The sequence below is a fragment of the Sturnira hondurensis genome, unplaced genomic scaffold, assembly GCF_014824575.4.
Source record: "Sturnira hondurensis isolate 20B ecotype Veracruz unplaced genomic scaffold, ASM1482457v3 Scaffold0004386, whole genome shotgun sequence".
Lineage (NCBI taxonomy): Eukaryota > Metazoa > Chordata > Mammalia > Chiroptera > Phyllostomidae > Sturnira > Sturnira hondurensis.
Window position 1 is genome coordinate 208,178 of NW_028077017.1, and position 67,136 is coordinate 275,313.

A 67,136-nucleotide genomic window follows, 5' to 3' on the forward strand; every position below is an offset into this window, starting at 1 on the left:
TCAGTAGTTGAAGGTCATGAATTAAACAGAGAAATTCTGGACCTCAGAAAGCTAAAGATAATGAAGAGAAGACTATGGAACAAAAGATAAAAGTACCTAAAATGGAAAAAACAATAACCATGATTTGGTCAACGGATGCCTGCAAGTCCCTATTGGCAAAAGTTTTGCTCTAAAAAGTTTGCCTCAAAATCTGGATTTATTAACCGCCCACCTTTCCTTTACTACAAATTATCTTCAAAAAGTCATAAATGGAAGAAAAAAGTACTTAAACAGTTGACACTGAAAATAATTGAAAGAAAATATTAGAGAACAACCTCACTAAGCAAGAACATCAGAAATGGAGAAATAAACATTGCAAGATCCAAATCCACTTATGTGAGGAGGAAAAACACAGCCTCTGACCCTGGGCACACAGTTTACCTGAGAAGCGGCCATGTCATCCTGCTCAAGCTCTGGGTTGTTTTCTCAGGGGACGACGATGTGCTGAGGATTCAAGTGTGCACGTTGAGGATGTAGCTTCAAAGGTGTCCACACAGCCCCTTTATCCTCTTCCACCACACTCACAGGCAGAAGGACCTAGAAATGATGAAAAGGCCACTCTCTCCTGCCCTTTGTCGCAGCAGACTCATGAAAAATGAGCTCCAACATGGAGACCACACTGGGAGTTTCTTCTTTCTCCTTTCAGGTGCTCTTCCCTTCCACATACGTCCACAAACTCCTATAGCAATGAGAGCATGCACTGCTCTCCTGAACCCCAATACCAGCACAGCACCCTTTTTTTATCTTTCCGGAACAAAGCCTGCTCCTCACACTGACTCGGCGCCGTTTGCCTCTCTGCTCGCTCATCTCCACAACCTCTAACTGTCCCAGGTGCACGCGCTCGCCTAGCTCTTTCCCAACCGCTCGCTCGGTGCGCTCTGGTGTCCGTGGGGCAGGCGGATGTCTGTAGAGAGGGCTGAAGATCCCACACCGAGGGGCAATTAAGCCTCCGAGGGCCGAAAACGGCGAGTCGCACCAATTGTTTGCTCCACCCGCGTCGTCTCCTGAGACTTTAAAGGGCGCGCAGGGTGGGCCGGCTGCCCAGGGAACAGCTTTCGGCACCAAAGCCACGCGGTGGTCGCACTTTAACAACCAGAAGGTGGAGAACTCTCCCGCAGAACGGCCTCAGGGTTTCCGCGTAAACCGGCCCTCCACAGCCTCCTCAGAGAAACGCTCGGAGGCTCAGGGTTTCGGGGCGTCTCACCTGGATGTGGGATTCAGCGCTGCGGGAGGCGCAGCAGCGAATATTTCCAGGCCCACAGTGATAGTGAGGCTTCCCGCGTACAGGACAGCGGCCAGAGAGCCTCAGGTTTGAAACTGAAAGACCCGACCCGGAAGACTCCCAGGACCTTCACTGCTCCATAACCGCCGCCCGGTGAGAAACAAACTGCGCGTGCGCCACTTACATTCCTCCCAGACTGCTTCCGGGGAGGAGAGGAATTTCAGTTGTAGCCAGGTGAAGGCAACACCTGGAGAGGGGACTGGTGTTGGCTCAGGGTTAGGGCCTGCAGTCCTCTACCTAGCTCTCCTAAGTTATATTCTGTCCTTGATCATTGCGTTTGACTTTGGAACCATTTTGTATGATTACATGTCTTTACAAACAAAGCAGAAAAGTCTTTTAGGGAAGTCTCAAAAAAAATATAGCAAAATAACGTGCGTGTGACGAGGCACAAAAAATTAATGTGGAACTCAGAATGTTATTGCAGCCAATAAAAATGAAGAGAACATATCCATATATGTAATTTACCTCTACATCAAGAACAAATTTTAAGATTAATTTTTAGAGGGGAAGAGAGCGAAAACTGATGTGGGAGATACATACATGATCAGTTTCCTCTCTCGCACCCCCCCCCGCCCCCCCCGCTGGGGACCTGGCCCACAACACTGGCATGTGTCCTTACTGGGAATGGAAACTGACCTTTTGTTTCACAGGCTGGCAATCAATCCACTGAGTTATACCAGCCAGGGCTATCACAAAAAGTTTAAAATAGCACTTGTCAAGAAAGGATAGCAATTTAATAAAACTCCTATAAGCATAAAGGTTCTTTTATTTTCATTTTGTTTCCTTTGCTTTTATGTATATCCTTTTGAACTATCTGCCTGTGAAGGGATTAAGTTTGAAACAGCTCATCCAGTCCTGAGGTTACCTAATGTTCAGGCAGCATGGAGAAAGAGGCCTAGGTCTTTGATGGTATTCACAAATATTTCATCATGATAAACCATTCAACATTTAAAAGTGCAGTAAATGAGAACACATAGTTCTTTCAGGATGGTTGGACGATGAAAGACAATGTATTGCTAAATTAATTAAATATCAATGGTTATTCTAAAGCCATAGTTGAGTAGCTCAGTGAGTGAGAACACTGTCTCAATACACTAAGGTAGTTGTTTCATTCCTGCTCCGGGCAGATTCAAGAATCAACCAATGACACCTCACTGGTGTGTCCCAGTGGATCGAGCTCCATTTGGTATTATCTGTACCCACCATTTTTAGCAACACACATCTGGCTTTTTAGGTTTATCCCAGGGTCCTTGTGTTTCTCACACGTCCCTACAAGTAGAGATTCCTATCACCAATACATGGTGTCCAGAAGGAACTTCAGGGGAACCATATAAATCATCTGGAATCTGACTTCAATAGGAATTAGGACAATGTCCTTCATTTGGATTTTCTCCGGGTTTTGAGTTTTAACTTCACATTGAACCTAAAATTATCTTAATGTTAAATTTTAAGAGTCAGAGATGAAACAGTTACACCTTTTAGATCTCTCTTGCAAATTAGTTCCTACATTTTTTATCTCAGGACCTATTAAAATATTTCACATGGAGTTGAAAAATTAAGTTAACTTATAAAAGAAAATACAGCCATTGTGCAAAGAGAACAAATTCACGCTGGAGGTCAGTTGCCACAGTAACAGGACCACAAACTCCACTTTCATACCTAGCTGTGCTGAATCTAAATGTGAACATCACTCATGAAGAAATGTCACAACACCCTGAGGTGAAAGACCATTAGTCACAGCAATATTAAGTATGTCATTTCAGTAACTTCAATATTCTGGCACAAATAACACACCTTTTTTAATTACTAAATCTTTTATTACAAAATCATTAAGTATCTAATGCTGTAATGTAATATCACACTCACACACACCATATATTTTAGATGAAACATTAAAATTGTTCGTCCGTCTTATGCTAGACATTCAGATACCCTACCAACCACACTCAAGCAGCTGTTACTTCTGACGGACCCTGTATCTTTAATTGTGACTATGTGAGCTACTGTCTAGAGCATGAAATTGCGGGAAAATGTGGCGGTTCAAGGCTCCTACTTACAGAAAATAAATGGCACAGCAGCAATATCATAAAGTGCCTTGGCTGAACTTTAAAAAAATCACATGTCATCTCTATTGCCTCTATAGCATAATGCTCTAGTAGGTTCTATAAAATATATCAACTATGGAAAATTTTTTTCGTATGAATGTCTCAAGTCTCTGAAGAAATTCCTAATGACATAACTGCAGTGCATTACCAAGAAGTGTATTGAAGTATACCTTGTTATTACAAGTTTGAGCAAGGTTAAATATATGAATCTTGAGGTTGATAAAGAAATCAACTACACTCAGCTGTATTAATGAAAACAGTTCACGTCATCTAAATACAGCATGTCAAAATGATTCTGTCACCATTTGTCAACATACGCATTACAATCATTAAGGAAGAGTTTCTGTCCTTGTGATATAATAATCTCATAGCAGAGCTTTCTTTGGTTTTGAAACTGGAAGCTAATTATTTAGTAAATATACACGAACAACTTCACGTACTTAGGGGCTGTCTGTACTTTCTCACATACCCCTGACCTCTTTTTTGTTCCAACCACATCAATTAATATTCATCAATTCTATCTATGAGTACCCAGAATATACATCAGGATTTTAATATATTGATGTAATCGTTTCTATGAAGGGCATCTTGGTAAAGTACTTAATGTTTCTATTTCTTACATTAACGCAAAAAACAAAAGACACCCTGCATGGAGACATGCAACACAAGTCTAAGTCAACCACAAAGGGCATCTCCATTTAGATTTTCTTACTACATTGTGCATCCCAGTGTCCTCAGTCTTCTATGGAAAAATACATGAGTGAACCACACCTAGTATACAAGAATTCACAGATATGTTAGGCAGCAACAATGAACCCCATTATTTCACACACAAATTAGGAAAAAACCCCAGTAGCATGAAGTGATGAGATTGGAATCACATGAATAGTTCCTTCTCAAAATATCTCAAATGCTGTCAACATATAATAGGATACATAACTAAAACCCATCTCCTAGATGTTTGGAAACACACTAAAAGGTAATTGTCTGTGTTTTTAACCTTTGGATGATTCTCTATAGTAAGAATTCTGATTTAGAGCAATACTGGAAAACTAAATATCTTTGATTAACTTTTACTGTCAATTCTCTGATATTTTGAAATTTTTTCGATTACATACTTTCCTAAATTTGTATATATCCTGACTATGGGGGTGACTTTTCTCCCAAGTCCCCTGTCTTGGGAGAAAGTCCCAAGTCTTTCATCTGTCCCCTGCCACAGATGAAAGTAAGCATGACATGATCTGCTTGGGGAAAAGAGGTGGCCGATCCTTCAAGATGGAAGGGCCGTGAGCAGTGGCCAGTTTCTCAGGGGAAAAAGGCGTCCAGCCCCCTCCTCAGGAGCTTTATTGGGTTGTAGTACACAGGAATACAGGGTGGCAAGGAGCAAACAGTAGGTAACATTTCAAAGAAATCTGAGGGCTTAGTCTAAGTCAGTGTCTGTCAGGAAGATTTTCAGAAACTTTGGGAGACATACTGATTTCCTCTCAGACCCTTAGCATATGAATGAAAGCACTCTTAGCAGAGCAGATTTCACAGGTTTTTCAGGAATTCTTTGTGGTGCCAGATTTTTGCCTGGACCTGCTCTGGCAAGGCAAGGAGCTGCACCCCTCCCCATCACCTAATCAGGCTTAAGGGGATTAGAGCCAGGATGCGCTTCTCTCAGAGGACTTGGGGCCTTGGGCTACCTCAAAAACCCAAAGGGCACAGGTCTATTGCCGCTCTTTGTTGCAGCCCCCCAAGTCCTTCCATGATGGCCTCCCAAGTGATCAAGTCTGGCTTAGGTTGGTCCCTGTTGTGAGGAGACTTATTTGTCATGGACTTCCGACCAAGTTTTGGGAGCAAGGAGAGGAAACAGGCATTTGCTACCAGAGACAAGCTCTGTCTCCTGTGGCTCACATTCTGGAGGGTGTTCCCTCATCCTTAGCCATGGGGCAGGGGGTTAGGGTTACAATTTCTGAAACCAGGCAGAGCGGTCCACACTAGACAGCAACTTTCAGGCATAAATTCTATGGGTTCTTGTGAACTGCGTAGTTTTGAGCTGTTCATTCTTTATTATGAACACATAATTCCATCGCAGTGTGCATCCCCGAGACAGTGTGGATGTACTTTAGGTACACTGTTTCTAAATCTTCTTTTTAAAGTTTTATCTAGTAGGAATTCTTCTTAACTTTTTAAAAAAGGTTTTACAGGCTGGAAAGTACTTGTGCTGGAAGCATTAGATGGTCAGGAAAGGGCCTGGAACACATGTGTGTATAGCAGTCTGTACTAAAAATTTTCTATTATATTAATCCTGATTTCCATTTTGGTACACTCTAGTCAGGACCGAATGGGTTAGATATGTAAGAATCTTCTTCAATCTGAAAATCCTGTAATTCCCACCCCTTTCTTACTTAAACATTGTTACCCTGATTTTGAAGGAAGTTTTTCTTTGTCAGTTAATCTTCCTATCTGTAGTAATTCTTCTTCAAGTTGGTGTGGGGATGATGACAGAACTTAGTATATGCAGAGATAAAATCTTAGTGCAAAATGAATAAATATGCTGTAGTTTAAAAAACAAGATTTTGCCCTGGCTGGTATAACTCAGTGGATTGAATACAACCCTGCAGACCAGAGAGTCCCTGGTTCCATTCCCAGTCCAAGGCACATGCCTGGGTTGCTGGTCTCCAGTAGGAGGCGCACAAGAGGCACCCACACAATGAGTTTCTCTCTCTCTTCTCTAAAAATAATTAAATTTTTAAACAAAACAAACAACCAAGATTTCATTTACTATTAAAGAGAAGAGAAGGAAATATTAACATGGGAGAGATGTGTCAATCGGTTGCTCACTGCCATGCCCCCAACTGGGGACTTCACCCCAAACCAGGCATGGGCGCTGACTGCAAATGAACCAACAACTTTTCAGTTTGCAGGCCAGTGCTCAATCAACTTCAGCCACACCAGCCAGCGCTCTAGTATGACTTCTTATATATCATATAAGCTGTGAATACTGAAAAATAGTATTCAACATTCTTTTCATTTGTATTGTTGGTATTTACAATGAACTCTGATGTTGACTCAACTTTGAATATTGGTTGCAGCTTTGTAACATTTTAAATAGGCTTGTTATGCTTCTTTCCTGTAGGAATTATCACATGTGGATTAAGGTATGAAGGATTAGGAACTTTGACAAATTCATTATATTTTTAAGTCTTCTCTGATGATAGACAGTTGAACAATGATAAAAGATATTAAGTTTTCCAAATTTTACTGTTTCTCTGTAGCATAAATTCTCCAATCTTGAGGAAGTAATGAGCACAGGTGAAAAGCCTTGACACATTCCCTACATTTGTAGTTCTTATCCTCCATGATGTCTGTGATGTTAGTAAGGTGTCAGCCTAATGGCTTTACCACACAATATACATTATTTCCAATATGAATATTCTGATGTTTAGAAAGGTGAGAGGACTGGCTAGGCCCCTTGCCACATTCTCTACCTTTATACGGCTTCTCTCCACTGTAAATTCGCTGATGTTAAAATTTCAGGAACACGTAAGGGCTTTGCTATATTCTCTGCAATTACATTTCTCTCCCATTTTAAATCTCTAATGCCAATTAAGTTTTGAGGATGAGCTGAAAGCTTTATTACCTTCTCTATATTTATAAAGCTTCTCTCCAGTATGAATTTTCTGATGCTGAGTAAGATTTAAGGATTTGCTGAAGGATTTACCACATTCTGTACTTATGATAGGCTTTCCTTCAGGATGACTTCTTCCATGTTGAGTAAGGGTAGAGGAACACCCAAATGTTTTACCACATTTTCTACATTTATAAGGCTCTCTCCAGTATGAATATTGTGACGCTGATTAAGAGATGAGGAACACATAAACAGTTTAGCTCGTTCTCCAGATTTATAAGGCTTCTCTCCAACATGAACTCTCTGGTGTTGATTAAGTTTTGAGGACTGGGAAAAGCCTTTACCACATTCTGTACATTTATAAGGCTTCTCTCCTGAATGAATTCTCTGATGTAGATAAAGTGATGAGTACCAGGCAAAGTCTTTACCACATTGTCCACATTTATAAGGCTTCTCTCCAGTATGAACTCTCTGATGTTTATTAAGGATTGAGGACTCCGTAAAGGCTTTACCACATTCTGTACATTTATAAGGCTTCTCTCCTGAATGAATTCTCTGATGTTGATTAAGTTTTGAGGACCAGGCAAAGTGTTTACCACATTCACTACATTTATAAGGCTTTTCTCCTGAATGACTTCTGTGATGTTGATAAAGTGATGAGCACCGGGCGAAGTTCTTACCACACTCTGTACATTTATATGGCTTTTCCCCAGTATGAATTCTCTGATGTTGAACAAGCCCTGAGAACTGGCTAAATGCTTTACTACATTCCCTACATTTATAAGGCTTCTCTCCAGTATGAACTTTCTGATGATAAAAAAGGGCTGAGGACCGGCGAAAGGCTTTATCGCATTCTTTACATTTATAGGGCTTCTCTCCAGTATGAATTCTGTGATGACATTTAAGTTTTGAGGACTGGTTAAAAGCTTTACCACACACTTTACATTGGTAAAGCTTCTCACCAGTATGAACGCTTTCATGTCGTGTAAGGTCTGAGAACCACATAAAGGCTTTATCACATTCTCTACATTTATATGGCCCTTCTCCCGTATGAATTTTCTCATGCCGTGTAAGGTATGATAACTTGCTAAAAGCTTTACCACATTCTCTACATTTATAAGGCTTTTCCCCGGTATGAGTTTTCTGATGTTGAATAAGCGCTGAAGACTGGGTAAAGGCTTTACCACATTCTCTACATTTATAAGGCCTTTCTCCCGTATGAATTTTCTCATGCCGTGTAAGGTATGACGCCTTGCTAAAGACTTTACCACATTCTCTACATTTGTAACGCTTTTCCCCAGTATGAGTTTTCTGATGTTGAATAAGCCCTGAGGACTGGGTAAAGGCTTTACCACATTCTCTGCACTGGTAACGTCTCTCCCCAATATGACTTCTTTTCTCATGTGGAGTACAGTAGGAATGCCCTTTAAAGACTTCACCACATGCTTTATATTTGGAGAACTTCTTTCCAGTATGAATTTTCTGATGGACAGTAAGACATGAAGTTCGACTGAATGTTTTTCCACATTCTTTATATTCAGAATGGTTTTCTCCCGTCTGGCATTTCTTAAGTCTATTTCGATTGAGTATGTGACTGAAGACTTTGCTACAGGGTACACATTTGTAAGTGATTTCACTGGTACAAATATTCCCTTGTTTAATGTGACTGCAGGACTGCTTCAAAGACTGGGCACATTCACCTTGTTTGTTTGTTTTCTCCAGAATACGAATAACCTCATGTGTACTGTAACTTGACATTTTCTCAAAGAGTTTCTGGCCTTTATAATGGTTGTCTGGCAGCTGAAGATACTGATGGTTGTAAGGATTAAACCCATGGTCGAAATTTTTCCAATGTTCATTATCTTGGTAAACTCTGCCTTCATTACATGTACTCTGGTAATTAATGAAGAAAGAAAGGCCATTATTAATAGGTTAATTTCATTATACATGTACACTTATTCGCAAATATTTGTGGTACCTATTCTCTGGTACCGACTAAACAATGTGGGGTGTATGTATTAAAAAATTCGCCCAGCCATGGCAGGTGTGACTAGTCAGCTGAGCTCTGTTTCACAAAGTGAAGGCTTTCCAGTTCTAGTCCCAATCAGGGAGCTAGCCCGGACTGTAGGTTCCGTATACTGTAACGGTGTAGGCAAATGGCAAACATTTGAGGTTTCTCTCCCAAAACAATGTTTGGCTTTCTCTTTCTCCTTCCCTTTCCCGCTCTCTAAAAATGATTCAATTTTTCTTAAAACAAATCACTCCCAAGTTTACAACATGATACATACTTAAATATGAAAACAACCCTATTCCTCAAAAAGGAATAATAATTCTTTAATAAAAACACTCTGAAATTGATATTTAAATTGTCCATGTGCATTATATATCACTAAATTTTAGAAAGCAGTGCTGAAAATTAATAGAAATCTACACTTTAACCAATTCAAATGACTATTCACACCATGGATTATGTGAGTTCCTAAATGTCCTGACTGCATTTGCAAGAATATATACACACAGGAAATGGTTTCTAGTCTTCACATTTGGACACACCTTTATCTGCATTGTCACTGACTGAAAGTAGGATATTTCCGTAATGTGTACTATTTTTGACCTATAGAGATAACAAGGATTTTCTCAAACAATAATTATCCTATGTTAGTTAAGTTCCTTTTAACACCGCTTTTTCTCATCATACACATTCTTATTAGGCTATCAATACATTATCAAAGGCACACCTTCTGTTTCTTACCAGTATTACTTTAGAAAATAAATCTTCCATCCCTGGCTTTCTCAAAGAGGCCTGATTGTCATCAGATGAAACAGCTGAAAGATACAAAATAAATGTTCACAGGTTTGACACTCTGGGGAGCATATAACAAACATACCAGCAAGTATTGACTGCATTCCGTTTCTGAGTACTCCTAAAGAAAGTTAAATGTTCCCAGCCAGAAAAGGTATAATGGGACAAAGTCACATAAAAAGTGTGTATTCAGGAAAAAAAATCAATCAATAAAAAATTCAGTATTCTTCCTTGGTTGCTTGAAGATTGGTCACCATCATGACACAGTAATTTACTTGTGAATACAAAATGTGCAGTATTTAAATTGATGAAGCAAATACCTCTGCTTTTATTAAGAAACTGGTCTTTGTAGCGTGATTTTGTGCCCGATCACATGGAGGCCTAGATCCCTGTGATTACACAGAAAAACATGTAAAAAAGAGTAAGAATTGTCTGTTTCACTAAGGATGTAGCATGTCTTGATATAATTTCCTTTTCTTCCAGGGATATCGAACGCTGATGAATTAGTTCTTAGCTGAAATCTTTAGAGTTGGAGCTCTGGTCTCCATTTCTTTCACTGATTTCTTGGCCACTCTATCTGTCAGGGTAATGACTCCTGTGGTTTATGTTGCCTTTCGGCATAATATATTAGTTTGAAAATGAATTCTGACTCTCTTTTTTTTTAAACCTACACAGTAAGGATTTTATTTTTTATTTTTTAAAAGGTTTTATTTATTTATTTTTAGAGGGGAAGGGAAGGAGAGAAGTATCAATGTATGGTTGCCTCTCATGAGTCCCCTGTTGAGAACTGGCCTGCAACCCAGGCATGTGCCCTGACTGGGAATCGAACCGCGATCGTGTGGTTCACAGGCCCGCGCTCAATCTACTGAGCTATGCCAGCCAGGGCCTTGAATTCTGACTCTTGATAGATTGCACCAGAAGCCAAGAAATCACAACCAGAGCTACAGGTAATATTTTCAATTATGAAAGGTCATAGTTATATGGTCTATTTTGTGAAATAGTACTTAGTAATGGAATACTCATTCTGCAATGAATTTAAAAAAAAAGTCAAAAAGTGTAGGACCAGCCCAGATATCAGCTTTCTGTTGGGATTCAGAACCCACATATCAGCTTTGTGTTGGGATTCAGAACCCATTTTAGAAATGGCAAGACAACTAGCTTTGTCTTCATTTATGATCCAATAAATAAAATGTCCCAAACATACACTTGTACAAAATGGCCTGTATGAGAAGAGGAAAACAGAAATAGGTACACAAGAACACAACAAAAAAAGTCAGTGGGACTTCAACGGCAAATATTGGTGCTAACAAAAAAAATGAGGAAAGATTCTTCAGTGACTTTATCGTTGGGGACTATGGAAATTTTTCACAAGAGAAATGATAACCTAAACTTTAAAAAACCTTATCTCATGATCAGACATTGGAATGATTAGTGTAAGCCATCAGATGTATCCCAGATTGTCCAAACATTGAAAGTAATACTTATGAAAATCCCAATGACACTTTTCACAAAAACAGAATAGTTCATTCTAAAATGAAGATGAAGGTTGACTGGTGTAACTCAGTGCCTTGAGCATCATTACCCAAAAAGGATGGCCAATTCAATTCCAAGTCAGAGCTGATGCCTGGGTTGCAGGTCATCTCCCTTTGGAAGCAGGAGAGATGTAACCAAGTGATGTGTCTCTCCCATATCGATGTTTCTCTCCATTTTCCTCCTTCAATCCCCTCTCCATAAAAATACATAAATAAAATATTTTTTAAAACATATTTCAAGCCCTGGCTGGTGTAGCTCAGTGCATTGAGCAAGGACCTGTGAACCACATGATCACAGTTCGATTCCCAGTCAGGGCTCATGCCTGGGTTGCAGACCAGTTCCCAGCAGGGGACTCATGAGAGACAACCATAGATTGATATTTCTCTCTTTCTCTTCCCCTCTAAAGATAAACAAATAAAATCTTAAAAAAAAAACCCACATATTTCAAAGCTTCTCTTATCAATAAAGTACATAAAAACCATTAAAGCAGACATAAATAATTAAGCACAGTGAATGAAAAAGCCTACATACAACTTCTCCTGTATAGGCTCAGAGGCGCTGCAACAAGAAGGCTAAATAAAACCAAATGAGAAAAGAATATTCACATAATCAAAGACTGCTGAAAAAACGGGTGGTCCATCTGTAAAATAACGACTAAAATTGGACCCCTACATGAAATAATATACAAATAGTGAATAAGAATGGAGGAAAAATTTAACATAAAACCAGTAACTGTTAATCTAGTAAATGAAAAGGTATAATAAAAAAGATTTTGACCTATTTGCTTCACAGTAACACCAAAAGAAAAGGCAAACAAAGTAAACACAGACAAATGGGATTATACCAAATAGAAAAACTTCTGCACATTAAGGCTAATCATCAGTTGGTGAAAAACACAATTTGTAGAATGGAAGAAAATCAGTGGAAAGCACATATTTTCTAAATCTTTAGCATTCTGAATATATTTAGTTATCTTTAAAAAACACCATGATAAAAAAAGTAACACAATTTTAGAAGTGACCAAAGACATATGGTTAACTAATCTATAAATTAGGGACACACAATGAGAACAGACAGATACTTTCTTAAGTTGTGCAAGAGAGGCTGGTCTGATGGTAGTGGGTTTTCACAACTCAACTCAAGTTAGTGTTGATAAGCTGTGAAAGAGAAATGAATTAATACACACAAAATAACATAACTAGACCACTTTCTTATGCCATGTACCAAAATAAACACAAAATGGATTAAAAACCAGAATGGAAGACCTGGAACTATGAAAACACTGCAATAAAGGAGAGTCAATGATATCTGCTGTAGATCTTACCAATGGGTTTTTGTACATATGTAGGTATATATGTACACATATCAATCAAGAAAAAATAAACAAATGACACTACAACACTGTAAGATTTTACACAGCAAAGGAAATCAACAACAACACAAAGAAACAAATAAGCAATCTACCAAAGAGGGAAAGTTATCCACCAATGATACTAAATATCCACAATATGGAAAGAACTTACACAACATCAAAAAAAAATCAAACAATCTGATTAAAAAATGGTACATGTCTTGAATGGATCTTTCATCAAACAGGACAGAAAGATGGCCAATACACATATGAAAAGATGTTCAACATCATTCATCGTCAGACAAATGCAACTTGGACACACAATGAAATACCATCACACATGTAACAAGATGCCAATTGCCAGTGAATCAACAAATGAGCATCAGCAATGATACAGAGAAATGAGAACTCTCACGCAGCCACCACACAAAACAAGATGAAGGTCCCTCAGAGGCTGACAAACAAGTACCACAGGACACAGCAATTCCATTTCTGGGGAGTTACCCGAAGAATATGAGAATACAAATTCAAAGCGGTATACGCACACCCATATCGACTGCAGAATCCTTTACAACAGTGAAGATATACAAGTGAAAAAAATCACTGTGGCTATACCGGTGGTGTACAATTTGGAAGAAATGAAAAATGTTATTTGAGTTGACATGTAACATCAAAAGTGATTATCCCATCAAGTCCCCCTTCATGATGTGACTCCATATGCTTATATTCTATATTAAAAAAATACAATTACAAACATAATCTCCAAGTTGCTGAATATTCAGCAATCTTCCTGGTATACACATCACATTTTTTCTTTCTTTTTTTAAAAGCATATTCCTTTCTTTTTAGAGAGAGGAGAAGGCAAGGAGAAAGGGGAAAGAGGGAGAGAAACATCAATGCATGGCTGCCTTCCACATGCACCCTACTGGCGGCCCAGTCCCCAATCCAGGCATGTGCCCTGACTGGTAATCAAACCAGCAACCCCTGGGTTCTCAGGCCAGTGCTCAATTCACTGAGCCACATAAGCCAGGGCCACATCACACTTTTTCAAGATACATTCTTAAACATCATGTTTTTCATTCTGTATTATTAAGATTGAAACTCCCATGTCTTAACTAAAACATTAAGGAAAAACTATATATGATCCTCATCATGAGAAATAAAAAGAGAATCCACAGGCTAAGAAAAAAATATTTGCTAAAGATGACATATACAGGATTACGTGTAACATGCAAAAATCTTTTTAAACTCAACAGTGACAAGAGCACAAACCTGACTAAAAAGGCTCAAACACCTTAAAAGAAAGCACACTAAAAAAGGTACACAGATAGAAAATCAGTATCTGAAAAGAACCTCTACATCTTAAGTCAGAAAGGAAATGCATATGAAAACTAAACAAGCAATGCTGACAACAGCAAACGCTGCTATGGATGAGGAGCAACTGGAACTCTCATTCACTGCTGGTGAAAATATAAAATTGTACAGTCCCCAGGGAGGAGAGTTTGGAGGTTCTAACAAAACTAAACAAATACTTATTCGATCCAGTAACTGTGCTCCTTAGTATTTCACCGAAGAACATGAACTGTGGTTGATAAGGATGGACCAATGTAACTTCATAAATATCATGAATGTACTCTTCAGCTGGGGGACACTGAGAAAGGGTGAGGGTTATGCATGTGTGAGTTCTTATTAACTTCTACACAATTTTGCTGCAAAGCCAAAACTGCTCTTTGAAAGTCATTCACAGACCTTCTCCTCTGATGTACATTTACTCAAGTCTCTGAGTCTTTCCTATGGCTGTTTTTTTTTTTTTGAAAGATTTTATTTTTATTTATTTATCTTTAGAGGGGAAGGGAAGGAGAGAAGGAGAGAAATATCAATGTATGGTTGCCTCTTGTGAGTCCCCTGCTGGGAACTGGCCTGCAATCCAGTCACGTGCCCTGGCTGGGAATCGAACCTTGGATCCTGTGGCTCGCAGGCCCACCCTCAATCCACTGAGCTACACCAGCCAGGCATCCTATGGTTGTTTAAGCACATCCAAGAAATGTATGTTTGCATTCTCTACTAAAACACACACACATACATATCAATTCACAATTAAGATGACCAGCCCTGGCTGGTGTAGCTCAGTGGATTGAGCGCAGGCCTGCAAACCATACGATCACGGTTTGATTCCCAGTCAGGGCACATGCCTGGGTTGCAGGCCAGTTCCCGGCACGGGACACACCAGAAGCAACCATACATTGATATTTCTCTCCCTCTCTCCTTCCCTTCCCCTCTAAGATAAATAAATAAAAATCTTTAAAAAAAAAAAAACAATTAAGATGACCAGGATAAAAAAAAACCAACAACCCAGAAACAACATTAAGTGTTTTCCAAAAATGTGGAGAAAGCGGATCTTGTACATGACTGAATGAAAGATAAATTGGTACCAACAGTATCTATAACAACTGGGATATCAAAATATCAAAAACAGAATTGATCTCTAACTGCACACTTCTGCTTCTGGGTAGTTATTTCTCCAAAAGAATTCAAAGGAAAACTTGTGAGAGACATTGGCACACTTGTGTTGACGACAGTACAATTCACAAAAGCCTATAATAGGTGGAAGCAACCCCGATGTCTATGGATAAATAAATACATTTAAAAATGTAGCATATACACACAGAGGAATTGTATTGTCAGGAAACTGAAGATCTTAACACCACATGACGTTTTTGAGGACATTTTTTAAATGAAGCACACGAGTCATGAAGAGACAGATACTATAGGGTGCACTGAGGTAAGTAATCTAATGGGGGCCACCTCACAGTAAAAGAACAAAGGTAATTACCTGAGACTTGGTTTTAAGGCAAATGAATAACTGTTCAATGTACACTGAGACGTGACTGTCAGATGGAAGTTGCAGGAGGTCACACAGACAACAAAGGAAGTATACCTAACGTGAATGGACTATATAGTTATAGACGGTTAGGACGCTAGATTTGGGAGGGCATCTGACAAAGATGGAAACATAGGTAAACAACTTTGCTTCCTCACATAATCAAAAGAAATATACAACCAAAAAACAAGGAAAACTGCCAGAAAATCGAACTGTACAAAAGCCTGACAATCAATGAGTTCAAGAAGAAGCATTAATCTGGACTGATAGGAGGAACAGAGATGGACAGCTAGAGCTAAGATGACTTCTGGTTAAGTTGGTGGCAGGACAGGGTGGGTGAGATGGTGGCTGTCATAAGGGCAGTCCCACATTCAAGTGCACATATACCAGGAGGAACAACTGGGGAGCCAGACACACCGTGCCATCTAGGTTCTAGGGTGGCAAAAGTAAGCCTCAAAACCTCTGGCTGTCAAAACCTGTGGGGGCTTGCAGAGGTGAGAAAAACTGCCAGTCTTACAGAAGATTCTGTTGGAGGGGCCAACAGGGTCCTAAAATGTACACAAGCCTCCACACCAGGGAATGAGCACCAGAAGGGAACACTCACTTTGTGGATAGTAGGGGAAGTGACTGAAAACGGGGAGACCTGACCAAGTACCATTGTTCCCTCTGACACCTCCCCTGCACACAGTGCCACAATGTTATGAAGTGAGTTCCCTACACTACCCAATACCTCAGGCTCCTCCCCTTAAACATGACGGGTGCACAGACACAAAGAAATACGCCCGAATGTAGGAACACATCCAAAATCCACAAAAAGAACTAAGCAATAAACAGACAGCCAACCTATTACATGCAGACTACCAAACACTGCTAATCAGGATGTTCACAGAGATGAATGAGTATGGGTACAAAATAAAGGAGGAAGTGAAGACTATACAAAGTGAAATTAGCAAAAAATACAAAAAACCAACAGTAAAGGGAAGGAAACTGGGCCTAATTCAACAATTTGGAACAAAAGGAAAGAAGAAATATCCAACGAGAACAGAAGAAAAAAAACAAGAATTCAAAAAAAAATGAGTCTCAAGCCCTGGCTGGCGTAGCTCAGTGGATTGAGCGCGGGCCTGCGAACCAGACAATCGCAGTTCGATTCCCAGTCAGGGCACATGCCTGGGTTGCAGGCCGGTTCCTTGCAGGCTAACTACCAGCATGGGACGCACAAAAGGCAACCACACATTGATGTTTCTCTCCCTCTCTCCTTTCCCTCCAAAGATAAATAAATAAATAAATCTTAAAAAAAAAAAAATACGTTTAAAAAAAAAAAAAAAATGAGTCTCTACAACCTGTAGGACAATTTTACCATTCCAACATCCAAATCATATGGGTGTCAGAAAGACAAGAGGAAGAGCAAGAAATTGAAAACTTATTTGAAAACATAATGAAGGAAAACTTTCCCAATCTGCAGAAGGAAATATACCTCTTAAGCCCAGAAAGCTCAGAGAGTCCCAAACAAGGTGGATCCAAAGACGAACACACCAAGACACATCAAAATTAAACTACCCAAGATGAACAATAAGCAGAGAATCTTAAGAACAGCAAGAGAAAAAAACACAGTTGCCTACAAAAAAGTTCCCATAAGCCTATTGGCTGATTTCTCAAAAGAAACCTTACAGGCAAGAAGGGGCTGGAAAAAAGTATTCAAAATTATGAAAAGAAAGAAATATATCCAAGATTAGTCAGTCCAGCAAAGCTATCATTTAGAATGGAAGGGCAGATAAAGGACTTCTTAGATAAGATCAAGTTCAAGGAGGTCATCATCACCAAGCCCTTAAGCTATAAAATGTTACAGGGATTTATCTAAGAAAAAGAAGATGATCAAAAATATGAACAGTAAAATGACTACAAACTCACAACTATCAAAGACTGAGCCTAAAGTAAAAGAAACTAAGCAAACAACTAGAACAGAAGCAAAATCCCAGAAATGGAGTTCACAGAAAGGGTTATCAGTGGGCAGGGGGTGGGGGTACAATGGGGGAACAGGTAAAGGGAATAAGAAGCATAAATGGTGGGTACAAAACAGACAGCAAAGGGTTAAGACTAGCATAAAAAATGAAGAAGCCAAAGAATTTATATGTACGACTAATGGACATGAACTAAGGGGAGAAATGATGGAGGGAAATGGGGCACAGGTTGGAAGAACATCAATGGGAGAGAAAAGTGGTACAACTGTAATAACATAATCAATAAAATACACTGAAAAAAGGATGCTAGAAATGTGCTCACATGATTTTTAACAAATTTGAAAACAAAAGATTTCTAAAGGAGATAGTTATAAAACTTTTCAAAATTTATATTCAATTTACGGATATTTTTACCTCACAAAAATAGAATATGAATCCAGATATAAAATTAACCCTATTACAGTAACTACACTGGACAAAACAAACATTGACCATTAAAGCACAGAAAAAAACAAGATGCTATATTTTGGCATGAATAGTGTGCCCCATTTTGCCTAAATTTTTGAGATCAAACTAAAGATGTACATTATACATGGGTAGCACCTGAAATAACTCGTATTTCAGACTCTTGTGTTTTGTAACTAGTTGTTACATAAAATTTCCTATACCATAATATGTGAAGAAAATGCTAGAATTCCTTTATATACAAAAATAGCAAAAAAAACTAACTATAAATATGTACAGAACTGAATTTGAAAATTACAATAAAAGATACTCTTTTCCAGAAAGTTTGGGCAGAATACCTGGGTGCACATTATCCACAGGAGCTCGTTACACATGGCAAAATACGGTAAGTCATAAAAAACATAGGTAAAAACAACACAAACATGCACATAATTTTCACAGCAAATGACATATGGCGGATTCATATTTTCATTAACTCCCACAATATATCACGTGTACTGAGTTGAAAACTAACATTCACTTTTCTAATAGATGAATAAAACCAAAAACATAACTCAATTTGGGAAATCTACTATTGACAAGGAAAACCAGTGAGGATGCTAGCTGACTGAGATGGAGAGATGGACTTTGAAGAAAAACTCCAAGTCTTTTTCTTAAAGGGCTTGACAAAGACTTATTGGGACTCACTCACTCTGATCTCTAGCCTTGGGACAGCAGATTGAAAGGTGCTAGAGATTTCAGGGAGGGGCTCGACTGTCTGCCTTCAGGGCTAAGGCAGGAGGAGCAGCTTTCCCCCACACAGAAGGCCCTTGCTGAGCCCTCCCCACCACAGAGAGAGAAGGAAGGTACTATATCTGAGTCCCCACCTACTACCTGGCTAGTGGTATAAGCCTGTCCTAGTCATTCCCTGAGACCTTGCCCCACTCCACTTGAGAAATCACCCAAGCCATGTCCAGTGGCTTTCCCACTCAAGTGGCCCCTCTTGCATCATGGTTCAGACTCTCCTAAATCTTTCAAACAAGCTGGATCTGGTCTCTGCATGGCCTGTACCTCTCACTCAGTGGCCACATGCTGGCAGGAGACACAGGTGGCCTTGAATCACATCTTGCCCTCTCTGGGGACCCTACAAACCAGGGAATTAGGACCCATCTGCACAGGTGGTACTGCACATCACTCTGTAATGGGTGCCAGGTGATTGATCCTGGGCAGATCACAGGTTGTGGCTGACCTTGAACCCCCAGGGAGGACCCACAGCCAGTAGACAGCTTAAGACCATGTTACACTCCAACCCTACCACTTCTACAAGCAACACACTCAAGGGCCAGAATCACTGAGCACCGAAGCACCACCAAATAATTTTTAAAATATGAAGTGCCTAATAATTCTGTAACTCACTTCTTACCAAAGAATAGAGATGAAGAAATCAGGTAACAACAGAGACTCTCCCACATGGTGGGCAGTGCTGTCAAGTCAGCTATGGCAGTAACTTACTGAAGAACTTAGAGAGGTAAATAAACACAGTAAAGTATTCTAACATGAAGGAATCAAAACATACACTATAAACTTCTTATGTTATTTCATAGTATGCGAAAGGACATTTTAAAGTGAAACAAAAAATTAGATTGTCTCATTTCGGGTGGTGAATGTTACCGTGATGAAATCACTGAGTCAGTCTAAACTTGGTAGGATCTTATTTGTAGCTTCCATAGTATCAGATGTTATAAACCAGAAAACATGACACCTGTCCCCAAGGTTCTTGGGGTTTCTGAACCAAATTCCAGGATTCAATCGTTTCCTTTGTAATCACTCTCCATGAGAAAAAAGCAAAAGTTAAAAACAAAAAAGCTTAATATACCTTACACAGAAACGAACACATATGTTTGTGGGACCCCAATGGAATGCAAAAGAAGCCAGAGCACAGCAGCTCTCGCAAGTGAAGGAAAAGACTTTGGCCCCAAGTGCTAACAGGATGAGAGAGGTCACCTGACATGTTGGACACAAACTGGCCCTCTACAACAGCAGCAGAAATAAACCTGAAATTCTCAAAATCCCGTCCACTGACCACACTTAAAGGTCTGGCTTCCACCATGACCTTTGGGCCTCTCACCTGTGTCACCTGCTTCCCCATCCCCACCTACCTGGGGGGGCAGATATTGTCTTTTCCCTGTTCACAATCCAGCAACCCTTCATTTGCTCCAAAAAGGTGACCAGAACTGGCTTGGCGACAAAAAGTCCTGTTTATTCAAAAAAAGAATCATTAGTTTTGAGGGAATTTTGCCATTTTCCATTCCATTTTCTTCTCAGGTAATTAAACTGGTAATATAAAATATTCTAGAATGTGATTTTCCAAAATACTGTTTACAGTAGCACCTTAATTATTCTAGGTCACAAGTAAACTTTTCAGACACTAAAAGTTCCTAATTCACATAATTCACAAAGTCTTTTCTCTCTATACAAGATAACCTCCAATTTCTCTATTGAGAGTTACAATCTGAAGGGCTCCCGCACAAAGCAGAAGTCCCCAAAAGATGTTAAACTAACAAAACAAAACCCTGCAGGTGGAGCAGGAGGTCTAAAGGAAGTCTTCCTCACCCACAGAGACCAGGGTCCTGTAGTTCTCCAACATCACATCCACATACAATTTCCGCTGACCTGGGTCCAGGCATTCCCACTCCTCCTGAGAGAAATCTACTGACACGTCCCTGAAAGTCAACAGTCCCTGAAACAGCAGAGTTCAAAATGTCATCCAACAAGCAAACACTGTTAGGAGAAGTGGTTTTGAGCTAAAAGAGTACCCCGAGGTCCTTACTAATATTATTTTGACTCAGACATATGTTCTATTGTATTTTCAAACACTAAGAAATGACGTTGACTACCACAAACCCCAAACACAGACTTTACTTTTTGGAAAAATACTCTTTAAAACAAAGGCATCAACACAGGCATATGTATAAGCGTTGTATTTGTATCATCTGGAATAAGCTGTGTACATTTGTTTCTCAGCTACAAAACTCATGAGGAGTTGAAAGTGTTAAGTACTTATTCACATTTAATTCAGACAAGAGACAACTGAAGATTTGCGAAAGTGCAGATTCTGATACAGGACTCTGGGATGGGGCCTGTGTTTCCACATCTTTCACGAGCTCACTTTTTACTACTGACAGCAAAGTCTCTGGTCCATGTGCCACACTTCTGAACAGCACACAAAACAATACAGAATTCAGACATATCTCTGAGCTGGAAATGGTTTATAAAATTTACAGTTTTCAAGAAATAAGAAACAACAGCCAAAATACTATTTGAAAATGTTGTATAAGTAATCTTAGAACAAAATTATTCTTCCTATAAGAGTATTTTGTGAAACATATAGTAAAGGGTAGAGCTAAATTTTCCCCCGAATTTGATGTACAATTTTTCAACAAACACAGGCAAATTCATGTAAAGAGATCTCGTGACTATTCATTGGAGTTTCGGTAACTGAGAAGAATGCAAACATCTGAGGAGAGTAAGAAACCTAAATAACTGAAATGTTAACATTTTATGCTCACAGATTGTCATACATATGGAAACTAGCTACAACTGAAAAGTGATAGAAAATAGAATTTTCATGTCAATGAAATTAAAATTTGTGATTCTGTAAATATCATAAATCTAACTGTGGACGGTGTTCTTTGTTTTGTAAACACAATAAGGAGAGGAACATACATAACGTCAGAGCTATTATTTCTCAGCTTTTTATTTCTCTTAAAATTTTGTGTATCATTAGTGGAGAGCTATTACCTTACAAATTTAACTGAACTGAAAATGCAGTTATATTGCTCTTGTAAACTTTATTGAAAATACAAAAACTAACAGACAGGATATGTCTGTAACATGAGTGTGGAATATAATGAAAATTTACAAGAACAAGGCCTCGTTGAGTAAATCCTTCATGTTTGAACCATCAATCTTGAGAAAATAAATGCAGGGCCTTCATTTTCCAAAGCAAACAAACTAAATGACAACAAAATTTGCAGATAAAATCTGATAATTTTATCACATTTCTCAATAATTCTCTGCTAGAACCTTCTCAATGATAAAGGGAAACAACTCCATAGTTAAGATAGCACCTTAGTCAGGTAACTATCAGGTTGTCTGGAGCAATGGACATGCTCTCACTGAGGCATACGGAAGTACATGTCATCACTGCTGTGACATTACTGGTAAAAATACAGAAATCAGAAAATCATTATGTGAAAATGATCATAAATAAACATCAATTTTTACAAATGCAAATTCGCATGTACCTGTCCCTTTTTGTACCCTTATCAGTGTATTTAGGTACCAAGACTTCCACACAAAACTACCAAACAAGGCTCTTCTACCTACTCTTCTTTGTCAGAACTTTCTGAACTTCTCTCACTAGAAAATTTTATGTTTTCTTAGCCCTGATATACAGAGCAGATGCTGCAGCCACATGAACCTAAAGCCTACAGGTCTCTTCCCTACCAATACCTGAGCCTCTGAGACCATCCCAACAGGGATGTTGGACATCAGTGTCTTCCCATGTTGATCTGTCACAGGGGGGATGTGTTCAGTAGTTGAAGGTCATGAATTAAACAGGGAAATTCTTGAGCTCCTCAGGGAGCTAAAGATAATGAAAAGAAGGACATGGAACAAAAGATAAAAGTAAATAAACTGGTGACAACAACCACCATTATTTAGTCAATGGATGCCTGCAAGTTCCTATTGGCAAAAGTTTTGCTCTAAAAAGTTTGCCTTAAAATCTGGATTTCTTAACCGCCCACCTTTCCTTTATTACAAATTATCTTGAAAAAGTCATGAATGGAAGGAAAAAAGTACATAAACTGTTGACACAGAAAATAATTAAAAGAAAATATTAGAGAACAACCTCACTAAGCAAGAATATCAGAAATAGAGAAATAAACATTGCAAGACCTAAATCCACTCATGAGAGGAGGAAAAACATAACCTCTACCCAGGACACACAATTTACCTGAGAAGCGGCCATGTCACCCTGCTCAAGCTCTGGGTTGTTTTCTCAGGGAACGATGTGCTGAGGAGTCAAGTGTGCACGTTGAGGATGTAGCTTCACAGGTGTCCACACAGCCCCTTTATCCTCTTCCACCACACTCACAGGCAGAAGGACCTAGAAATGATGAAAAAGCCACTCTCTCCTGACCCTTTTCATACCAGACTTACGAACAATGAGCTCCAACATGGAGACCACACTGGCAGTTTCTTCTTCCTCCTTTCAGGTGCTCTTTCCTCCCACAGATGTCCACAAACTCCTATAGCAATGAGAACATACACTGCTCTCCTGAACCCCAATCACAGCACAGAACCCTTTTATCTTTCCTGAAAGAAAAATAAAGAAAGCCTGAAAGCCTATCTTTCCTGAAAGAAAGCTTGCTCCTCACACTCACAAATGCACTTGGTGTCCCTCTTGCTAATCTCAGGCATCACCTTAGAATCCAGTATAAGACCTCATTAAACAACCATGCCCCACTCAGAGCAGCTGACCAACTCTGTGTGGGAGCAGATGCCTACAGATGATGCCTTTTCTTAAACTCCTCAAGTGAGCTAGTAAGAACCAAGGGGCAACCTTTTGGTTTAATGAGCATGCACATCCCATGGGGATCTGGGCCCCACTCTAGGTTATGAATCTGCAGCTCAGCAGTGAGGACCATGAAATGGCATCTTTCTCTAGTTCCCTCCTGGTGCCTGCGTTGCTCCCCCAGAGCTCATTTCAGTAGCACTGGGCAACAGATAGTAGATCCAGCACACCTCGGACCTCTGGGTACTGTGAGGCACTGAAACAAGAACTTCTAGAAGTGCAGCACCCTAGGCAGACTACCTTCCTCTTTTCTCACATAACTGCAGAGAATAGAAATCTTCAGGCTAAAAGCTTTGGGAAAAGTTAGCCATTGAAATATATGCCTGTCAAATCACTTCGCCACGAATAGGCGGGAGGTCGCTCCAGTACATCCTTCAGTAGTTTCAGAGAATGGACAACAGGGACGTGAGGGGAACAGTTCCTTTGTGGCTCATAGTCACTAATTCAACAAATCACATCAAGGGATGGAAAAAGCTGCTGAACACTGGGTGAAGTCATGAAACTAGGTTCGGACTGCTAAGATCACTCACATCCTTACCAAGTGCACACTGGAATTATTAAATTCCAATGGATGGTTCCACATATGATAAAGAATAGAAAGGATGCACGGCTCAGGAATTAAACGAGATACAATTAATTTAAAAGGAAAATGCTTTGGGTTTCTTTTCAAAAGTGCAATGACTTCTAAGTTTCAAAAATAATGACTATAATTTTCTTCTACTTAGAAAATAATAAGAGCTGGTCATGATAGGTCACCAATGCTTACTTCAAAACTCATGATTTACAAAAAAGCAGATATGTAATAGACTAGGATTTCTCTCAGTATGTGTTTCAAATGAATTTAATGTGAGAGATAGAAAAAAGTAAATTCATAGGAGAGGAAAAAAGGCCCCATGTTTTGAATATTTTATGGAAAACGTTTAGATGGTGCCAGACCCAGTCATTTTTTCTCTCAGGTCACCACCTCCCTTTTGCCATCCTGGGAAATCAGAAGAGAATGATGAATAAATAGACAAGTCCCCCCCTTTTTAGTGAGAAAGAGCTGCATTTGGAAGCTAAGAACCATCAAACCTTTAATCTGGAGATTTAACATTCTTCTTCAAATCTATAATTCAGCAAATGTTAAAGTAAATATATAAAGTACAAGCGGGTATCTCACAGCTTCATCAGCCACATTCCATCAGCTCCCCACTCATTGAGATCCCGGTTCCCGTACGCCTCCCGCTACTTCCTGGTTCTGCCCCGGGATCTGTTTCCCTCTCTTCCCCCTTTTCTTTCTTCCCTGTTGTCCTTTCCTGTGTTTCCTCTCCCCCACCCCCTCCTTTCTCCTCTTTTCTCTATTCCTGTCCCTACACCTGTTACTTGCTCCTTCTCCCCGATCTTTCTCATTGCTCCCGCCTCCATACACTTCTGGCTCCAGCGCTTCCCCCAGGCCTGTGTCCCCCCTGCTGCCCTGGTTACTTGTCTTTCCAGTCACCCCACAGCCGCCCCACTTGCAGAGCACTTTCCCGCTCAAACCCGTCTCCCCAAACCGCCTTTCTGTTCCCCCAGTCGCTCCTCCAACTCCTCTCCTCAGAACCACTCTCCCGGTCTGAAGAGCCTCCTATTAAAGGGCTGACTCGGCGCCGTTTGTCTCCCTGCTCGCTCATCTCCACAACCTCTAACTGTCCCAGCTGCAGGCGTTCGCCGAGCTCTTCCCCTGCCGCTCACTTGGTGCCCTGTGGGTGTCCGTGGGGCGGGCGGGTGTCTGCAGAGAGGGCTGAAGATCCCACACCCAGGGGCAATTCGGCCTCCTGAGGGGCGCCAATTGTTTACTCCACCCGCGTCGTCTCCTGAGACCTTAAAGGGCGCGCAGGGTGGGCCGGCTGCCCAGGGAACAGCTTTCGGCACCAAACCACGCGGTGGACCGAATTTAACTACAAGAAGGTGGAGAACTCTCCCGCGGGACGGCCTCAGGGTTTCCGCGTAAACCGGCCCTCCGCAGCCTCCGCAGGGAAACGGTCGGGGTTCCGGGACGTCTCACCTGGATGTGGGATTCAGCGCTGCGGGAGGCGTAAATGCGAGTATTTCCAGGCCCACAGTGATAGTGAGGCTTCCCGCGTACAGGACAGCGGCCGGAGAACCTCAGGTTTGAAACCGAAAGACCCGACCCGGAAGACTCCCAGGGCCTTCACTGCTCCATAACCGCCGCCCGGTGAAAACAAACTGCGCGTGCGCCACTTACAGTCCTCCCAGACTGCTTCCGGGGAGGAGAGGAATTTCAGTTGAAGCCAGGTGAAGGCAACACCTGGAGAGGGGAGTGGAGTTGGCTCAGGGTTAGGGCCTGCAGTCCTCTAACCTAGCTCTCCTAAGTTATATTCTTTCCTTGATCATTGCATGACTGGAACCATTTTGTATGCTTACATGTCTTTACAAAAAAAGTAGCATAAAAATCTTTTAGGGAAGTCTCAAAAAATGGCAAAATAACATGCGAGTGATCATGAGACAAAAAATTAATGTGGAACTCAGAATGTTATTGCAGCCAATAAAAATGAAGAGAACATATCCACATACATAATTTACCTCTACATCAAGAACAAATTTTAAGATTAATTTTTAGAGGGGAAGAGAGCGAAAACTGATGTGGGAGATACATACATGATCAGTTTCCTCTCTCACACCCCCCAGCTGGGGACCTGGCCCACAGCACTGGCATGTGCCCTTACTGGGAATGGAAACTGACCTTTTGGTTCACAGGCTGGCAATCAATCTACTGAGTTGTACTAGCCAGGGCTATCACAAAAATTTTTTTTGAAAACACTTGTCAAGAAAGGATAGCAATTTAACAAAACTCCTATAAGCATAAAGGTTCTTTTATTTTCATTTTGTTTGCTTTGCTTTTCACATCCTTTTGAACTATCTGCCTGTGAAGGGATTAAATTTGAAACAGCTCATCCAGTCCCGAGGCTACCTAATGTTCAGGCAGCATGGAGAAAGAGGCCTAGGTCTTTGAGGGTATTTACAAGTTATTTCATCATGATAAACCATTTAACATTTAAAAATGCAGTAAATGAGAACACATAGTTCATTCAGCATGGTATGACAATGAAAGGCAATGTATTTCTAAATTAATTAACTATCAATGTTTACCCTAAAGCCATAGTTGAGTAGCTCAGTGAGTAACAACATTGTGTCAATATACCAAGGTAGTTTTATTCCTGCTCAGGGCTCATTCAAGAATCAACCAATGATCCCTGACTGGTGTGTCTCAGTGGATGGAGCTCCAGCTTACAAATTGAAAGGTCACAGGCTCCAATTCCAGACAGGACACATGCCTGGGTTTCAGGTCAGGTCCCTAGTAAAGGGCACACGAGAAGGAACCATACACTGATGTTTTTCTACCTCTCCCTCTAAAAGTAAAAATAAAATCTTTTTAAAAAAGAACCAATGAATGTATAAATAAGTGGAAAAACAAATTTCTATTTACCTAACTCTGTCTCCCTTCCTCTTTCTCTGAAAATCACAGAATCAAACAATGAATGCATAAGTGGAAACAGAAATTGTTTTTCTCTCTCCTCTTTCGCATTTATAAAAATAAAAATATGAAAAATAACCAACAATTTTAAACCATAAAGTATGTTAAATAGAAGGAATGGGGATAATATCAAAAGGGAATTCTTGAAATCAGTATTTCCAAAGAGGTACAACTATTCAAAATAAAATGCTCCTATCTGCAGCCTTGACTTTGGGAGCCTCAGGGAGACCAGCTGAAACAAGAAAATGATGGAACTGGCTGCTGTGACTTAGTGAATTGAGCACCAGCCTATGAACCCAAAGGCTGATAGTTCAATTCCCAGTCAGAGCACATGACTGGGTTGCAAGCCAGGTTCAGAGAGGCAACCACTCCGTGACATTTTCTTCTCTTTCTCCCTCCCATCCTCTCTAAATATAAATAAAACCTTAAAAGAAAAAAATATGTCACTGAAAAAAAGATGCAACAAAGTTCTTTCATCAAAAACCCCACGGGGAGCTGCTTGGACCTTTGTGTTTTGTTGGCAAAACATATTCCTAGGTTTTGTTTGGCTTACTACACTAAAAAATTATTTTTCCCCATGCTATAACTATGTATCTTATATCTTACACCTACGTCAAGCTTACTATTAAATGGCACAGATGTATCATCACAACCACAGGTTGATAATTATAATAGTAATTATATAACAGTGCAGCTTCCATCAGAAATTTCTCCTGCCTTTCTTCTCACTATATACATTTACTTTTTGCAATGCAATTATTCAATTAATTTATTCAATGCCCTACTTTAGGAGGGTTCATATGAGAAATACAGGGAAGTTATCAGCCTCCTAATCTACATCAGTAATAGGAAAGAGTGGTTTGGAAGATATTGAAGTACAACTCCACAAACTCTTTACATGGGTTTTCTTCCCACCACTGCCCAACCCATGCATGGCTTACAGGGTGCCCAGGGTAGGACTCCCTGGAAGAATGCCTTCTGTGTACTCTTCCAACTTGAGGAAGAAGTACTGAGCCCGACCTGGAAAAATGTTGTCTGGCATCTTGTGTGTTTCAGAACACTGTTATAACTTTGCAAGCACCCATTAGAATGGAAGGGTTTTAAAGTGAACTCAAACCCAGATGCAGACTTCACTGAAAGCATCATTCCATCTGTGTCCCCTGAAGCTGCACGAGCTTGAGTCACAGCAGGGTGACATTTACTTTCCCCCTCCAAAGAAATTTTAAAAAGTCCTAGGCTTCAATGACAAATATATACAAGTGTCCAATAAGACTCCTCCAATTCAAAGACCTATCTAGGGTCCTCCTCACACATTATGGTGGGACACAACAAGCACACCTCAATAAACCTCCACCTTCAGAAAAATAAAGAAAAAAGAGAAAGGTGGTGCTCAGAGGCCTCCAGCCCACAGCAAATGTGCAGTTTTGCCGGGCAGAATGTACTTCCCAGACTTATTTCTGGGCACCACAGGGAGGAATGATCTTTTTCTCAACTCCAGTTCTCCCAGGAATACAAATCTAGTTCTCTCCTTTCTTTGTTCCTGACTTCACCTAGTCACACCTAAGAGCACTAGAAACAACGCCTTTCCTGTGAAATAAGCACTTTTACCACCTAGCTTTTTCTAATAAATACTAACAGTTTCAGGATTATTTGGAAGTTTATCAAAGTGACAGTGACTTTTATACTACAACTTTATAGAACCCTAAACTGTAGAACAGTGATTTTTTATTAAAGATTTTATTATTTATTTTCAGAGAGGGGAAGGGAAGGGGAGAGAGAAACATCAATATGTGGCTGCCTCTCAGGTGCCCCCAGTACCCACACTGGGAACCTGGCCCATAACCCAGGCATGTGTCCTGACTGGACCCTTTGGTTTGCAGCCCATGCTCAATCCACTGAGCCACATCAGTCGGGGCTTTTTTTTTTTTTAATAGCACTCTACATGGAACTCAGGAGCTCCATTTGGTATTATCTACACCCACCATTTTTAGCAACACACGTCTGGCTTTTTAGGTTTATCCCAGGGTCCTTGTACTTCTCACACATCCCTACAAGTAGAGATTCCTATCACGAATACATGGTGTCCAGAAGGAGGAACTTCAGGGGAACCATATAAATCAACTGTAATCTGACTTTGGTAGGCATAAGGACCATGTCCTTCATTTGGATATTGTCCGGGTTTTGAGTTTTAATTTCACATTGAACCTAAAATTATCTTAATGTTAAATTTTAAGAGTCAGATATGAAACAGTTATACCTTTTAGATCTCTTGCAAATTGGTTCCTAAGTTTTTGATCTCATGACTTATTAAAATATTTCACATGCAGTGGAAAAATTAAGATGACTTATAAAAGAACATACAGCCATTGTTGTGGAGAGAAAACAAATTCCTGCTGGAGGATGCTGGAGGTCAGTTGCCACAGTAACAGGACCACAAACTCCATTTTCATACCTAGCTGTGCTGAATCTAAATGTGAACATCACTCATGAAGAAATGTCACAATGCCCTCAGGTGAAAGACCATTAGTCACAGCAATATTACGTATGTCATTTCAGTAACTTCAATATTCTGGCACAAATAACACACCTTTTTTAATTACTAAATCTTTTATTACAAAATCATTAAGTATCTAATGCTGTAATGTGATATCAAACTCACACACACCATATATTTTAGATGAAACATTAAAATTGTTCGTCCGTCTTATGCTAGACATTCAGATACCCTACCAACCACACTCAAGCAGCTGTTACTTCTGAAGGACCCTGTATCTTTAACTGTGACTATGTGAGCTACTGTCTAGAGCATGAAATTGCGGGAAAATGTAGTGGCGGTTCAAGGCTCCTACTTACAGAAAACAAATGGCACAGCAGCAATATCATAAAGTGCCTTAGCTAAACTTCAAAAACCCACATGTCATCTCTATTGCCTCTATAGCATAATGCTCTAGTAGGTTCTATAAAATATATCAACAATGGAGAATTTTTTTCATATGAATGTCTCAAGTCTCTGAAGAAATTCCTAATGACATAACTGCAGTGCATTACCAAGAAGTGTATTGAAGTATACCTTGTTACTACAGGTTTGAGCAAGGTTAAATATATGAACCTTGAGGTTGATAAAGAAATCAACTACACTCAGCTATATTAATGAAAACAGTTCACATCATCTAAATACAGCATGTCAAAATGATTCTGTCACCATTTGTGAACATACGCATTACAATCATTAAGCAAGAGTTTCTATCCTTGTGATATAATGGTCTCCTAGCAGAGCTTTCTTTGGTTTTCAAACTGGAAGCTAATTATTTAGCAAATATACATGAACAATTTCACATACTTAGGGGCAAGCTGTCTGTACTTTCTCACCTATCCCTGACCACTTTTTTGTTCCAACCACATCAATTAATATTCATCAATTCTATCTATGACTACCCAGAATATACATCAGGATTTTAATATATTGATGTAATCATTTCTATGAATGGCACCTTGGTAAAGTATTTAATGTTCCTATTTCTTACATTAACGCAAAAAACAAAAGACACTCTGCATGGAGACATGCAACACAAATCTAAGTCAACCTCAAAGGGCATCTCCATTTAGATTTTCACAGCCACTTTCAGGCATAAATTCTATAGGTTCTTGTGAACGGCATATTTTGACCACTGTTCATTCTTTATTAAGAACACATAATTCCACTGCAGTGTACATTCCCTGAGAGACAGTGTGGCTGTAAGTTACCTACATTGTTTCCTACACTCTTCTTTTTAAGGTTTTATCTAGTAGGAATTCTTCTTAACTTTTTAAAAAAGATTTTACGGGCTGGAAAGTACTTGTGCTGGAAGCACTGGATGGTCGGGGTAGGACTGGGAACACAGGTGTATATAGCAGTCTGTACTAAAAGTTTTCTATTACAGTTTCTGTACAAGTATCTAATCCTGTTTTCCATTTTGGTACACTCTAGTCAGGACTGAATGTGTTAGATGATATGTAAGAATCTTCTTCAATCTGAAAATCCCATAACTCCCACCTCTTTCTTACTTAAACATTATCATCATGATTTTGAAGGAAGTTTTTCTTGGTCAGTTAATCTTCATATCTGTACTAATCTTCTTCAAGTTGGGGTGGGGGATGACACCATTTTAAGATAAAATCTTAGTGCAAAATGAATAAATATGCTGTAGTTTAAAAAACAAGATTTTGCCCTGGCTGGTATAGATCAGTGGATTGAATACAGGCCTGCAGTTAAAAAACAAGATTTTGCCCTGGCTGGTATAGATCAGTGGATTGAATACAGGCCTGCAGACCAAAGAGTCCCTGGTTCCATTCCCAGTCCAGGCAACATGCCTGGGTTGCTGGTCTCCAGTAGGGGGCGCGTGAGAGGCACCCACACAATGAGTTTCTCTCCCTTCTTTCCTTCTCTCTGAAAATAAATTCTTAAAACAAGAAACCAAGATTTCATTTACTATTAGAGAGAAGAGAAAGGAGGGAAATGTTAACATGGGACAAATGTGTTGATCAGTCCCCATTCCCATGCACCCAACTGGGGACTGGACCCCAAACCAGCCACGGGTGTTGACTGCAAATGAACCAGCAACTTTCAGTTTGCAGGCCAGTGCTCAGTCAACTTCAGCCACACCAGCCAGGGCTATAGTATGAATTCTTATATATCAAATAAGATGTGAATACTGAGAAACAGTATTCAACATTCTTTTCATTTGTATTGTTTGTATGTACAATGAATTCTGATGTTGACTCAACTTTGAGTACTGGTTACAACTTTGCAACATTTTAATTAGATACCTTATGCATGTCTCCTCTATGAATTATCACATGTGGATTAAGGTATGAAGGAGGATTAAGAACTTTGACAAATTCATTATATTTTTAAGTCTTCTCTGATGGTAAATGACAGCTGAACAATGATAAAAGGTATTGTTAAGTTTTCCAAATTTTATTGTTTCTCTGCAGCATAAATTCTCCAATGTTGAGGAAGTATTGAGCACAGGTGAAAAGCTTTGACACATTCCCTACATTTGTAGTTCTTATCCTCCATGATGTCTGTGATGTTAGTAAGGTGTCAGCCTAATGGCTTTACCACATAATATACATTATTTCCAATATGAATATTCTGATGTTTAGAAAGGTGAGAAGACTGGCTAAGCCCCTTGCCACATTCTCTACCTTTATAAGGCTTCTCTCCACTATAAATTCGCTGATGTTGATTAAGATTTCAGGAACACCTAAGGGCTTTGCTACATTCTCTGCAATTACATATCTTCTCTCCCATTTTAAACTCTCTAACGCCAATTAAGTTTTGAGGATGATCTGAGCTTTATTACCTTCTCTATATTTATAAGGCTTCTCTCCACTCTGAATTTTCAGATGTTGAGTAAGATTTAAGGATTTGCTAAAGGATTTACCACATTCTGTATGTATGATAGGTTTTCCTTCAGGATGACTTCTTTGATGTTGAATAAGGGTTGAGGAACACCCAAATGTTTTATTACATTCTCTGCATTTATAAGGCTCTCTCCAGCATGAATTCTCTGGTGTTGATTAAGTTTTGAGGACTGGGAAAAGCCTTTTCCACATTTTGTACATTTATAAGGCTTTTCTCCTGAATGAATTCTCTGGTGTAGATAAAGTGATGAGTACCAGGCAAAGTCTTTACCACATTCTCTACATTTATAAGGCTTCTCCCCAGTATGAATTCTCTGATGTTTAGTAAGGATTGAGGACTCCGTAAAGGCTTTACCACATTCTGTACATTTATAAGGCTTCTCTCCTGAATGAATTCTCTGATGTTGATTAAGTTTTGAGGTCCGGGCAAAGTCTTTACCACATTCTTTACATTTATAAGGCTTCTCTCCCGAATGTATTCTCTGATGTTGATTAAGTTTTGAGGACCGGGCAAAGTGTTTACCACATTCTGTACATTTATAAGGCTTTTCTCCCGAATGAATCCTCTGATGTAGATAAAGGGATGAGCACCAGGAAAAGTCTTTACCACATTCTCTACATTTATAAGGCTTCTCCCCAGTATGAATTCTCTGATGTTTAGTAAGGACTGAGGAGTCCGTAAAGGCTTTACCACATTCTGTACATTTATAAGGCTTCTCTCCAGTATGAATTTTCTGATGGTAAATAAGGGCGGAGGAGTGGCGAAAGGACTTATCACATTCTTTACATTTATATGGCTTCTCTCCAGTATGAATTCTGTGATGACATTTAAGTTTTGAAGACTGGTTAAAAGCTTTACCACACACTCTACATTGATAAAGCTTCTCACCAGTATGAATGTTCTCATGTCGTGTAAGGTCTGACAACCAAATAAAGCCTTTATCACATTCTCTACATTTATACGGCCTTTCTCCTGTATGAATTTTCTCATGCCGTGTAAGGTATGACGCCTTGCTAAAGACTTTACCACATTCTCTACATTTATAAGGCTTTTCCCCAGTATGAGTTTTCTGATGTTGAATAAGCCCTGAGGACTGGCTAAAGGCTTTACCACATTCTCTACATTTAAAATGCCTTTCTCCCGTATGAATTTTCTCATGCCGCGTAACGTATGACAACTTGCTAAAAGCTTTACCACATTCTCTGCAGTGGTAACATTTCTCCTCACTATGAATTCTTTTCTCGCGTGGAGTACAGCATGAATGCCTTTTAAAGGCTTCGCCACATGTTTTACATTTGGAGAACTTCTTTCCTGTATGAATTTTCTGATGTACACTAAGACCTGAAGTTCGACTGAATGTTTTTCCACATTCTTTATATTCAGAATGGTTTTCTCCCGTCTGGCATTTCTTAAGTCTATTTCGATTGAGTATGTGACTGAAGACTTCGCTACAGGGTACACATTTGTAAGTGACTTCGCTGGTACCAATATTCCCTTGTTTAATGTGTCTGCAAGACTGCCTCAAAGACTGGACACATTCACCTTGTTTGTTTGTTTTCTCCACAACAGAAATAACCTCATGTGTACTGTAACTTGACATTTTCTCAAAGAGTTTCTGGCCTTTATAATGGTTGTCTGGCAGCTGAAGATACTGGTGTTTGTAAGGATTAAACCCATGGTCGAAATTTTCCCAATGTTCATTATCTTGATAACTTCTGTCTTCATTACATGTACTCTGGTAATTAATGAAGACAGAAAGGCCATTAATAACAGCTTTAATTTCATTACACATGTACCCTTATTCCCATGAATAGAAATAACTATTCTGTGGTACCTGCTAAACAATGTTGGTTGTATGTATTGAGAAATGCGCCCAGCCATGGCAGGTGTGACTAGTCAGCTGAGCTCTGTTTCACAAAGCGAAGACTTTCCAGTTCTAGTCCCAATCAGGGAGCTAGCCCGGACTGTAGGTTCCGTATACTGTAACGGTGTAGGCAAATGGCAACCATTTGAGGTTTCCCTCACAAAACAATGTTTAGCTTTCTCTTTCTCCCTCCCTTCCCCTCTCTCTAAATATGAATCAAATTTTTCAAAATATCACTCCCAAGTATACATGATACATACTTAAATATGAAAACAATCCTTATTTATCAACAAATAATCAATCTTCAAAAAAAGATTGTGAAACTGATCACATTTAAAATGTCCATGTGCATTATACATCACTGAATTTTAGAAAGCACTGACTGAAAATTTAATCTACAATTTAATCAATTCAAATTATTATTCACAACATGGATTATGTGAGTTCCTAAATGTCCTGACTGCATTTGCAAGAATATATACACACAGGAAATGGTTTCTAGTCTTCACATTTGGACACACATTTATCTGCATTGTCACTGACTGAAAGTAGGATATTTCCCTGATGTGTACTATTTTTGACCTGTAGAGGTAACAAGGATTTTCTCAAGGAATAATTGACCTACGTTAGTTAAGCTCCTTTTAACATCTTTTTTTCTCATTACACACTTTCTTATCAGGCTCTCATTACATTATCAAAGGCACACCTTCCATTTCTTACCAGTATTACTTTAGAGAATAAATCTTCCATCCCCGGCTTTTCCAACAAGGCCTGGTTGTCTTCTGATGACACAGCTGAAAGATACAAAATAAAGTTTCACAGCTTTGACACACACTGTCCTTAGCAACAGGTTTCGACCATATTCCATTTCTGAGTACTCCTAAAGAAAGTTAAATGTTCCCAGCAAGAAAAGGTATAATGAGAAAAAAGTCACATCAAAAAGTTTGTATTCAAGAAAAAAAAATCAATTAATGAAAAATTCAGTTTTCTTCCTTGGTTGCTTGAAGACTGGTCACCATCATCAATGACACAGTAACTATCCTGACCAGCAAGTTCAATACCAGTAGACTACGTCATCAGAAACAAACGATCCTAATGTCTTTCACCCTGGACAGGCAACAGCATGCAAGAAATTTGCTTTTTATGCTATTGCTTATTAGATGTTTCTTCCTAGGCACTTGCAGATACAAGAAGGGACAGACAAAGGTGGAGTATGAAGGGAGAAGAAACCTAAAACCTCATTTGCAAAATGTTCTTAATGTATGTTTCAGACATAAGTCTTAATCCTTTTTACACAGTAGGTATTCTATAAACGTGTGAATACAAAAATGTGCAGTATTTAAATTAATGAAACAAACACCTTTACTTTTATTAAGAGACTGGTCTTCGTAGTGTGATTTTGTGCCTGCTGATCACATTGTGGCCTAGATCCCTGTGATTACAGAGAAAAGCATGTAAAAAAGAGTCAGAATTGTGTTTTATTAAGGATGAAGCATGTTTTGATACAATTTCCTTTCCTTCCAGGGATATGGAACTGCTGATGAATTACTTCGTAGCTGAAATGTTTAGTGTTGGAGCTCTAGTCTTTATGTCTTTCACTGATTTCCGGCCCCTCTGTCTCGGGGTAATGACTCTTGTGGTTTATGTTGCCTTTCAGCATAATATATTAGATTGAAACTGAATTCCGACTCTTGATAGATTGCACCAGAAAACCAAGAAACCACACCAGAGCTACAGGTACTATTTTCAATTATGAAAGGTCATAGTTATACGGTCTATTTTGTGAAATAGTACTTGGTCATGGCATGCTTGTTCCTCTTTAAGCAATTTTTTTAAAAACTAGTGAGTCATAAGGTGTATAGAACCAGCCCAGATTTCAGCTTTGTGTTGGGATTCAGAACCCATTTTGGAGGTGGCAAGACAACTGGCTTTGGCTTGCTTTATGATTCAATGGATTATACACACACACAAAAGATCCCAAACACAGACTTGTGAGGGGAACACCGGCCAGCGAGGTTCCCTCTAGTGGGGAATGCCCTGAGCCCTTCTCTGAAATGGCTTTTATTATAGCTGGGAAGTGCAGGGGTACACAGCACACATGCACAGCTTATCAATGTCCAACAGGCTGTAGTCATAAAAAACTATCACTGTCTACAGATAAAAACTGAAGAAACATAGAAATCTTTCCAGGGTGGGGTCTGTGACACAGACAGCTGTAAAGGCATATATCATGAAGTAAGGAGTCTCACTCTTTTATGCCTTGAACTCAAACATCTGGGTTGTACCGACAGGGCTTATTGCTGAACAGAGCTGGCTTCAAAGGACAAAAATGTATATTTTAGGCCTGATTCCCATGCGACCCATAGAGTTAAAATCGACTCATGCCTGTCACCTGCGTTATGACCTGGTTTTCCTTTCAGAGCTTGCTCTCTCAGGTCTACAATCTCTGAAACCACACAGAGCAGTCCCCAACAGACTTGTACGAAATGACCTGTATGTGAATAAAAAGACTTCAAGGAAACAGAGGTAGGTATACAAGAACACAATGAAGTCAGGGGGACTGCATGCGCCAACATTGGTGCTAAAAATAAAAATTAGCAAAAATTCTTCAGTGACCTTATCAGTGAGAACTATGCAGATTTTTCAAGAGAATTAATAAACTAAGAACTTTTAAAAATTTATTCCATGATCATACATTGGAATGATAATAGTGTAACCGGTAAGTAGTACCCCAGGTGATCTAAACATTTAAAGCAATACTTATCAAAATCCCAATGACACTTTTTGCAGAAATAGAATAGTTCGTTCTAAAACAAAGATGGGGGTTGAATGGTGTAACTCAATGCCTTGAGCATCATTCCCCCAAAAAGGTGGCCGATTCAATTCCAAGTCAGAGCAGATGCCTGGGTTGCAGGTCATCTCCCCTTTGGAAGCAGGTCAGATGCAAGCAAGTGATGTGTCTCCCCCATATCAATGTTTCTCTCCCTTTTTTCCTCCCTCAATCTCCTCTCCATAAAACTACATAAATTATTTTTAGAAACATATTTCAAAACTTCTGTTATCAATAAAGTATATAAAAACCATTAAGGCAGACATAAATAATTAAGCACGGTGGATGAAAGAGCCTACATACAACTTCTCCTGTATAAGCTCACAGGAGCTTCAACAAGGAGGCTAAATGCAACCAAATAAGAAAAAGATATTCACAAAGTCAAAGACTGCTAAAAAACTGGTGGTCTATGTGTAAAAATGAGTAAAATTCAACCCCCTACATAAAATAATATACAAATAATGAATAAGAATGGAGGAAAATTTTAACATAAAACCAGTAACTGTTAATCTACTAAATGAAAAGGTATAAAAAAGATTTTGACCTATTTGTTTTCACTGTAACACCAAAAAAAAGGCAAACAAAGCAAACAGAGACAAATGGGATTATACCAAATAGAAAAACTTCTGCACATTAAGGTTAATCATCAGTGGGTAAAAAACACAACTTGTGGAATGGAAGAAAATTAGTGCAAAGCATATATTTTCTAAATCTTTAGCATTCTGAATATACTTAGTTATCTTTAAAAAACACCACGATAAAAAAGTAACACAATTTTAGAAGTGACCAAAGACATATGGTTAACTAATCTATAAGTTAGGGACACACAATGAGAACAGACAGACACTTTCTTAAGTTGTGCAAGAGAGGCTGGTCTGATGGTAGTGGGTTTTGAGAACTCAACTCAAGTTGGTGTCAATAAGCTGTGAGAGAGAAACTGAACTAATACACACAAAATAACATAACTAGACCACTTTCTTATGCCATGTACCAAAATAAACTCAAAATGGATTAAAAACCAGAATGGAAGACCCGGAACTATGAAAACACTGGAATAAAAGAGAGTCAATGATATCTGCTGTAGATCTTACCAATGGGTTTTTGTACATATGTAGGTATATATGTACATATATCAATCAAGAAAAATAAACAAATGACACTACAACACTGTAAGATTTTACACAGCAAAGCAAACCACCAACAAAACGAAGAAACAAATAACCAATCTACCAAAGAGGGAAAGTTACCCACCAATGATGCTAAATATTCACAATATAGAAAGAACTTACACAACATCGGAAAAAATCAAACAATCTGATTAAAAAATGGTACATGTCCTGAATAGATCTTTCTTCAAACAGGACAGAAAGATGGCCAATACACATATGAAAAGATGTTCAACATCACTCATCATCACACAAATGCAACTTGGACCCACAATGAAATACCATCACACATGTAACAGGATGCCAATTGCCAGTGAATCAACAAATGAGCATCAGCAATGATACAGAGAAATGAGAACTCTCATGCAGCCACCACACAAAACAAGATGAAAGTTCCTCAGAGGCTGACAAACAAGTACCACAGGACACAGCAATTCCATTTCTGGGGAGTTACCCGAAGAATATGAGAATACAAATTCAAAGCAGTATACGCACACTCATATCGACTGTAGCATTCTTTACAACAGTGAAGATGTACACCTTAAAAAAAATCACCAGTGCTATATTGGTAGTGTACAATTTGGAAGAAATGAAAACTGTTATTTTAGTTGACACGTAACGTCAGAAAGTGGTTATCTCATTACATCCCCCTTCAAGATGTGACTCTACGTTTATATTCTATATTCAAGAAATACAACAGCAAACATTTTCCAGACTATAAACTGCACCCCCAACCCCCACCCCAAATTTGAGAGGAATAAAGGTTGTTAATGTTGCTGTTGAGTTCTGCTTACATTTACATTGGTAAACTATTATTTATGTTATTAAATATTTTACCACATTTTTTGCTTCAAATTTTTTTCCTATTTTCCTTCTCTAAAACCTAGGTGCATCTTATGATCCAAAAAATATGCTCATCTCCAAGTTATTGAATATGAAACAATCTTCATGACATACACCATCAAATCACACTTTTTGAAGATACATTCTTAAACATCTTTGTTTTTTATTGTGTTATTAAGATTTAAACTCCCATGCCTTAACTAAAACATTAAGGGAAAAAAAAACAACAAAAATATGATCCTCATCATGAGAGAGAAAAAGAGAATCCACAGGCTAAGAAAAAAATATTTGCTAAAGATGACATATACAGGATTACGTGTAACATACAAAGATCTTTTTAAACTCAACAGTGACAAGAGAATAAACCTGACTAAAAAGGCTCAAACACCTTAAAAGAAAGCACACTAAAAAAGGTATGTAATACAAAATCAGGATCTGAAAAGAACCTCCACATCTTAAGTCAGAAAGGAAATGCATATGAAAACTAAACAAGCAATGCTGACAACAGCAAACGCTGCTATGGATGAGGAGCAACTGGAACTCTCATTCACTGCTGGTGAAAATGTAAAATTGTACAGTCCCCAGGGAGGAGAGTTTGGAGGTTCTAACAAAACTAAACAAATACTTATTATTCGATCCAGTAACTGTGCTCCTTAGTATTTCACCAAAGAACATGAACTGTGGTTGATAAGGATGGACCAATGTAACTTCATAAATATCACGAATGTACTATTCAGCTGGGGGACACTGAGAAAGGGTGGGGGTAATGCATGTGTGAGTTCTTATTAACTTCTACACAATTTTGCTGCAAAGCCAAAACTGCTCTTTGAAAGTCATTCACAAACCTTCTCCTCTGATGTACATTTACTCAAGTCTCTGAGTCTTTCCGATGGTTCTTTAAGCGCGTCCAAGAAACATGTTTGCATTATCTACTAACACACACACACACACACACACACATATACACCAGTTCACAATTAAAATGAGCAGTGTCAAAAAAAAAGAAATAATATTAAGTATTTTCCAAATATGTGGTGAAAATGGACCCTGTACATGTCTGAATGAAAGAAAAATTAGTACAAACAGTATCAATAATAACTGGGGTATCAAAAAGTTAAAAATAGAATTGTTTTCTAATTGCACACTTCTGCTTCTGGGTATTTATTTCTCCAAAAGAATTCATAGGAGGACTTGTGAGAGACACTGGCACACCTGTGTTGACTGTAGTATAATTCACAAAAGCCTGTTAATAGGTGGAAGCAACCCCAATGTCTATGGATAAATAAATAGATTAAAAAATATAGTATTACACACAAAGGAGTTGTATTCTGTCAGGAAATTGAGAAAGATCTTAACACCACATAGCACAATCACTAACATTGAGGATGTTTTTTAAGTGAAGCACACAAGTCATGAAGAGACAGATACTAAAGGGTGCATTGAGGTAAGTAATCTAATGGGGACCACCTCACAGGAAAAAGAAAAAAGGTAATTACCTGAGCCTTGGTTTTAAGACAATAGAGGAAATGGTTGTTTAATGTACACTGAGACATTTCTGTCAGATGAAAGTTGCAGGAAGTCACATGGACATAAAGGTAGTATACTTAACATGAATGGACTATACACTTACAGTCCATTTTATGGTTAGGACGCTAGATTTGGGGGAGCTTCTGACAAAGATGGAGGCATAGGTAAACAGCTTTGCTTCCTCACACAGCAAAAGAAGAATAACAACCAATATAAAAACAAAAAATAAACAGAACTGCCAGAAAAACTAACTGTACAAAAGCCTGACAACCAATGAGTTAAAGAAAAAGCATTAATCTGGACTGATAGGAGGGGCAGAGATGGACAGCCAGGGCTAAGGGGACTTGTGAGTTCACGGCAGGCAGACAGGGGTGGGGGGGGGGTGAGATGGTGGCTGAGGGAAGGGCAGTCCCCCCACATTCAAATGCACATATACCAGGGGGAACAACTGGGGACAGAGACAAACAGTACAATCTAGGGTTCCAGCGCAGAAAAAGAAAGTTTCAAAACCTCTGTCTGTCAAAACCTGTGGGGGCTTCCAGAGGCGAGAAAAACTGCCAGTCTTACAGCAGATTCTGTTGGAGGGGCCAATGGGGTCCTAGAATGTACATAAGCCCCCAAACCAGGGAATCAGCACCAGAAGGGAACACTCACTTTGCGGATAGTAGGGGAAGTGACTGAAAATGGGGAGACCTGACCAAGTACCACTGTTCCCTCTGACACCTCCCCTGCACACAGTGCCACAATGTTATGGAGTTCCCAACATTACTCAATACCTCAGGCTCCTCCCCTTAAATATGACAGGTGCACAGACACAAAGAAATATGCCCAAATGAAGAAACAGATCCAAAATCCAGAAAGAGAACTAAGCAACAAACAGACAGCCAACCTATCACATGCAGACCTCCAAACACTGCTAATCAGGATGTTCACAGAGATGGATGAGTATGGGTACAAAATAAAGGAGGAAGTGAAGACTATACAAAGTGAAATTAGCAAAAAATACAAAAAACCAAGAGTAAAGGGAAGGAAACTGGGCCCAATTCAACAATTTAGAACAAGAGGAAAGAAGAAATATCCAACCAAAACAGAAGAAAAAACAAGAATCCAAATAAAATAAATAAATAAGGAGAGTCTCTGTAACCTGTGGGACAATTTTACCATTCCAACATCCGAATCATACGGGTGTCAGAAAGACAAGAGGAAGAGCAAGAAATTGAAAACTTATTTGAAAAAACAATAAAGGAAAACTTTCCCAAACTGGAGATGGAAATATACGATTAAGTCCAGGAAGCTCAGAGAGTCCCAAACAATCTGGATCCAAAGAGGAACACACCAAGACACATCAAAATTAAATTACCCAAGATGAACAATAAGCAGAGAATCTTAAGAGCAGCAAGAGAAAAAAACACAGTTGCCTACAAAAAAAGTTCCCATAAGCCTATTGGCTGATTTCTCAAAAGAAACCTTACAGGCAAGAAGGGGCTGGCAAAAAGTATTCAAAATTGTGAAAAGAAAGAAATATATCCAAGATTAGTCAGTCCAGCAAAGCTATCATTTAGAATGAAAGGGCAGATAAAGGACTTCTTAGATAAGCTCAAGTTCAAGGAGTTCATCATCACCAAGCCCTTATGCTATGAAATGTTACAGGGATTTATCTAAGAAAACGAAGATGATCAAAAATATGAACAGTAAAATGACTACAAACTCACAACTATCAAAGATTGAGCCTAAAGTAAAAGAAACTAAGCAAACAACTAGAACAGAAGCAAAATCCCAGAAATGGAGTTCACAGAAAGGGTTATCAGTGGGCAGGGGGTGGGGGTACAATGGGGGAACAGGTAAAGGGAATAAGAAGCATAAATGGCGGGTACAAAACAGACAGCAAAGGGTTAAGACTAGCATAGGAAATGAAGAAGCCAAAGAACTTATATGTACGACTAATGGACATGAACTAAGAGGAGAAATGATGGAGGGAAATGGGGTACAGGTTGGAAGAACATCAAGGGGAGAGAAAAGTGGTACAACTGTAATAACATAATCAATAAAATACACTGAAAAAAGGATGCTAGAAATGTGCTCACATGATTTTTAACAAATTTGAAAAGAAAAGATTTCTAAAGGAGATAGTTATAAAACTTTTCAAAATTTATATTCAATTTCCAGATATTTTTATCTCACAGAAAGAGAATATAAATTTACCCAGGAACAGATATAAAATTAACCCTATTACAGTAACTACACTGGACAAAACAAACATTGACCATTAACAAAGCACAGAAAAAAACAAGATGCCATATTTTGGCATGAATAGTGTGCCCCATTTTGCCTAAATTTTTTAGAGAAAACTAAAGATGTACATTATACATGAGTAGCACCTGAAATAACTCGTATTTCAGACTCTTGTGTTTTGTAACTAGTTGTTACATAAAATTTCCTATACCATAATATGTGAAGAAAATGCTAGAATTCCTTTATATACAAAAATAGCAAAAAACTAAATATAAATACATACAGAAATGAATTTGAAAATTAAAATAAAAAATACTCTTTCCTGAAAGTTTGGGCAGAATACGTGGGTGCGCATTATACACAGGAGGTCGTTACACATGGCAAAATACGGTAAGTCATAAAAAACATAAGGTAAAAACCACACAAACATGCACATAATTTTCACGGCAAATGGCATATGGCGGATTCATATTTTCATTAACTCCCACAATATATCATGTGTACTGAGTTGAAAACAATCATTCACTTTTCTAATAGATGAATAAAACCAAAAACATAACTCAATTTGGGAAATCTACTATTGCCAAGGAAAACCAGTGAGGATGCTAGCTGAATGAGATGGAGAGATGGACTTTGAAGAAAAACTCCAAGTCTTTTTCTTAAAGGGCTTGACAAAGACTTATTGGGACGCACTCACTCTGATCTCTAGCCTTGGGACAGCAGATTGAAAGGTGCTAGGGATTTCAGGGAGGGGCTCGACTGTCTGCCTTCAGGGCTAAGGCAGGAGGAGCAGCTTTCCCCCACACAGAAGGCCCTTGCTGAGCCCTCCCCACCACAGAGAGAGAAGGAAGGTACTATATCTGAGTCCCCACCTACTACCTGGCTAGTGCTATAGGCCTGTCCTAGTCATTCCCTGAGACCTTGCCCCACTCCACTTGAGAAATCACCCAAGCCATGTCCAGTGGCTTTCCCACTCAAGTGGCCCCTCTTGCATCATGGTTCAGACTCTCCTAAATCCTTCAAACAAGCTGGATCTGGTCTCTGCATGGCCTGTACCTCTCACTCAGTGGCCACATGCTGGCAGGAGACACAGGTGGCCTTGAATCACATCTTGCCCTCTCTGGGGACCCTACAAACCAGGGAATTAGGACCCATCTGCACAGGTGGTACTGCACATCACTCTGTAATGGGTGCCAGGTGATTGATCCTGGGCAGATCACAGGTTGTGGCTGACCTTGAACCCCCAGGGAGGACCCACAGCCAGTAGACAGCTTAAGACCATGTTACACTCCAACCCTACCACTTCTACAAGCAACACACTCAAGGGCCAGAATCACTGAGCACCAAAACACCACCAAACAATTTTTAAAATATGAAGTGCCTAATAATTCTGTAACTCACTTCTTACCAAAGAATAGAGATGAAGAAATCAGGTAACAACAGGGACTCTCCCACATGGTGGGCAGTGTTGTCAAGTCAGCTATGGCAGTAGCTTACTGAAGAACTTAGAGAGGTAAATAAACACAGTAAAGTATTCTAACATGAAGGAATCAAAACATACACTATAAACTTCTTATGTTATTTCATACTATACAAAAGGACATTTTAAAGTGAAACAAAAAATTAGATTGTCTCATTTCAGGTGGTGAATGTTGCTGCGATGAAATCACTGAGTCAGTCTAAACTTGGTAGGGTCTTATTTGTAGCCTCCATAGTATTAGACTTTATAAACCCGAAAACATGACACCTGTCCCCAGGTATCTTGGGATTTCTGCACCAAATCTCCAGGATTCAACCATTTCCTTTATAATCACTTTCCATGAGAAAAAAAGCAAAAGTTAAAAGCACAAAAGCTTACCATACATTTCACAGAAACATACACAGATGTTCATGGGTCCCCAAAGCAATGCAACAGAAGCCAGAGCACAGCAGCTCTCGCAAGTGAAGGAAAAGACTTTGGCCCCAGGTGCTANTAGGGTCTTATTTGTAGCCTCCATAGTATTAGACTTTATAAACCAGAAAACATGACACCTGTCCCCAGTTATCTTGGGATTTCTGCACCAAATCTCCAGGATTCAACCATTTCCTTTATAATCACTTTCCATGAGAAAAAAGCAAAAGTTAAAAGCACAAAAGCTTACCATACATTTCACAGAAACATACACAGATGTTCATGGGTCCCCAAAGCAATGCAACAGAAGCCAGAGCACAGCAGCTCTCGCAAGTGAAGGAAAAGACTTTGGCCCCAGGTGCTAACAAGATGACAGAGGTCACCGGACATATTGCCGACAAACTGGCCCTCTACGACAACAGCAGAAGTAAACCTGGGCTTCTCAAAATCCCATCCACTGAAGCACAGCTTGCTTCCCAAATCACACTTGAAGGTCTGGCTTCCTCTGTGACCTCTGGGCCTCTCACCTGTGTCACCTGCTTCCCCATCCCCACCTACCTGGGGGGGCAGATACTGTCTTTTCCTTGTTCACAATCCAGCACTCCATTTGCTCCAGAAAGTTGACTAGAACTGGCTTAGAGACAAAAAGACCTGTTTATACAAAAAAGAATCACTAGTCTTGAGGAAATGTTCCCATTTTCCATTCCACCTTCTTCCCAGGTAACTAAACGGGCAATATAAAATATTCTAGAAAATGATTTTCCAACATGATGTTTTCAGTAGCAACTTAATTATTCTAGACCACATGTAAACTTTTCAGACACTAAAAGTTCCTAATTCACATTATTCACAGTCTTTTCTCTCTACACTGGATAATCTCATATTTCTCCATTGAGAGCTAGAATCTGAAGGGCTCCCACACAAAGCAGAAGTCCCCCAAAAATGTTAAACTAATAAAATGAAACCCCGCAGGTGGAGCAAGAGGTCTAAAGGAAGTCATCCTCACCCACAGAGACCAGGGTCCTGTAGTTCTCCAACATCACATCCACGTACAATTTCCGCTGACCTGGGTCCAGGCATTCCCACTCCTCCTGAGAGAAATCTACTGACACGTCCCTGAAGGTCAACAGTCCCTGAAACAGCAGAGTTCAAAATGTCATCCAACAAGCAAACACTGTTAGAAGTGGTTTTGAGCTAAAAGAGTACCCTGAGTTCCTTACTAATATCATTTTGACTCAGACATATGTTCTATTGTATTTTCAAACACTGAGAAATGACGTTGACTACCACAAACCCCAAACACAGACTTTACTTTTTGGAAAAATAAACTTTAAAACGAAGGCATCAACACAGGCATATGTATGTGAGCACTGTGTTTGTATCATCCAGAATGAGCTGGGTACGTTTCTCAGCTACAAAAGTCACGGGGAGTTGAAAGTAAGTTAAATACTTATTCACACTTAATTCAGACAAGAGACAACTGAAGATTTGCGAAAGTGCAGATTCTGATACAGGAGTCTGGGATGGGGCCTGTGTTTCCACATCTTTAACGAGTTCACTTTTTACTACTGACAGCAAAGTCTCTGGTCCATGTGCCACACTTCTGAACAGCACACAAAACAATACAGAATTCAGACATATATCTGAACTGGAGATGGTTTATAAAATTTACAGTTTTCAAGAAATAAGAAACAACAGCCGAAATACTATTTGAAAATGTTGTATAAGTAATCTTAGAACAAAATTATTCATCCTATGATATAAGAGTATTTTGTGAAACAAATAGTAAAGGGTAGAGCTAAATTTTCCCCCAAACTTGATGTACAATTTTTCAACAAACACAGGCAAATTCATGTAAAGAGACCTCATGACTATTCATTGGAGTTTCAGTAACCGAATGCAAACATCTGAGGAGAGTAAGAAGCCTAAATAACTGAAATGTTAATATTTTATGCACACAGACTGACATACCTATGGAAACTAGCTACAACTGAAAAGTGACAGAAAACAGGATTTTCATGTCAATGAAATTAAAATTTGTGATTCTGTAAATCTGAAAAATCTGTGGACGGTGTTATGTTTTGTGAACACAATAAGGAGAGGAACATACATAATGTTAGAGCTATTATTTCTCAGTTTTTTATTTCTCTTGAAATTTTGTGTATCATTAATGGAGCGCTATTATCTTAGAAATTTAACTGAATTGAAAATACATTTATATTGCTCTTGTAAACTTTATTGAAAATACAAAAACTAACAAATAGGATATGTCTGTGACATGATGTGTAATATAAGGAAAATTTATAGGAACAAAGCCTGATTAATTCAGTCTTCCACATCAAAAACCAATTATCTCTAGGAAATAAAGTATAGCCTTCATTTTCCAAAGCAAACAGAAACTAAGAAGGAGATGAGGAATGTGATGGTGTTTGTACATCCTTCAGTAATTCCCTTCTAGATCCTTGTTCACAACAAAGGGAAACTATTACTGGACACTGACGAGAGCACTTCAGCCAAGTGACTATCAGCTGGACTGGAATAATAGATATCAGGTGACTGAGGCACACAGAAGGGACACATCATCACTGCTGTAACATTACTGGCAAAGATACAGAAATAAAGAAATCATTATGTGAAAGTGATACAAATAAACTTTAATTTTTGCAAATGTAAATGCACATGTATCTCCTACCTGTTGACACAAATACTGTAGTGCATTTAAATAGCAAAACTTTTGTCTCAAACTAGTAAGCAAGTCTCTTCTTTGTCAGGTAAACTTTCTGAGCTATCCTCACCAGTAAATTGTGCATTCTTACCCCTGATCTATAGAGCTGACACTGCAGCCACATAAACCTAAAACCTCCACATCCCTTCTTCACCAATAGCTGAGTTTCTGGCCCATCCCAAGGTGGGTATTGGACACGGGTGCCTTCCCAGGTTGATGGGTCACAGAGGGAATCTTTTCAGTAGTTAAAGGTCATTAATTCAGGATGGGAATTCTTTGTGTCCTTGGGGAAACTGGATAATGAAAACGTAGAGAAGGCTCTGGGCAAAGGAAGTGTATAAACTGCTGATCTTGATAATCATCAGAAACAAAGGGAAAAGATAAGTAGATTAAAAAAAAACCTCACTAGTCAAAAACATCAGAAGCAGAGAAGGATCTGGTTCTTAATCCACTGATGTTAAGAGGAAAAGCAAACATAGCCCCTCTTCTCACCCAGGACACATCGTTTACCTGAGAAGCAGCCATGTCCTCGTGGTCCTGCTCCTGCTCTGGGTTCTTTTTCCAGGTGACATGCAGAGGAGTCACATCTGCATTTTGACAATGTGCCTTCAAAGGCCGCAGCACAGCCCCTTTTTCTGCTTCCACCACACTCACAGGCAAAAGAAACCTGGAAATGCTGAAAAGGCCACTTTCTCCTGTCCTTTATCAAAGGAGAGTCAGGAACAAAGAGCTCCCACATGGAAACCACACTGAGTTTTCTTTCTTCTTTTTAGGTGCTCTCTTCTCCCACAGACATCCACAAACTCCTACAGATAGGAGAACATGCATTGCTGAACCTCAAACCCAGGTTACGTTCCCTGACCAAAGCCTGCTTCTCACTCTTACAAATGCATCAGGGCATGCCTGTTCCTTCCCATTCTCCTTTGCTCCTCCTCTGCAGATAACCTTTGCCCTTTCTTTCTCCTAAGCTCCAGGGGCCCATCTTATGACTCTTGTCTCTGGTTCCCTGAGCCCACTTATTCTATCTCTGACTTTCTAAATAAAATTTTTCTTATTAAACAACATGCATGCCCTGGCCGGGTGGCTCAGGCAGTTGCAGCACTGGCCTTTCATATGTTGGAACTGGATATTTCCCTGGGTTGGAATAATTCCAACATATGAAAGGTTGTGGGTCCAGACCATAACCTTTCCTATGGGTCCAAGACCATGGTCATGGTCCTGACCATGAAAGGTCAGGATACTTACCTAGGTTGTGGACTGAATCCCCAGTCAGGGCCCATGCAGGAAGGAGCACATAGATCTTTCTCTTTCACATTAATGTTTGTCTCTTTCCCTTTTCCTCTCACTTAAATCAATAATCATACCCTCTGGTTGAGGACTGAAAGAAATGCACTCCAGAGCATCTCCTGCTAATCCCTGGATTCACCTTAGCATCACCTGGAGCACCTCATTAAATGATGCTCCACCCAGAGCAGTTGTCCAACTCTGTGGATGATGACACAGCTGGTGTCATTTCTTAAAATTTTTCAGGTGATGCCCTGGCTGGCATAGCTCAGTGGATTGAGCACGGGTCTGTAAAGCAAAGGGTTGCTGGTTCGATTCCCAGTCAGGGCACATGCCTGGGTTGTAGGCAAGGTCCCCAGTAGGGGACACATGAGAGGCAACCACACATTGATGTTTCTCTCCCACTCTTTCTCCTTCCCTTCCCAGCTCTCTAGAAATAAATACATAAAATATTTAAAAATTTTTCCAGGTGATTTAACAGGAATTTGCAGGGAAACCGTTTACTAAGCATGCAGACCCCTAGAGAATTAGGGCTCCACTAAGTTATAATTCTGCAGGTTTGCATTGGGCCCATGAAATGGCATCTTTATCTAATTCCCTCTTGGTGCCTGTGTTGCTCCCCCAGAGCTGTTTTCTGTCGCACTGGGCCAGATACATCACACCCAGCACACCTCCAACCTCTGGGTACAAAAAGGACTTCAGGCAGAAACTTCTAAAATGACAGGCTGCCTAGTCAAATTTTTTTTTCTTCTTTTCTAGAAAATTACAAAAAGTTATTTTAAAAACATAAATTGTATAAATGCAAGTTTTGATACTGAAAGCTTTAAAAAAATGTTACCTATGAAAATATGTTCATCAAAGTACACAACCAATGGATGGTCTTTCTGGGAACCATGTTTCAGGTCAATCCAGTCCTTCCTTCAGTAGTTTCAGAAAATGGACAAGAGGGACATGAGGGGAACAGCTACTGCGTGGCTCAGTCACTAATTCAACAAATCACAAAAGGGAAGGAAAAAGCTGAAGAATATTAGATGAAGTCATGAAACTTGGTTCTGACTGTTAAAAGCATTGACATCTTAAAAGAAAAAAGATCACTGACATTTTTACCAAATGCAAACTGAAATAATCTAATATTACTGAAGAAGTATCACTGGGTGTTCAAACATATGATAAACAGAAAAATGCAGGGCTCAGAATTTAAACTAGACATGATGTATTTTAGTGGAAGACTATGTGGATTTTTTTGTTTGTTTGTTTGTTTGTTTTTACTGTAGTGACTTCTTTGATCAAAGTATGGTGACAGACTCAGTCATTTCTTGTCCCCAGTCACCTCCCTCTTATCATCCCAGGATATGAGAAAGGACCCATGACTGGCAGACAAGTCTCTGCCCTCTGAGTGAATAAGGGTTACAAATGGAAGCAAACTATTATAAAATTTACAAGCCTTATAAACTGGAGATTTGTAATTATCACTCAACTCTGTTTAACTGAAACAAATCAGCAAATGTTAAACTGAATAGATTATAAAGCCACAAGCCCCTAAATCACAACTTAATCCTCCACATCCCATCACCTCATCCCTCATCCACATCCAGGTTGCCCTTCTTCTGCTACTCTGTGTTTCTGTTTCTGTCTCTTCCCTTTTTCTCTGCACTGCGGTCCTTTCTCGTTTCCCCTACCCCCTCGGGTTCTTTCCATTTACTTCCCTGTTCCACAAAACTCTTGAAGCCTATTTCACCTTCACTTGCGCTTTCTCCATAGTTTTGATTGCTCCCATCTCTGTACACGTTTGAGCCCCACCGCCCCGCTGCCCCATGCCTGTGTCCCCTCTGCTGCTGTTCTGTCACCCTGCCCTCTAGCTGGCTGACTCTCAGTGCTGTTCCTCCCTCCTCGGATCCGTCACCCCCAACCCCCCTTTCCGTCCTGCTCCTGCTGTCCCAGCTGCTCTCCTCAGAACCACTCACTCCGTCTGAAGCGCCTTGCCCTTTGCTGCCCCCACCTCTGCTCAAAGGCCCCGCTCCCCGGTATCCTCAGCCTTTCTTCCCTGTCTTCCCCCTCAGGCTCCTTTCGCCACTTACACTTTCACTCCTACGTTGCAGCCTCGTCCCTCCCACACCCCCTGCGTTGCAGTGTCTTAGGGCCCCTCACCGACCTTTTCTCCCCCTCATGTGCCCATCTCTCTCACTCCACCTCCGGATCCCCTCAGAGGCTCGTTCCACCATTTTCTGTGCCGCCCCTTCACCATCGCCACTTCCACAAATCCCCTCCCCCACGGGGGTGGGGTGGGGTGGGGGTCAGGTCTTTTCTTCTGGGGACATCGTGTCTTCCACTCCTAAGTCCTATCCTATGGCAAGCGTGCTCTTCCTGGGATCTAGGCCTCTTATTATAAGTGAGAGAGAGAGAGTGTGTGTGTGTGTGTGCGCGCGCGCTCGCGCGCGCTCGCGCGTGTGGTTACTTAGGGGAGAGGGTGGACTGTAAACTATCATAATTGACAATCCTCTCTCTCTGGACCAAAAGCGGCGAGGTGGCAGGAGGGGCACAAAGGTTTGACGACATCGCCCGGGTCTGGCTCCCGAGGCTTTTAAGGGAAGGCTTTCAGCAGGAAAACTATGGGGCTGGAGGTACCCAACGGCCCGTAGGCGGAAAGACCGCGCGAAGGACGGCCTCAGAGTTTCCCCAGAAACAAACACGGAGCATCTCCGAGGAGCGTCTCACCGTGACTCACCGCTGGAGGAGGATGGGGTGGAGACTTCTACGTCTGTACTGCCCCTCAGGCTTCACCTGCTAGGAAGATGGACTGAAGAAATCAGGTTTCAACCAGAAGAACAGGAACAAAGAACTGTGTGACCGCAGCCACTCCACAGCCGTTTCAGGGTCTATAAGGAACTGCGCATGCTCCTCAGCTGAAAAGAGGGGCGGGGCCAGAGCCTGACCTGAGCGCCTACGCAGTGGGTCGGGTCACAGCTCGAGAAGGGCCAGGCCAATGCAGGGGAACAGGAATGCCGGGGAGAAGCGGATGCAGTGGCGTCCCCTGTGCTCCACTACACCTTGCTCTTGCTTATAGACTTTCCTTGGGCACTGCGTTTGATTTACTCGCGTTATTATTGCTGAACTCTAATTTTTCTTTCCAAAATTAATATTTTGGTGATCTTCCCTCTGTACAAAGTGGCTCTCTTGGGGCGGTGTTGAGCGAGTCCTCTCTGGGTCTGACTAGAGGCCAGGAAAGGACAGCGAAGATGAAAAAGTGAATGAGTGCTATTTTGTGGGTTGCCCTAAGGTCTGGTGTGAACTATGAGCTTTGCTTCAAGGGTTTCTTTTTCACGTTTAAAAATGGTGATCTAGCCCTGGCTGGCGTGGCTCACTGGATTGATTGCCAGCCTGCAAATCCGAAGGTCGCAGGTTCAATTCCCATTCAGGGCACATGTCTATATTGTAGGCCAGGTCCGCATTAGGGGGCGCAGAAGAGACAACCACACATTGATGTTTCTCTCCTTCTTTCTCCCTCCCTTCCCCTCTCTCTCTAAATATAAATTAAAAAAATTTAAATGTTGTTCTATTGTATGCCAAGTGAAATAAGTCAATCAAAAAAGACAAATATCAAATGATTTATTTTGATATGTGTCACCAGTGAATGTCTCACAATATATTATATTTTGCCCTATATAATGCACACTTTTTGCCCAAATTTTTGAGGGAAAAATAAGGATGCACATTATACATGGGTAGTACCTTTTATTTGTTCTTGTGTTTTGTAATTAGTCGTTATATAAAGTTTCTTGTAACAAATTATGTTCAAAAACATGCTAAAATTCCTTTATAATACAAAAAACAAGTATCTAAATATAAATAAATAATTTAAAATTAACATGAAAGATGTTTTTCCTTAACGTTTGGGCCAAAAACATGGATGTGCATTATGTATGACAAAATATGGTAGCCTTTCAGGTGAGTCCTCCCTCCACCAACCACTGTGGTCATGTGACCCAGGCCTTAGAACTGAAAAAGTTGAGTGGCCTATATGGCCACTCGCCCTACAGGTAATGCCACAAGGAATGACAGCGAGTCAACACAGGTGACTATACTATTCACTCAGCTTTTACTGATGCAGGTTGAAGCTCAATAACAATCCATCAATAGCAGTATCAGTAACAATATTACAAGAGAGAACGGAGGAATAACAAACCAGTCCCAAGAGTCCAGATCAGAAATGGGTCTGGGAAACAGCAGGGTGGTTGACATCATCTTGCAAGGCAGAGCGAGAGGGACAGCATCGTAGAGAAGCTTTTTTTTTCCATGCTGGACATCTCAAGGTGACTCGCAGGATGCATTGTGCACAGTCTGAAGTCCTCTGCTTATATACTCTTGTGCGATGCAATGTTGCATCAGCTTCTGATTAACACATGCTTTGTGCAGCCTTGACAGGCACATGCCGCAGCCCGCTGCAGCAAGGGTGGTCTCGAGGTGAGGCGAGGGACTGAAAGAATGGAGAGGACCAAATGCTCTGCTGGCAAATGGCAACTTTATTCAAGGAACAGCTGTCTTAAATACAAACTGCTAACGCCTGAAGCAAGACTGCAAGGAACTAGAAACAATGTTGTTTTTCAAAGTTCATGCACTCCCTTAAGTTATCAAAAAGGCAAGAAGTTCTCATAACCGTCTTGGAACATGACACTCATGCCAAAATCTTGTTATATCCTTCAAGGCGGGGAACGAGAAGGTTAGGAAAATGTCAAGGTACCCGCCGGCTCCAGGGACCAGAAACCAAGTTCATCCACCATTTTCACAGTGGAGAACTCTGTCCTTTATCCCCTGTGGCCTAGCAGGCCCCCACAGGCACATGTGTTTTAAGTCACTCTGCTGTGCATGCTGTGAGGGGGTGGCGTTATACTTTAGATAAGCACGTTTACCTCCCCGTGCTGTGTGCATTGGAGCAATTGCATCATCACCCGGAATCATTGCTCTACTGCGTATGCCATGAACATGGCTTCCCTCCATCACTACACCATCATAGTCAACAGGACTCATGCCAGCTTGGTTTAGTGCTGCTCTTCACAATTTGGAATCACAAAGAAGAAACACAAAGAAAATTGGAACAGATTCATAGGAAAATAAGGGATGCCAGAGCAAAGAGGTTTGGATCCGTGTAAAGGTGGTGAGATTAGAAAGGACAAAATGGCAATTACATAATAGTTACAGGGATGTAAAGTACAGCACAGGGAATAGTCAGTTATATTGTAATAACTATGTATGCCAGGTGCTGGAATGATCAGTGGGAGTATTTTGTAAAATATATGATGGTCTAAACACTATGGCTATACACCTGAACTAATACAAAATAATACTGAATGTTAACAGTAATTGAAAAAAAAATGTTTTTACACAGAGGGGAAGGGAGGGAATGAGTGGGAGATCCCATCCCTACAAGATCCCATCTTGTAGGCATCCCAACTGGGGACGGAATCCTCAACTTAGGCAGATGCTGTGACAAGGAATCAAACCAGATATATTTCACTACGCAGGGCAACCCCAACAGACACATTATCCAGGGCAACAAACATTTTTTACAAAAGAAACGTACCTGTGTTCTTTTCATGCAGGGAGGATGGTTGCTTCCTACCCAATTTAAGTTGCTATGTTTATTTAGCAACTTTATTTAAGTTTATTTAAGTTTATTTAGCAACTTTATTTAAGTTGCTATGTTTAACAGTTTTAAGGTAAATGTGTAGTTAGCGAGCTACTTCTATTAGAAACTAAGTTGTTTTCCTATTAACTTTGAAAAAGATTAATTCAAAAGCCATTTTTGCCAAAGACTGCACACGTGTCCTTCTAGTGAGGATGAAGCAACTCAGAAACTGGGATCTCTGAAGAACTGCAGGTGGGGAGGGTGTTGGAGCCAGAAATGTGTCTGCAATTAGAATATCAGTAGTTCATTAAACGACTACTATAGTTATCTGTGTTAGGATTAAAAACTAAATTGTGAAATACACAGCTCTCCCTGAGTACAACAATCACATACTGATACTGGGCAGCATTTCATTTTCTATTCTCTGTTCACCAGGGAGGCCAGGACTCAACAAGACTGAGTTCCAGAGCCTTTCATAGGGACATGGCTAGGATATGAGATGGGACAACTAAAAAAATGTGATCATCGCACATGGCTGGTATGTCTCAGTGGACTGAACGCAGGCCTGCAAACCAAAAGGTCACCAGTTCAATACTCCCTGTCAGGGCACATACCTAGGTTGCTGAAGTTTCTCTGTTTCTCCTTCCCTTCCTTCTCTCTAATATGAACTAAGCCTTTTAGAAAATACGGTCATTTAGGACAACATGCATTTAAAAAAGGAAATGTTTTCACAGGCCTGCGAACCAGTGGATCGCGGTTCGATTCCCAGTCAGGGCACATGCCTGGGTTGCAGGCAGGTTCCCTGCAGGCCAACTCCCAGCAGGGGACGCACAAAAGGCAACCATACATTGATGTTTCTCTCCCTCTCTCTTTCCCCTCTAAAGATACATAAATAAATTAAAATTTTAAAAAAAGGAAATGTTTTTAAAATTGTTATTAATTACATTAAAATGAATGCTGCTCTGGGCCCTGGCTGGTGTAGCTCAGTGGATTGAGTGCGGGCCTGCGAACCTGACTATCCCGGTTCGATTCCCAGCCAGGGCACATACCTGGGTTGCAGGCCAGTTCCCAGCAGGGGGCGCATGAGAGGCAACCATACATTGATATTTCTCTCCCTCTCTCCTTCCCTTCCCCTCTAAAGATAAATAAATAAAATCTTTTTAAAAAATGAATTCTGTTCTGTGCCATACCTTGAATACATTAGTTTTAAACATCTTTGAGATAAAGTTCTTCATATCATAATATACTTCAATCAATCATATCCAAGTATAATGCAATTTCATTATATATTTCTTTGAACAATAACTACAAAGCTTACATGTTATTTTATCTTTAGAAGGGAAGGGAAGGAGAAAGGGAGAGAAATATCAATGTATGGTTGCTTCTCATGTGTCCCCTGCTGGGAACTGGCCCCTGCTCTGGGAACTGGCCTGCAACCCAGACATGTGCCCTGACTGGGAATCGAACCACGATCCTCTGCTTCACAGACCCACACTCAATCCACTGAGCTACACCACCCAGTGCTATTATTTTAAAATTATAATCTGTTTTACCCACCCCCGGTTTTGAATTTTCTGTCAGGTGTGAATAACTAAGCTTGTAAAACATATAGCTTCAAGGATACATTCAGATATATTTTTGAATCAAGGATCATTACCTTTGCCCTGGCTGGTGTGGCTCAGTGGATTGAGTGCCAGCCTATGAACCGAAAGGTCACCAGTTCGATTCCTAGTCAGAGCACATGCCTGGGTTGTGGGCCAGGTCCCCAATAGGGGGTGTGTGAAAGGCAACCACACATTGATATTTCTCTCCCTCTCTTCCCCTCTCTCTGAAAATAAATAAATAAAATCTTTTTAAAAAGGAAGAAAAGAAGGCCCTGGCTGGTGTAGATTAGTGGATTGAGCACAGGCCCGCAAACCAGAGGATCGTGGTTCGATTCCCAGTCAGGGCACATGCCTGGGGTGCAGGCCGGTTCCCTGCAGGCCAACTCCCAGTAGGGGATGCACAAAAGGCAACCATACATTGATGTTTCTCTCCCTCACCCCTTCTCCTCTAAAGGTAAATAAATAAATAAAATCTTTTTTAAAAAAAGGAAGAAAAGAAAATCTCCCGATTATTGACGAGAACCTCAGAACCTACAAGGGCTTGGTTGGCTGATCTGGAAGACGGAGAGCAGTGAGATGCAGTGGCACTCCAAGGGAAAATGGCTGTGTTGTCTGTGTAGAGAATAAAGATGAACGAACACAGAAGAATAGGAAATAAAAAATACCCAACGAAACAAATAGACTTGATTTTCCTGAGTTCAGCCAGTAGTGAAGCCTGGGAATAGGTGTCCTCTATCCAGATGCAGAGCTCGTGCCAGTTCAGCATCCTGGGTATTGTTACTCATCTCCTACTTGGAATGGCATCATCACTGTTGTTGGAATATTCCTCAAAATTACAAAGGATGTATTAGAGAAACGGCACTGTCCTTTGTGTTTCTCTTTCTCCTTCTTTTCTCCCTCTCTTTCCCCACTCCTTCCCACCTCTCTCAAATCAGTAAACGTCAAAACAACACAGGGACATATGACATCACCAAGTATTCAGCTGAACATGTTGTCAAAGAAGGAAATAATGTTTACAACATCACTTTAAAAAGTAAGAATAATGTATGGGGGTGAGCAGGGCTGGGAATATAAGACAGAAAACTGTACTTGAACAAGAATTAAATTTTAAAAAGTAAGAATAATTTAAATACATTGATGTAATAGTGTTATTTGTTTAATAGAAGGACAAAATGAAATACACTAAACAAAATGAAACTTTATGAGTTCTCTGTCAAATTACCTTTATTTGCCAGTTGATTTCTCTTTTCTGCTAAGTTTTATATAAACCGTTATTAAAATCCCTGACCAGGTCACACAAACAATATTTCATGATGTTTGAAACAAAAAAAAATTATGGTAGTCTTCATATAAAACACAGGAAATTAAACAACTGCAATGTCGGTTTCTCAAGCCAAGAGTCATGAGTTCTAGAAACAAAATATACAGAAATGAACTATACAGAAAAATCATTAACATTATAAATCCATGAGATTTATAGATGTCTCTTAAATCATCAAGTATTTTTAAATTATCTATTTTGAGCCAGTGTTTTTCTATCCTTCTGAATATATGTATATAAACATGCACATACATGTCTTTATTGTTCAGTCCTCTTACTCCTACATTATATATTAAGGTTACTATATGTACATATGACATTTTTGTGTATCAAACCATGTAAATTTGTTTATGTTGACTCAGGAAAAGGATATATGAAAAAATACACAGGCTCAAAAATAACTTCCTAATTTTATTTGTTTGAACTTTAAGTTCACGTTTGTTAAGCAGAGAATCCTGGTATCGGATGGTGAGCAGCCGGTACACAAAAGACCACAAGGAAAATTGAAACAGACAAGGTTTTAACTCACAGGCCCTGGAGGAAGTACACAGGGCACCTGGAGGGGCTAATGTTGGAGGCCAAGGCAGGATGCAGGCAGAGAGTAGAAGGACCAGGGCACATTGAGCTAAATTTAGATTCAGCTCAATCTAAATCTAGTTCAACCAAATCTAGTTCTTTTTGGCTCAAAACAAACCAAAAAGAACAAGGTTTTGGTAAATCATTCAGAGATCATCTCTAAGGGCCGTGCATGTGGAAAGCCCTGAGGTGCGAGAAAGACTGTTGCTCACAGGGGGTGTCAGAGTCATGTCAGGATCTTACATCTACTTGTGATTCCATGAGCCATTGTCAAGTTCATGTAATTCTGGGATAGGGTGGTGTCAGGTCAAGGCTCCCAGTTACAGAAAATAAATGCCACGGTAGCAATATGATGAAGTAGTTTAGCTGAATTCTCAAAAACCCATAGGTCACCTCTATTGTAACTGTAATAATGTCCCAGCAGTATAATAATGAGAAAAATATATAAAGTATAGAGAAATTTGTTCACATTGTTTAGAGTTTAAGGTCCCTGGGGAAAGGGATTGCTGATGATGTAATTGCACTGCATTACCAAAGAGTACAACCTTAAATCAGGCTGGATATGTCAATACATTCAAATTCATTCCGTTTTAGTAATGAAAATATTAGGTTCAAAATAGTCTTAATAAAACGTGTCAAATCCTCCATGTGCCTATTTGTCAAAATACATATTACAAACATTCAAGAAGCATCCTTGCCACTCTGATACAATGATCTAGTAACTGTGCTTTCTTTGTTCCAGAATGCAGACTAATTGTACTTAATCTGATTTTTCAAAATTACTTCATGGTAGGCTGGAAAAAATTGTGTAAATTGAAAAGAATATGCCACACATAAACTCCAATCTCCATACAATGCTTATTCAAAAATATACCCATTTTTTACCCATTTATATTTACCCATTTACATTTATAATAGATATGTCAACACTAACAAAGGCCAGTTTGTTTATTACACTCCTAAATTAGCATATTAGTAGATATTTGAAAAAATTCTGGGATAATGAAGAACACGACAAAAATGAGCTCAGGCGGGCATGGCTTAGTTGTTTGGAGGGAGCATGCATTGTTCTGTGCGCCAGAATGTCACAGGTGTGATTCCTGCACATACCTAGGTTGCCGATTTGGGCTTGGGTCACATTAATGTTTCTCTTTCTCCTTCTTTTCTCCCTCTCTTTCCCCACTCCTTCCCACCTCTCTCAAATCAGTAAACGTATCCCTAGGCAATCTTTTAAAATGACAAAAGTGCCCTGGCTGGTGTAGCCTAGTGGATTGAGCGCAGGCCTGTGAAGCAAAGGGTCACTGGTTTGATTCCCAGGCAGGGCACATGCCTGGGTTGCAGGCTAGGTCCCCAGTGGGGGACTCATGAGAGGCAACCACAGTGATGTTTCTCTCCCACTCTTTCCCTTCCCTTCCCCTCTCTCTAAAAATAGATAGATAAAATATTTTTTAAAATATAATAAAATAAAATGACAAAAGTAAAATTGGGGACAAAAACTCTCGTGAAGTAGGAATGTTTTATCAAATACTTGGTACAGCAAAAACACTGGATCCATTTCTTCTTATATTACAGTGGAAAAAAGAGGCAGACCAGATCAGTAGAATAGAGAAAGGGAGGGGGGGAAAAGAGATTGAGTGAGACAGAGAATCAAAGAACTGAGACTGTTAAAATTCATCTCTAAGGATAGAGATTGCAAAAAAGATGAACAGGAGCAGTATTCCATGCAAATCATATCCTAAAGAGAGTGGGACTAGCTATATTCTATGAGGCCAGGCAGACTATAAAACAAAAACTGTCACAAAAGACCAAGAACATTATCATGATAAAAGGGCCCATTCACTAGAAAAGTATAAACTATTATAAATATACACGCATGTTACATTAGACCTCCCAAATATATGAAGTAAACAGTGACAGAAATGCAGGTAGAAATTGGACCCAATTTCCAATACTCATAGGGGACTTTACTATTTAAGTTTTACACATACTCTGGTTTCTCTTCAGATCGTATAAATCTTTCGCCTTTTACTATTTAAGTTTTACTTATGGCTACAACCAAACACAAGATCAATAAAAACACAAAACATTTGAATAACACTATAGACCCAAGAAACCTAACACACATGGAGGCACCGCAGCCAACACCAGCGGAAAACGTCATTCTCAAGCACACGTGAACACCCTCCATAACGGTCTGCAAAGCCAATCTTAAAAATATCTTACAAACTGCATTCATAAAAGTACCCTATCTGACCACAGTGATGTCAAACTAGAAACAAATGCAGAAGCAAAACAGGGAAACCTACAAAATAAAAAGTATAAAAAGTAAAGAACTCATCTTTTAAAATTTGATTGGAGGGAGAGAGAGAGAATGAATGGAGGACAGATAGCAAAAAACACTGATTTGTTGGGTCACTTTTGTGCATTCATTTGTTGAACGTAGGGAAGGGAAGGACAACAGTGCAAGGGAAGCTGGTGCAGAGTCCTGGGTGTTTCTGAGCTTCCAGACCAAGGTTTCTTTTCTCGGACTGAAAAATACACCTATAGCCCTGGCAGAGTGGTTCGGATGACGGGATCACGGCCCTGTACGCAAAAGGGTTGCAGATTCGATGTTCCGTTAGGGCACAATTCTAGGTTGCGGGTTCCACGTTGCGTCTCATCTCCAGTTGGGGCCCTATGGGAGGCAACTCATCTTTATTTTTCTCCCTCCCTTTTTCTATAATATCAATAAATATGGCCCTGGCTGGTGTAGCTCAGTGGCTTGAGTGCGAGCCTGGGAACCACACGATCGCGGTTCCATTCCCAGTCAGGGCACATGCCTGGGTTGCAGGGCAGTTCCCAGTAGGGGACTCACAGGAGGCAACCATACATTGATATTTCTCTCCTTCTCTCCTTCCCTTCCCCTCTAAAGATAAATAAATTTTCAAAATAAAAAATAAATATGTCCCCGAGTGAGAATTCTTAAAAAATACCCCTGTCTTTAGCGTCAGGTGACCAACTTAAAGTTACTATGTCTCAACAGTTTGCACCTAAAACCTTAGTTATGTGAGTCACTTGTGTAGAAAACTACCATGTTTTTCCCAAGTTGAAACTGGTTTAAGCCTAAAGCTATTCTTTTAATCCTCACAGGAGAATATGTTTATTGATTTAGAGAGAGGGGAAGGGACAATGAGACAGAAAGACAGGAAGAAAGAGAAATATCGATTTGCGGAAAAAAAACACGGATCGGTTGCCTGTTGTATGCTGTTGGCAAGGGGACTGTCCTGACCTGGAATCAATTCTGTGACCTTTTGGTTTGCTGGACAGTCCCCCCCAAGCCACACTGTCCAGGGCTTTGCATATATGTTCTTTGGCTAATCTCTTCCAGTCCCCCTCAGCCACCTACCCTCTGAGATCTGTCTGTTCCATGTACCCATGCTTCCAGTTTTATTTTATTTGCCAGTTTATTTTTGCAAAGACAGTTTCATTAAACAAAAATGCTGTTGTCACTTCCAGCCAAGATGGAGGCATAGGTAGACACACTGTGCCTCCTTGCACAACTAAAAGAAGGACAATAACAATTTAAAAACAAAAAAACAACCAGAACTGACAGAAAATCAAACTGTATGAAAGTCTGACAACCAAGGAGTTAAAGAAGAAACATCCATCTGGACCGGGAGGAGTGGCGGAGACGGGCAGCTGGGCAGAGAGGACTCAGGCAAAGTGGTGGTGGAGGACCAGGGCCAGCAAGGCGGCAGCTGGCAGACCAGCAAGGCAGTGGCTGGTGGAACAGATGATCCCACATTCATGAGCAGATAAACCAGGAGGAACACCTGGAGAGCAAGACAGACCACGCAACCCAGGGCCCCAGCATGGGGAAATAAAGCCTCAAACCACTGATTGAAAACACCTGTGGGCATTGAGGTGGCAATGAGAGAAACCCCCAGCCTCACAGGAGAGTTCATTGGAGAGACTCAAAGGGTCCTAGAATGTACACAAACCAACCCACCTGGGAATCAGCACCAGAAGGGCCCACTTTGCTTGTGGGTAGCAGGGAAAGTGAATGAAATCTGGCAGAGAGTAGAGCAAGCGCCACTGTTTCTTCTCGACACCTTTCCCACATACAGCACCAAAAAGCAGTGGCGTGGGTTGCCCCGCCCTTTATATGTAGCAGGTGTGCTGAGACAAATAAAAAAAAAAATGGCCCAAATGAAAAAATAGATCAAAGCTCTAGAAAAAATACAAGTGATGAACAGATAGCCAACCTACCAGATACACAGTTCAAAACACTGGTCATCAAGATGCTCACAGAATTGGTTGAATTTGGTCGCAAATTAGATGAAAAAATGAAGGCTATGCTAAGAAAAATAAAGGAAAATGTACAGGGAGCCCACAGTGATGGGAAGGAAACTGGGACTATAATCAACTATGTGGACCAGAAAGAATAAAGAAACATTCAAACAGAAAAGAATGAAGAAACAAGAATTCAAAAAAGTGAGCAGAGGCTTAGGAACCTCCAGGACATCTTTAAACATTCCAACATCCAAATTATAGGGGTACCAGAAGGGGAAAAGAAGAGCAACAAGTGGAAAACTTATTTGAACAAATAATAAAGGAGAACTTCCCCAATCTGGCAAAGGAAATAGACTTCCAGGAAGTCCAGGAAGCTCAGAGAGTCCCAAACAAGTTGGACCCAAAGAGGAAAACACCAAAACACATCACAATTACATTACCCAAGATTAAAAATAAGAAGAGAATCTTAAAATCAGCCAGAGAAAAAGACACCGTTATCTGCAAAGGAGTGCCCATCGGACTATCAGCTGATTTCTCAAAAGAGACCTTACAGGCAAGAAGGGGCTGGAAAGAAGTATTCCAAGTTATGAAAGGCAAGGACCTACATCCAAGATTGCTCTATCCAGCAAAGCTTTCATTTAGAATGGAAGGGCAGATAGAGTGATTCTCAGATAAGGTCAAGTTCAAGGAGTTCATCACCACCAAGCCCCTATTATATGAAATGTAAAAGGAATTTATCTAAGAAAAAGAAGATAAATAACATGTACATAAAATGACAGCAAATTCACAATCATTAACAACCACACCTAAAACAAAACAAACTAAGCAAACAACCAAAACAGGGACAGAACCACAGAAATGGAGATAACATGAAGGGTTATGAACAGGGGAGTAGGAGGGAGAGATAGGGGGAAAAGATACAGAGAATAACTAGCATAATTGGTAGGTAGAAAATAGACAGGGGAAGGGTAAGAATAGTATGGGAAATGTAGAAGCCAAAGAACTTACATGTATGACCCATGGACATGAACTAAAGGGGGGAAATGTGGGTGGGAGGGAGTGTACAGGGTGGAGGGGAGTGAAGGGGGGGAAATGGGACAACTGTAATAGCATAATTAATAAAAATATTTTTTAAATGTTAAAAGGACATAAAACATGTATCCATTTCTGTGAGAAATATTGGCCAGACCATTTTAATTCATTGCTGATTTCATTTTGGCTAAAAGATTAATATTTGCCACTATATTCATAGATGAGATGAGCTTGTAAATTGTCCACAGTAAGACCCAGCTGTTTCAGGGTCGGGACAGAGTTTTCTCTTTACATCATCAAGGGATGGCAGGAAGTGCAGTCCTTGGTTAATGGCTCTCATCTCTGGAAAGACTGAAATCTACATTCACTATTTCACCTGATCTTCCTTTGACTTTATTGGACTGAATGATCAGGGGAGAGAGATTTTTCACGTCCCTCGGCCTAGTCCTTGTAATACTTGGGTGCCATCTTCTTGAGGGGCTATCCCACCTCATTTCATGATAGAGGAGGACGCACGACTTGGGTGTTCTTAGCAATGTGGTGTCAGATTTTCCCTGAATGTTGCAGGGGTGTCCAACCTTTTGGCGTCTCTGGGCCACGCATTAAAGAAATTGCAACATGTAAGCACAAAAAAAAAATCTCATAGTCTTTTAAGTAAATTTACAGTTTTGTCTTGCGCCTCATTCATAGCCATCCTGGGTCGCATGCAGCCTGTGGCCCGTGGGTTGGACACCCCAGGAAAGGGAAAGAGGCATGAAGCCCACCTGCTGTCCAGTAGCATGGAGTAACCGCAGTGCCAGGATTTTCCAGGAAGGAGAATGTGGGGACCTTATCCATGGGACTGAGACAGAAGACCCTGGAGAAACAGCTCCTACACATAGGTCTTGAACTGAGTTCAAGAAGGCCCCTTGTGTTGGTTTAATTAGCAGTAGTTGTTGTCTGCATGTCGTTTTTATCTTCTTAGAAGCTCTGCTCAAAATCAACAATAGAGGTTGTCTGTCACTGCAAAGATTTTTCTGGTGTCAAAGTCACTGGCGCCTTCTTGAAGTCCTGTCTGCCCCACACTCGCAGCTGGACTTTCTGATCTAATTTGTGTCCTATCTTTGCATTTTTCAGAATATAAGTATATTGTATACCTGGGGTCATTTCCATGACACTCTGATACTGGTGTCTTTCACTCAGCATAATGTCTTCGATAATAAATCATGCTGTTGTGTATATGAATAGTTCATTTCTTTTTATCACTGGGTGGTATTTCCTTGTAGGGCTATACCACAGTTTGTCAATCCAACAGTGAGTTGTATATTTGCGATCATTTACTCTTTAGATTTAAATTTTAGTTTCCATCTGAAATGAGGTATCAGAGATTTGCAATAATCTTAACAACGTACCAAAAACACAGAACATTTGAGGACCCCTGTGTATAGGGCAAACCCCCAAATTCTCAGGTGAAGGGCTGAGCCATAAACACCTGCTAAGACCAGATAATACAGGCACCATGAGCTGCTTCTATAGGAACTCTCTGGATTCCTTACTTGCGCTCAGTCCTGACACAATGATCCCTGCACTGATAGCCACTTTGGATTAGTGAGGAAGACGAGAACTTCTTACAGTTACTTGACCCTCTGCAGAACTCAGTGTGTGGGTTGAGGGTAAAGTAGATATATGACGTGGGCATATTAAATAGCGCTTGTATTGTCCCCCTTGGAGATTGTTATCCCATCAAGCAAATGCTACAGGGCAAAGGGGATTATTAATTTGTTTCCTCAAGGTACCTTCTGTTTCAAAGAAATGAATAAAAATCAAATGAATATATGAAGGAGAAAAGACATATCTTTTTTATGAGATTGCTATTTAATTTTTATTATATCACCCGGGGTGACATTGGTTCATAAGATTACTGAAGTTTCACGTGCATATTTCTATGACATGTGATGTGATTATTACATTGTGTGCCCATCACCCACAGTCATGATGTGGTGCATATATGTAACGGAATATTATTCCACTGTAAGAGAAGATGAAATACTGCCATTTGTGGCATGGACAGACCTTGTGACTATCACGTGAAGTGAAATTAGTCAGACAGAATCCTATGATTTTGCTGGTATGTGGGATGTAAAACTGAAAACACCAAATAAGCAAACAAGACAAAAAACAACAACAAAAAAAACCCTCATAGGCAAAGACAAATCTTTCCTGAAGAAGAATGCCCAGTGGTATACACAGAATTCCTCTTTCCAGGAGGTAGAGATTAATTCAGCTGCTCCTACAACTTATGTCTGAGTTAAACTGACCGACTCACTTCCAATCAACGAAGAACGAAAATGGACATGCAGTAATTTCACAGAGGAGGACCTGCAACCATGCCCAACACTCGGTAACCCAGTGGTCAAGGTTAACAACACCAGTGATGAATGATGCCGTCTGCATGATGCCCTGATACCACATGACGTGAAGACATGAGATGTTTTCCTAAAAGCCTATGAATCTTGAACAATCAGAGAAAAACACCAGAAAAAAGGAAGGCTAGAGAGATTCTGAAAAGTATGTGACCAGTGCTCCTCACACACAGCCAGGTCATGAAAAACTGCAAAACACTGAGAAACCGACTCAGAGAAAAAGAAAGACATTGTCTTGAGAGACACGTTGACCAATGAAAATGCAGTATCCTGGACAGAATCCTAGAAGAGGAGGAAACAAAAGACATTAGTGTTACAACTGGTGAAGTGCAAATAAAGTTTACAGTTTAATTTCCAGTATGGTGTCAATGTTGATTTCTTTGTTTTCTGAGAGGTGTTGTAGGAATGTAAACCACTAACAACAGGGAAAACGGGTGAGGAGAATACATAACTTTCTATATTACCTTTGCCACATTCCTGCAAACTTAATTTTATTTCAAAATCAAACATTTATATTAAAATTGCAACCACTTATAACTTAGTGAGAGATAGTTACATTAACTTATTTCCATGTTTGAGCCAACACTACCTTTTTGAAAAGAAATACTACCTTTTTCTTTTTTTTTAAATTTTTTTAAAGATTTTATGTATTTATTTATCTTTAGAGGGGAAGAAGAGAGGGAGAGAAACATCAATGTATGGTTGCCTTTGGTGTGTCCCCTGCTGGGAGTTAGCCTGCAAGGAACCGGCCTGCAACCCAGGCATGTGCCCTGACTGGGAATTGAACCACGATCCTCTGGTTCCCAGGCCCACACTCAATCCACTGAGCTACACCAGCCAGGGCTATTTATTTATTTTTAGAGAGAGGGGAAGGGAAGGAGAAAGAGTGGGAGAGAAACATCAATGTGTGGTTGCCTTTCATGTGTCCCCCATTGGGGACCTGGCCTGCAACCCAGGCATGTGCCCTGACTGGGAATCGAACCAGCGACCCTGGTTTCACAGGCCTGTGCTCAATCCACTGAGCTACACCAGTCAGGGCATGGTATTTTCAATAATCATTTTTCCCCTAAATTTCATTATCCCAATGTTTAGTGGACAATGTTTTCATGTGTTCACCTTTCCTGATACCCATTGTCTCATTCTGAATGACCATTACTTCTCCGAGAACATAAGGCACCACACTCACACTTGTCCCTAATAACCAACACCTAATTTTCCCTCCAGCTTCAACTGAACCACTTGCATGAAAACACAGGGACACAGAAGCCTCCACCCTGAGATTCTTGAGACACATCCCACATGAAGTTCCTTTTCAAGGCACTGCTCTTACTATCGCATGGCCAGTAAATCTTAAGGATATTCATGTTCTGCACTAA

General features: G+C 40.1%; 2 protein-coding genes across 2 annotated transcripts in view; both read right to left on the reverse strand.

Annotated features, from left to right (window-relative positions):
- LOC118986632 (zinc finger protein 723-like) overlaps positions 1-503 on the reverse strand; it is a 19,714-nt gene extending 19,211 nt beyond the window's left edge. Inside the window, exon 1 of the mRNA XM_037045601.1 lies at positions 421-503. Coding sequence (XP_036901496.1) covers positions 421-435 — 15 coding nt within the window. The 5' untranslated portion in view covers positions 436-503. The remainder of the gene's footprint in view (positions 1-420) is intronic.
- Positions 504-6,000: 5,497 nt separating this feature from the next.
- On the reverse strand, positions 6,001-51,820 carry ZNF845 (zinc finger protein 845). The gene is given in 11 exon segments (XM_037045593.1): positions 6,001-7,240; positions 7,243-8,397; positions 28,510-28,515; positions 32,767-34,303; positions 35,153-35,226; positions 45,480-45,572; positions 45,928-46,054; positions 48,157-48,452; positions 49,602-49,685; positions 49,769-49,913; positions 51,656-51,820. Coding segments are annotated over 8 exon segments (3,240 nt in total). The 5' UTR covers positions 48,172-48,452; positions 49,602-49,685; positions 49,769-49,913; positions 51,656-51,820; the 3' UTR covers positions 6,001-7,007.
- Between the last annotated feature and the right edge of the window lie 15,316 nt (positions 51,821-67,136).